This window comes from Gossypium hirsutum, chromosome A05 (assembly GCF_007990345.1).
Source record: "Gossypium hirsutum isolate 1008001.06 chromosome A05, Gossypium_hirsutum_v2.1, whole genome shotgun sequence".
Taxonomy (NCBI): Eukaryota; Viridiplantae; Streptophyta; class Magnoliopsida; order Malvales; family Malvaceae; genus Gossypium; species Gossypium hirsutum.
Genome location: NC_053428.1, coordinates 54,393,162 through 54,465,250, shown reverse-complemented (window position 1 = coordinate 54,465,250; position 72,089 = coordinate 54,393,162). Strand labels below are relative to the sequence as shown.

General features: G+C 32.5%; 2 protein-coding genes and 1 long non-coding RNA gene across 6 annotated transcripts; 1 reads left to right on the top strand and 2 right to left on the bottom strand.

The window, feature by feature from the left end:
• Positions 1–15,318: 15,318 nt before the first annotated feature.
• On the top strand, positions 15,319–19,501 carry LOC107960334 (uncharacterized). The gene is made up of 6 exons (XM_016896664.2): positions 15,319–15,844; positions 17,356–17,487; positions 17,587–17,751; positions 18,105–18,227; positions 18,529–18,672; positions 18,935–19,501. Exons 2-6 carry the CDS (start codon positions 17,365–17,367, stop codon positions 19,403–19,405), a joined length of 1,026 nt encoding a protein of 341 aa, XP_016752153.2. The 5' UTR covers positions 15,319–15,844; positions 17,356–17,364; the 3' UTR covers positions 19,406–19,501.
• A 4,053-nt stretch (positions 19,502–23,554) lies between these two features.
• Positions 23,555–24,502, bottom strand: LOC121229135 (uncharacterized). Its single transcript, XR_005926712.1, has 2 exons — positions 24,230–24,502; positions 23,555–23,837 (listed from the first exon to the last, which is right to left on the bottom strand). It is a non-coding gene; the product is annotated as an uncharacterized lncRNA (long non-coding RNA).
• A 21,617-nt stretch (positions 24,503–46,119) lies between these two features.
• Positions 46,120–53,076, bottom strand: LOC107960335 (ADP-ribosylation factor 2). Of its 4 annotated transcripts, XM_041112480.1 has the most exons (8): positions 51,074–53,076; positions 50,623–50,746; positions 48,259–48,429; positions 47,740–47,810; positions 47,477–47,596; positions 46,693–46,811; positions 46,527–46,608; positions 46,120–46,380 (listed from the first exon to the last, which is right to left on the bottom strand). In XM_041112480.1, exons 3-8 carry the CDS (start codon positions 48,404–48,406, stop codon positions 46,375–46,377), a joined length of 546 nt encoding a protein of 181 aa, XP_040968414.1. In that variant the 5' UTR covers positions 48,407–48,429; positions 50,623–50,746; positions 51,074–53,076; the 3' UTR covers positions 46,120–46,374. The 4 variants fall into 4 exon arrangements, with proteins under 4 accessions (XP_040968414.1, XP_016752154.1, XP_016752155.1 ...); XM_016896665.2 differs by lacking the exons at positions 50,623–50,746; positions 51,074–53,076 and adding an exon at positions 48,865–49,017; XM_016896666.2 differs by lacking the exons at positions 50,623–50,746; positions 51,074–53,076 and adding an exon at positions 48,807–48,862.
• Positions 53,077–72,089: the final 19,013 nt, after the last annotated feature.

Here is a 72,089-nt window from a genome sequence, read left to right as displayed (position 1 = left end):
TATCATCAAGTATTTTAGGCTTAGCTTACTCATTAGCATTCTTACCTAGAGTTCATCTCATACTAAAATCCATACTCAGGAGTTTTACATACATACATGTACCGACTCATAACATATTTGCACATTTTGTCATCTTTGACATACTCTTTTGATTACCTGCTGAACACTTGGAATATTGTCAAATACACGGAAAGTCTTGCACATAAGTGCCTCATATGTAGCCAATGCTACCTCATATCTCATAATACACAGAGCTCACACTGGAGCTAATCACAGGCCTGCTCACACAAGCTGTCAATCAAGACGTAACTACGCAGGCTGCTCACACAAGCTGTCAGGTATTCGCAACACATGCCGAATTACCCAACCACTGGTAGGACGTACATGACCAGCACCCAGATTAACATAAATCACATAACTCATGGTTTCCTAGTGACATGCCACTTGTATCCTAAACTATTTTTAAGGTTCAACCAGGATTTTCTCATCGTCGAAACTTCGTTGAATATTTCCATAGAAACAATCATACAATTTATGAAATATTAATCATTAAATACATAATACAACATTTTTTTATTTACACACAAACTTACCTCGGTACAAAATGGTAAGAAATGGACCTAATCGTTAATAACCTTGTTTTTCCCCCAATCAAGGTTCGAACTTCATTTTTGTTGAACTATAATAGCAAATTTAACTTATTTAATTATCACATTACTCAATGCTATCCAAAAATCAACTTATGATAAAATTACATTTTTCCCCTAAACTTTGACATATTTACATTTTAGTCCTTAGGCTCGTAAAATGAAATGCACTCAATTTTTTTGTTACCCAAGCTTAGCCAAACCATAAACATGCTTATATCAGCCCACATTTTTCATCAAATTAGATTTTTACTACCCATTTTACAATTTTTTACAAATAGGTCCTTTTTATGCATTTTAACTAAAAATCACTTAGTAAAAGTTGTTTATCACACCTTAAACATACAATATCTTCCATCAAACATCAAAATACATGCATGTCACACATGGTTAAATTTTTAAACATGAACCCTACTTCAAAATAATGGTAGAAATAGATAAATCAGGTTACGAGGACTTCAAAAATGTAAAGAGTATTAAAGGGGCTAGGATGCACTTACTATCAAGCTTGAAAGTTGAAGAAACCCTAGCTATGGAGCCCTTATGGAATTCGACCAAGGCAAAAGAAAGATGGAAACAATTTTGGCTTTATTTTCCCTTTTTATTCTATTATTTACCAAATTACCAAAATGCCCTTAATGCATAACTTTGAAATTTTACCTATTCATGTCTATTTTTGTCCACTAACTTATCTAATGGTATAATTACCAGATAAGGACCTCTAATTTAAAGTCTCATAGCAATTGGACACCTTTAACAAGTAGAACTCAACTTTTGCACTTTTTTACAATTTAGTCCTTTTCACTAAATTAAGTGTCCAAACATCAAAATTTTCGAACGAGATTTTCAAAAAATAGTTCTATAAAACTTTAGACCATAAAAATATAATAAAAATGGATTTTTATATGTCAGATTTGTGGTCCCGAAACCACTATTTCAACTAACCCTAAAATCGGGCTGTTACAAGTTCATGTTAAATTTTGCTGTACGATGAGCTCGGATCATTTCTTTTGTTTTATTGTCTATGCGAGTCCTCATGCTACAAAGAGAAAGGAGTTGTGGCATTTTCTCAGCTCTCTGGCTATTTCGATGGAGGGACCTTGGATGCTTGCTGGTGATTTCAATTCTATTCTTGGTAGAGGTGAAAGAAAAGGTAGTGCTTCTATTTCATGTATAGGTTGCAAATGGTTTAAAGAGTTTTTATTCGATAATGCTTTGCGAGATTGGGGTGCTAATAGTGCGAAGTTTACATAGTGTATAGGGGGTTTGTCACAGAGACTTGACAGGGCTATCTGTAATTTGGAGTGGGATTCATTTTCACCAGAATGTTCAGTGAGGAACCTTCACAAACTAAAATCTGATCATAAACCAATATTAATTTCTCTTAAGCCGAGCATTAGCAAGGTTTAAAGCCTTTCCGTTGTCTTGCTAGTTGGATGTCTCATGTGGATTTTGGCAATATTGTTAATAGTAGCTGGAATAATGAGTTAACAGTTGGTGATAATCTAGAACGCTTCCAAGAATCTGTTAAGGAATGGAACAAACAGGTTTATGGAAATATCTTTGTACGCAAAAGAAAGTTGATTTCTGAGCTAGAAAAGGTTTAAAAAGTCCTGAGGTTCACTCCTCTCAATCACTTCATAGATGGGAGTACGAACTGCGATAGAAAATTGAGGAAGTTTTAGCTCATAAAGAGTTGTTATGATTTCAAAAATCCAGAGTAGAATGGTTAAAAATAGGGATAAGAATACATCCTATTTTCATAGTCGTATGTTGGTAAGACGGAAGTGGAATAAAGTCGAGGGTCTTCTGGTGGATTGTCATAACGTCACCTACATAAGAGTACGGGGGCCTAGTAAGCAAAGCTAGACACGGAGGGACTAAGTTACGTAAAGTCGCCACTAACCAATTAGGGCTTGGTTAGTTAGCCACCTATCGTCTAAAAATCTAGAATTAATACTATGGAAAAATCCTAAAAATCTAGACTCGATCTCATCACCAAATTTCCAAGTTCGGGAGTTCGATTACGTGTAGGGAAGGTTATAGCACCTCCACAACGCTTATTCGAGGATAGTACTACGGGGTCTTAAGAGCTAGATTTTTTTTATTTGAGCATATTAATGTCTTAATCTAAGCTAATATCTTATGGAAATCTTAAACAAAAACTCTAAAGGAAACAACTCTAGTTTACTTGTAGCTCGATTAAGTTGTGTTCACCAAACTTATCTAATTTGAAACTTAAATTAGAGATTTTTACTTTTAACGGGAACCATAATGGATACCTAAATAATTCTAGTAAAATACCTTCAATTCCTAAAATTAATTCTATTTTAGAATTCTAAAAAAAACCTAGAAAGTACCAATGAATTAAGAGAAATATTATAATACATCTACAACTTATTCAATCTTTTATTATAATTATTATTATTTAAAAATATTTAATTAATAATGTTGAACCTACCAATATCTTATGAAAGTATCCTATGTCGGGTTTATGATTTATCTTACTTAAAAATTTTTGATCTAAGATTTAAATTCGCCAAAATCCTAAAATAATAAATCTTAAATAATAAATATTAGCTTTCTTAAAAAAGGTTTCTAAAATAAAATGACAACAATAAAAAGAAAAATGAAATAAATAAGACATTAATGTGATCATAATAATAATAACAATAATACACCTTATTCACAATACAATAAAAGAATCAAGGTAACATAAATAAATAATATTAAAATGTATGTAAGGGGAATGTGTAAATATATATAAATAGACATGAAAGTTAATAAAATGAAATAAGAATAAATAAAAATTATACAAGTGTAACTAAATATAAAATGTTAAAATAAAGCACATAGTTAACATTAAATATATAATGTATATGTGCAAGTGAAATAGAATATATAAATGTAAATTATTTATTAAAGATGGAAACAAAATGACATAGCTTGATTTTAGGATTAAAAGATAAAAAATGTGGAAGACAGAGGACTGATGTAGCAATTAATTTATCTTTAATTTTTGAATTCTAGATTATATTGAATGTTTAAATAAATAAAAGGGTTACAGATGTAAACAGGTCAGAGAGCGAGGGTGGTGTTGCAAAAAATAGGGCATTTTTTGTAACACCCCTATCCCGTAACCGTCGCCGGAATAGGTAAAGGGCATTACCAGACAGAAAGAACATCACAGATCAATACAGAATCACGGATATCAAATAATATTAATGCATAAGCAATTCAACAATTCATCCTTTATGGAGGTCTCCAAGACCTAAGACATACTTTTAGAAAAGGTCGGGACTAAACCGAACACATTTAGAATTTTCAGAACTTAGAAAAAATTTTCAATTCTGTTGAGGTCACACGCCTGTGGGATTAAGCCGTGTGCCTTACACGGGCACCAGACACGCCCATGAGGTCCAGCCGTGCCAAAACAGACTATACATACTGACTTTTACACACAGCCAACAGACACGACCGTGTGCCATGGCCATGTGATACTTAGTTGGCTACTGACTTAAGCCCGCGGCCATATGACACGCCCATGTGTCTTAACCGTGTGATCTTAAGAGGTTACTGCTGTGCATACACGGCCACAAGGCACGCTCGTGTTCCCTGACCGTGTGGCACAATGCAGGCTTGGTTTAAGCCAACTTGCCACCCCTTTTTGGGTCATTCCAACAAATAATATTAAACAACATTTATACCAAAATTTTCAGCTCATTCCATGCTCAAAACATGCTTCATTATAACTAATCATCATCATTCAATAACCTATTCAAATCCATACCAAAACACATTAAAAATCTTATTACAACAACATGCCAAAATGCTAATTTCTTAACTCACTTATGACACCTTCTAACTCATGCTTAAACTTACCATTTCCTCAATTTGGCATATTTCAAAATAACCACCACATACAAGGCCATATAACCATTACAAGCATACACAATTTGGCATCACAATTCATTTACCAAAACTAAACACAAACATACCATTTGCTAGCCAACTCTCATGGCATTACATATATGCGTATCAAAGCTTAAATACATAGACATTCTAGCCTATACATGCCATACTTAAAAATATTTACACTTTCAAAGGTACCAAAATGAGTTCGATAGTATGGTGACAATCCTCGACTATTCCTGAGCCTTTGTAGCTACGATAACTGTAAAATAGACATAAATCATACAGAGTATGCTACAAAGAGCTTAGTAAGCCAAATATAACTAGTCTAACTATTAAAGCATATAAAATAAAAGTCAATAGCAAGAACTCATAGTCACTTCACAGAGTAATTCATGAGCCTAACCATGCTCATTTGCTTGTATACATGTCATGTTTAATCTTCAATGATTTCGTACATACTTCGCATTCATTATTTCACAGAAACAGAGTCTTTCATATTCAAAAATTTAGTATGATACAAACGTACCTGTATAGATTATACATTTCATAAATTCATTCCCATATCTCGTACTCTATCATCAGACGGTTCAGAAATGATACAGATACTCATAAACGGGTATAATGACGATGTCCCAGACGTGGTCTTACATGTAATTCAGTATCAATGTCTCTGTCCCAAACAGGATCTTACACAAAATCAAATACGATGCTAATGTCCCAAACATGGTTTTACACGAAATTAGATACGATGCCGATGTCTCAGACATGGTCTTACACGAAATCGGATACGATGCTGATGTCCCAGAAATGGTCTTACATGTAGTCAGATACGATGCCAATGTCCTATACATGGTCTTACACGAAATCAGATACGATGCCACTATCCCAGACATGGTCTTACACGTAATCAGATATGATGCCAATGTCCCAGACATGGTCTTACACGAAATCAGATACGATGTAGATGTCTCAGACATGGTCTTACACGTAAATATCAAATCGAGGCCTGTGTCCTAGACACGGTCTTACATGATATCTCAGATCGATGTCAACGTCCCTTTAGAAACATACATAGCTTTTTAGATACTAGCATATTATTAGAATTTACTCAGAATTCATTCATTAGGCTCTCACTGTAACAGCCTAATTTTCAATGGAATCGGGAATAGAGATTTGAGATCACTAAATCCGACGGGTGAGTTGAAAATTTAATAAATTAATACCTATGAGTCAAATGTGAATATAAAAGCATTTTTGAATTAGTGAATTTGGTGATTTAAAAGAATTAATTAGGTAAATTGGGTCGAGAATGAGGTATCGGGACCTCGACTTCATAAATCGAGCCATAAATATTTTTAGAAATATTTATGGAGTGTTGGTGAGGTAGTAATAAAATTTAGTTAGAAAATTTTGACGTTTGGGTGGTTAATTAAATAAAAATGACTAAATTGAAAAGGGTGTAAAAGTTGCTAAAAGGATTAAATAGCTCAATTGTTAAATGAGGAAGGATCTAAAGTGAAAATAAGCCCAAAGGAGATATTTTGGGCGGCAATAGCTGAGAAAAATCAGGAAATAGGTAAAATAAGGGCTAAATTGGAAAATTGACAAAATTGGCTAAATAAAAATGGGACTAAATTGGAATATCTAGAATTCTCTTCATTTCTCTTCATATTCATCAGCTGAAAAACAGCCATGGAAGAGGGTTCAAGCTGGTTTTCATACTCTAGCTTCATGTAAGTTTAATTCTTGATTTCTCCTTGAATTTTTTTATGTTTTTGGACTTTTACAATTGGGTCCAACTTACTATTTCATTAGTTTTTGATTCCATGTCTAATTTTTGAAGTTGTTATGGATGATTGCTGGAAGTATATGATGATTTGGCATGGAATTAGAGCTTTAAATTGTTTATATTCTGATTTTATTGAAAGAATTGAATAGAAAGTGAATGTTTGGGACCTAATTGTAAAAGAGTTTGAAGTTAGAGTTTTATGTGGAAATTTTGAATTTCAATAGTTATTAAATAACTTATAATGTCTAGAAAAAGTATTAATTGAGAAAATTATCTTAATTGAGGGGTTAATTGAGCAAGGACTGAATTGTATGAATTGTGAAATTTGGGGTAAAATGGAAATCAACATTTTGCACTAAAACTGTTTTGGGCAGCAGCAGTAGTTTAACTTTGAAAAATCTCCAAAAATTTTAGAAATCGAATTAGAGGATGAATAAAATATGAAATTAAATCTTATTGAGTCTAGTTTCTTATAAAAGAAATTATGTAAGCAATGGAATTGTAAATCATGAGATACAATAACTTTTGTGAGACAAGGTCAGAATGATTTCGGTTCCCCTATTCTGAATTTGGAAAATCATAAAAAATTGGATAAAAATAATTAGAGGCTTAAATTTATATGTTTAGAATCCTGAATGAGTCTATTTTCAAGATAAACAAACTAGGACATCATTCGAATCTTGTACGAGAAGATAATTAATTTTTAGTTAAGAAGGGTCGGAACTGTCAAACAGCAGAACAGGGGAGACTTCAATGAATAAACTGTATTAATTTTCCCAACCAAAAATTATGAAATTTTTATGGTAAAAAGACATATGAGTATAGTTTCTGGGAAAATTTATGGATCTTAATTTTAAGTTCTGTAGCTCAATATAAAAATAATTTAGTGACTATGACACAGATGGACAGCTTGAATATTCACATAAGTAGATAGTGAAAATTATAGATAATGTTACCTACAAGTGTGTTGTTTATACTAAGGATGTGGATAGAGAGGAGGAGGAAAATATACAAAAATATATGAATGACTCGTGTATAAATTGATCACATGCCCGATTATAATCGATAAGTGTTGGATTAGAAATGATATAATGTTTTATTTGGTATATTTATTATGAAATTATGATTATCGTTATAATACAAAAATTGAACTTGTGAGTTTATATGGCTAAATTTTAGTGATTATTTGTTAATTTTATGAATTTCATGATGTGTTATTTCATATGTATTGATGATAAAATCGTGAATAATGTAAAAGCATGAAAATTGAATAAATGATCAAATTGAGCATTTCAGTTCAGTGACAAGATGAAATGAAGGAAAAGACCATGGTTGGACCATGGCAACAAGTGATAAGTGGTAGCTTCGGCTACACTTATTTGATCAAGGAAAAGTGAAAGTGATAAGTGATAGCTTCGACTACACTTATCTGATCAATGACAAATGACAAGTGAGAAGTGGTAGCTTCAGCTACCTGATTAGTGAAAAGTGGTAGTTTCTGCTACGTGATCAGTGAAAAGTGGTAGCTTCGGCTACCTGATCAGTGAAAAATGGTAGCTCCGGCTACCTGATCAGTGAATAGTGGTAGCTTCGGCTACAAGTGACAAGTGACAAGTGATTTCCGTATAAGACCATATCTGGGATATGGCATCGGTGTGATATATGCTACTGTATAAGACCATATCTAGGATATGGCATCAGTGAGATATGTGATTCGTGTAAGACCATAGCTGGGCTATGGCATCGATATATGAATATGTGTAAGACCATAGCTGGGCTATGGCATCATTATGTGAAGATGTGTAAGACCATAGTTGAACTATGGCATCAAGAAAATGAAGTACTCAATTCCGTAAGACGTTCACTAATTTGACAAAGTTTGGTAAGTGTTACATGGAATTATGTGATACAAGGAAGTACGAGTTGATAAGATACGAGTATAGAACTTGGTTGATAAATGAATTCATTTGTGATTATATAATTATTCATCTTGAATGTACTGTCCATATGTATTGATAATTCAAATGTTTTAATGAATAAAATTCCGATATGGAATAAATTGAACAACAGACAAATAATTATGAAATTGAACTCGGAATTCATGAAAATGACGGTTATTGATATATGGAGACATGAGACATTGATATATGAATATGGAAAATGTTTGATAAATGTGTTTATTCATAATTATAGAATTATATACCTCATGTGTACTATTTGCATAAAGATGATATTTCAAATACTTTGGTTATTTAAGCTTAAATATGAAATAGTCTGAAATCAAGATAAGTTGTTATGAAAATATATTTAGATTACAAAGGTATAGCTGATATATGTTGTATGATTTCATAACGTGAAATTGTGTATATATATGAGAAATTGAATGAGAATTAAGCCCATACACGTTTCTTGTTATTTATATGAAGTGTACGACTGACAAGGGTGATGAAGTTATAAACAGAGAGTTACACGGGTTGAAAACACGAGCGTGTGACTTTCCAAAGTGTGAAAATTTTCTAAGTGTTGCAAAAGTTTCATATGTTTACGGTTTGGTCCCGAACCACCCTAAATGTATGTTTTGGGCCCCGTAGGCCCATATAAGGGACGTTAAACATATGTATGAAAGTTTTTAATTTAGAAAAAAAAATTATGGCTGATTTTTTTTACATGATTGATCATATTAAATTTGGTAATGCCTCGTACCCTATTCTAGGCTTGGAATACAAGTAGGGGGTGTTACACTCACAGCCGTCCAATACAGATTATAACTAGTATATACAACATTCAATCAATTTAACACGTAATTGTATTTTGACTTACCTCGTATGAATTTCAGACGGAAACGAGTCAACTATTCAACTATTTTGGACTTCCCTCGATCTAAGTCCGATTTTCTTTGTTCTTTATCTAATACAATTCAAATTCAACCATCCAACCATTCATTTTATTCAAAATAATCCATGAACACATATTTAGGGCACTTTGCATTTTAGCCTTTACATTATCACACTTTGACAATTTAGTCCATTTTCCACAAAATCACAAATATGAAAAATTCACCAAGACTATAGCTTGGCCGAATATACATAGCTTCTATACAAGCCCAAATAACACATTTAATTCATAATTTAGTCCTTCAAAACCTCATTTTCACAAATTATCCCAAATATCTCTATTCTATCAAAAATTCAAGAACAAACATGACAATCTCACATATATCTTTCATAATCCATATAAAAACATTACAAAGCTCATATAATCATTAATGGCACATTTCATAATCTTTAACAGAAACAGAAATTCAAACATGGGTTTTTAAGAACACGAAGCAACGATCACAGAAACGTAGAAATTATCAAAAACAGATGAAAATTCATACCTTAATCAAGCTCAACAATGGCCGAAACTTTGAAAACCTTATTCTTTCTCTTTTCTTTTAACATTCGGCTATCCCAAAATTAACATGCATGGCTTTTATTCATCTTATGTTTTATACAATATAATTTAATAATTATTTTACAATAATATCCTTTATAATATAATAACTAACATATATATATCAAGGTTACAACCGTCCACCACTAACCCCAATGACATTATTGCAACATTCATTCATCATGGATGCAGAAAATAATATTAAAATATATTTCGGACTCAGATTTGTGGTCTCGAAACTACTATTCCGACTGGGGTCTAAACCGAGCTGTTACATTTTTTGTTAATTTAAAAAGTAAGGAGTGAGAATAAATTACTCATTTTTGGCACCTATAAATGAAAAAAAAAACTATTCATTCTTTCATTTTAACCTAATTGTTTTTCAAAAAAAAAACAACCTCTTCCTCTTCCTCTTCCAACTTCTATGTTGGCCATGGCTCCACCACAGGAGAGCCCAACGGCCCTCCGGCCTCTAGTGGTGGGCCGCCGCGTACGGTGGCTAAATTTTTTTTTTACAAAATCAAAATTTTATTTTAAAAAATCATTACTTTTCGTAAAAATCAAAACCTTATTTCGAAATAGTTAAACGAATCAAAACTTTTTTTTAAAAATTTAAACTTTCCTTTAAAATGACTTTAAAAAAAATGCAGATTTTTATTTTTCAAAATCTAAACTTTCTCCTTTTTTTAAAAAAAAAATTATTTTTCTTAAAGATTAAAGTTTTTATTTTGAAGTAGTTAAAAAAAATCAAAACTTTGTTTTAAAATTTTAAACTTTCCATTAAAATAACTAAAAAAATAGATTTTTATTTTTCAAAATCTAAACTTTCTCTTTTAAAAAAAACACTATTTTTCTTAAATATTAAAGCTTTTACTTTGAAATAGTTGAAAAAAATCAAAACTTTGTTTTAAAATATTAAACTTTCCTTTAAAATAATTTAAAAAAAACATATTTTTATTTTTTTCAAAATCTAAACTTTCTCCCTTTTTTAAAAAAAACACTATTTTTCCCAAAATCAAGCTTTTTTTAAAAAAGGAAACTGTTATTTTAACAAGGAGAGGGAAAAGTCGGGATTTTTGTGGGCTCCTAGGGGCGGAGGACCGACGGTCAGTGACATCCCCTTCATCGGAACCCAAAATCTGATCCCTCATGACATGCCTATGGCCAAAAATAAAGATAGAAGAAAAGAAAAAAAAAGAAATAGAATGCTTGTAATTATTGTGTTTTTTCTTTTTACCTTTTTTGTTTTAGAACAAAAATAATGAAAAGCCTCCCCTTTTGATTTCATTTCATGTTTATATATTGTTTTTTTAATCTTGCTTATTTGTAAAAAATGATAATAATAGTATATAATAATAGTAATAGTAGTGATGATAGTAATAATAATTTGGGCCTTTGACAAGCCCAAAAAGGAAAGAAGAAAAAAAAAAGAAAAGAAAAATAAAGGTCTCAAATAGACCAAAACCAGGTGGGCTTAGATCGTCCCAAGAGAGAACAAAATTTAAATGGGCCCCTAATTGGGGAAATTTTAGTTCATGAGGAGTTGTTGTGGTTTCAAAAATCCAGAGTAGAATGGTTAAAAGATGGGGATAGGAATACATCCTATTTTCATAGTCATATGTTGGTAGGACGGAAATAGAATAAAGTCGAGGGTCTTCTGGTGGATAATGAATGGTGTTTTGAGGAGTATGTGTTGAAACAACATGTGGTGCAATTCTTTAAGGAACTCTATACCATGGACTATGTGATTAGTGATGTTTTCCTTTATCGAGGTAAATTTCCTGTGTTTTCTTGTGATGAGACGAAGGCTCTTATTTCAGTGGTTTCAGATGAGGAAGTATGTAGAGCAGTGTTTAGTATGGCTCTTTTAAAGGCCCCCGATGCGGATGGATTTCAAGCTAGTTTCTTTCAGACTCAATGGGAGATTATAGGACCATCGGTATGTTCTTTTGTGAGACACAGTTTGGGTGGGCTGTAGTTGGATTTGAAATTAAACATAACGTTATTGGTTCTTATCTTGAAGACACCAAATCCGAAGAAAATTAATCAATTTTGGCCTATAAGCTTGTGTTCAATATTGTATAAGATTCTTATGAAAACGATTGTTAACAGAATGCAACTTTTGATGGTGAAATTGATAAGTCAGAACCAATCAAGCTTTATTCCAAGCAGAGATATTGTCGATAATATTATAGTGGCGCAAGAAGTGGTACACTCTTTGAGGAACTTTTCTAGGAAACAAATATGGTATGATCATGAAGATAGACCTCGAAAAGGCTTATGATAGAATCAGCTGGGATTTTCTACGAGATACTTTGTTAACGGTAGGAATTCCTGAACAGTTAATTAATGTCATATTGCATTGCGTTTCTTCTACTTCACTCTAGGTATTATGGAATGGGGCTCTTACTGACGTTTTCCAATTGTCACGTGGTATAAGGTAGAGTGACCCTTTATCGCCTATCTTTTTGTTCTTTGCATGGAGAGGCTTGGGCACCTTATTGATGAGGTGATCGTGAATGGAAGTTGAAAGCCTTTATTTCTCTCAAGAAGAGGGCCCGCTTTGTCTTATGTTTTCTTTGTTGATAACTTATATTGTTCTGTGAAGCTAGTAGGGATCAAGTTGTTGTGGTGAGTAGTATACTGGAAACTTTCTGTTACTTTTCTAGGCAGAAAGTTAACAAGTCCAAGTCGTAGGTGTTTTTCTCCTCTAATTCTCCTAGTTCGGTTATTGAGGTGATTTGCGAGAGTGTGGGATTCAGCCCAGTGGATGATCTTGGATGTTACCTTGGTATGCCATTGTTTCATAACAGGGTTACTGTGCAATTGTTTCATAGCAGAGTTACTGTGCATCCTTTCAACTTTATTGTAAGCAAGGTTAGGCAAAAACTGTCTAGATGGGATGCGAGGAAACTTTCGCTAGTAGGACGAATAACTTTGGTTCAGTCAGTTCTTCTTGCTATTCCTAACTACTTTATGTTTACTATTCGGGTGCCTCTTTCTGTATGCAATGAAATTGAAGGACTTGCTCGTAATTTCATCTGGGGAACAACTAATAATACGAGGAAAATTACGCTTCTTTCTTGGAAAGATTGTTGTCGGCTTTTGGATAGTGGTGGACTAGGTTTGCAAAAATTATGTGATCAGAACAAGATTTTCTTAATGAAGCTTGGTTACGATCTGCTTGCGAATACTAAGCCTCTATAGGTTCAGGTATTAAGGAAGAAATATAATATACAAGGGGCACTTCCAACCTCTATCTCTTGAAGCAATTGTTCATTCATATGAAAGTTATTAACACGGGTTAGGCTAGAAGTTATGGGTAATGTTTTTTGGTCAATTGGCGATGGTCGTATGATGAATTTTTTGAATGATGTATGGGTTAGGCAGATGGGTCCGTTACGAGATATTCTTAGAGGATCAAATCAACCTGATAATACATTGCACATTTGTGACTTAATGACTGAGAATGGTCTTTGGGATTAGGATTGTCTTACTAATCTCGTTCTATTCCCCATTATTCAACAGATCGCAGCGATCATACTCCCATCTGATGCTGCAGGACAAATTGCTTGGCTTGGAAATGAATGGAAAAGGATGGTTCTCATCATTTATGACTTATAAGAATCTCTTTAGTCGAGTTTCTAATGATGCTGCTATTTAGAAGATGATTTGGAGACTTACGGCGTCTCAAAGGGTACGTGGTTTCTTATGGATTTTATGGCATGATAGATTATTGATAAATAATGAGAGAAGACATAAGCATATGACAAAGGATGGTCTTTGTCCTTTGTGTACGGATAGTTTGGAGACAGGGATTCATGCTTTTCGGGATTGCATTTTTTGTAAGACTTTATGGCGAATAGTGGTTTCCCGGTAAGCCCGTAATATTTTCTTTTCTTTGCCAATGAAGGAATAGTTAGTTTGGAACTTGCAGGATAAAGGTAATCTTCACTGTGGAGAAATGGAGTGGCAAATACTGTTTGTAATCTTGTGTTGGCTACTTTGGAATAATAGAAAGAAGTGTGTGTTCTCTAATAGTCACAGGAATATTAGAGCTATTGTGGATACCAGCTACATGTGGACTAGGAGTTATCAGGATTTGGATGTGCAGATGAAATCTTTAGGGACCATGGGAGTGTTTCGAGTTGGACTCCTCTTGTAACGAGTTGGATAAAACTCAATTCAGATGGGCTGTGTCGAATTTAGAACGAAGGGTTTCTATTGGGGGTGTTCTTAGAGATTCAAATGCAAATTAGTTATAGGGATATGCGATGAGTTTTGATAACGAGTCAGTCTTTAAAGTTGAAACAAGAGTGATGTTGGAAGGATTATTCTTAGCTTGGGATAAAAGGTTTCTGAAAGTTGAAGTTGAGTGTGATACTGCTTTGTTGGTTGAATTACTTTTGTCTGGTGGAGGAGCTAGTTGTAGTTTAGTGGAACTACGGCTGTTACATCAAGTTTTGTGTTGGAAATGGGAGATTCGTATCCGACATATCCCTGAGAACTCTTAATGGTGTAGCTGATCACATGACTAAATGTGTTGATATAGGTAGTTCTTTGATACGTTCATTTAGGTCCCCACTGGCTTCAGTTATGAACTTGTCGGGAAGAGATCGCAACATATCTATTTCCTCTTAATTATGGTTTTATCTAATGTAATCGCTTAATCCTATCCTTTCCTGCTAAAAAACAAACCTTTGAATAAGAAAATTTTCTTTAATTTTATTTGGAACTAACATTATTAGATCATCAAAATTCAACAAATTTCAATAATGATTATCATACTCTAGATAATTAAGCCCCCAATTGTTTGGAATGAATAACAGACGTAGGGCCTCAGCTTGCTTAGATGTAAAACAATAAAATCATTATATGAAACCCACTTGCCCCAAATCAAAATCAGTCCACCAATTCAATACACTTCAACAAGGACAGGTGTTATCATAGCAAACTTATGGGGTTTTAAATTTCCGGATCACACAATCATTTAACTATTAAATTTTTTTTAAATAGTTATAATTTAATCACTCATATTATATAATTTGATAATTTTAATAATTTATGTTAAAGTCACAATCAATAAATTAACGTGATAGTTGAAAAACTAATATAATAATAAATTTAATATTACCTTTTACATATTATATTAATTTAATTATAATTTTAAAAAATAATCCTCAAAATAAAAATAATTTTAATTTAATCTTAATTTTAAAAAATTTAAAAACTATATATATATTATTTTAAAAATATAATAATAAATTTAAATTTTATATTAATATTAATATTAAATAAAACAAGAATCCCCATCCCTCTCCTTCTCTTCCTCCCCCACCGGACCTCCCATTTTTTAAACCATCCAAAATGCCTCTGCTGCTCTCTTTATCTCTAATTTCCCATTTTTTTTTATCTTCTTTGTTTCTTCTAAATAAACACAAAATAAAAATTAAAAAAAAATCTTCCAAAAATTTATTTCAATTTAATTTTTGGAATAAAAAGAGCAGCAACTTTTCATCCCTTGAATGGGGTGAGGGAGTGAGTACGATGGTGGGAGAGGTGGGATGGGAAAGAAAAGAAAAATTAAAATGATCCAACTGTTTAAATAGTAAAATTTTTTAGTTTAAATATAAAATAAAAAAAATTATAATTGGAAAAGTGTACCTATTTATATTTATTGAAAAGGAAAAGGGAAAGTGGACACGTGGTGAAGTCTAAAACCCCAAGATACAGAAGTAAAAGATTATCCATATAAAAATGGAACCCTATTAAAAAGGAGGGTCTCAAATTAATAAATTAAGATCACCGTCCAGAATTTAGACGTGTTTTACAGGAATCTTCCGTTTCTGGGGGTTGATTATTCTGAAGACCAAGCTCGTTGCCGCCTTTAAATTAATTGCGTGTTTCATGTGCTTCAACTGTTTTGTCGCTTAACTTCTATAATTCTGAAGCAAAAGCAAAAAGCTTTCAACTCACAATTTCCTATTGCCTAAACTACTGATTTTTTTTCACGTGGAATCTCAACTGGAATGAATATTCTTGTCGCCAGATTCACATTGTAAGTTGAACCCATTTTTCTCTCTTTTTTTCTTTAAATTAATTTTTCATTGCCAGTGTTGTTAGATTTCTACGCCTTTATCTTTTTATCAGAACATTTTAGGCTGGCCTGGGAATTTGGATTTCAGATTTTAAAATGGTGCAAATTCGATGATAAAAACTTATAATAAATATAATTTGTCGATTTTTGGAGTGGTGAATTTGAAATACATGTAGATAATTATGATCTTGAATTTCATATTTTCATAGTTTATATAACAAATGAAATTTGAATTCAAATATTCAATTTCTTGTTTCAAAACATACTATTTGATGGATTGCGGTTGTAGTTGATCTTGGATTTTGCTGAGAACCAGTTACTGCTAAGAAATTGTCGTAGTTTCATTTATGCATAAATCTTTTATGTGGCATTTTTTTAGGAGATTAGCTTTGTTTGATTAATTGTTTCAAGGGTTTGTATTTGGGGATTATTGTTGGTTGAATTTGATTGCGGGAGTCTTTCCAAGGTTTCCTTGTAAACGTATACTTTCTTTGAGACGTGTACTTTCAGTTAACCAGCTGATGAAAAGCTATATTGCCATGACTCTTATTTTTTATTAAACCATGTTTGTCACCCGAATTTGTCGCATATTTAGACACTGGTAGAGTGTATAGATCCTCATAAGATCTTCTAAATACATGAAAATCTTGGAAAACTATTGAACATATTTGTATTGGATGTATACTCACGTCCGACGGTCACACCAAATCCAAGTAATATAGATGAAATTAAAGATACTTTGTAATGTTTTTGATCCAACCTGAACACTGAATCCAAATATGATTTCTTACTTATGTTTATGTCCGAAGGTCCTAGGTTACAGATACAACACATAAATCCTAAAGAGTGTAGCGTGTGTGATTTGCTAGTTTAACTAAGGATCTGTTTTTTCTTATCTTTGGTAAATAGGATCTATTTTGCTCCGACTCTTTTAACTTTTGTTGAAATATTGATATCCGTGTCGGACATAATTTTGGTGATGAGAATGATGATATGATCCTCCAAAGACCTCCCAAATAAATGGAACAATGTAGAGAAAATGAATATCATGTGTCTAGGACACATACTTGTCCATCACTCTCACCTGAATCCGAGTAACATAGCATAGAATGACAATTTTACATTTAACCTTGATAGATAAGCTTTTGTTCTATGTATACCTTTCATCCTGTACTTAGTTGCATTCAAGAAATTGATACCTAAGTGCCTTTGTTACTCTGACTCGGATAAAGGTGCATTCAGTTTTTTCTTTATGAAGTCTTGAGGGATTGTATTTCCATACCCATATCCAAAAATGTGCCAAATATGGGTATTTTAAGAAAAATGAAGCGGCAGAGTAACAAAACTAAGTGCTATCCGCTGTTCCACCGAAAATTTCAGAATCTTTGGAAGGAGAACTTTTATTTTTTTATTTTTGAAAAAAGAACATAGTTTTTAATTGGTAATGGATTAACATTCTTATTAATGTTCAGATTTCACAGATGAGAATGGAAGGGAAAAGAATAAGCTTAGATACTCCGAGGAATGGAAAATCCAAGGTTCTTGATCCAGCATTTTCTGCTTTTTTAGTTCAACTTCCGAGCAAACTTCAAAACTGCCTTAAGGTTAGTCATATCTCTTATTTAACGGATGCCATGCTGATAGATCAGTTTTTCTTTATTAGACTTTGATTGAAAAATTCCTTTTTTTTTTGTTTCTTACAGTCACAGCTCAAGAGATTAGCCAAAGATGGTGCCAGAATAAAACCGTTGAACTCTTCTCTTGAGAAGAAGAACGGTTCATCTTCCGGATTGCAGATCAATCTAGAGAAACAATTGCAAGCTTGGAGAGAAAATCCTTCATGGGTTAATCCACCTCCAGAAATAGAGGTAGGGAGTTATTGGGAAATTTTATGGTTTCATTATGAAGAATGCTGCTAGTCTCATCCTCTGTCCATAACATGGTGTCTGGACATAGGTATTGGGATATGATCCTCCAAAGATTCTCCAATTACACAAACCTGCTCACATCCGAGTTTGAGTAACAAAGCATGATACTTTTGTAGTACCATTTCATTCGTAAAAGCGACATTGAAGTAAAACCTTTGTTTCTAATAATAAAAGATAATTATATAACCAATGTTTACACCACATTGCTGTTACTTACTTTCTTGGGCTTCATTGGATTTTTTATCCTGAGAATCGATCAGTTTGCTAAGTACTAAAATTCTAATGCTCGGCAGGTCAGTGTAGCAAAAGGTTCCCTTTGCTACCTTAAGGCAACAATCGATGTCGGGTTGCCCCCTGATGCTGTGTATAATATTGTCACTGATCCTGATAACCGGAGAGTTTTCAAAAACGTTAAGGTGAGTGTACTAGTTTCAACCACAATAATAAATCAGAAGTTTTGTATCATGTTACAATTACCCATGTTGCTTCTACTCTTTATTTTTCCCAAATCACCCATGTTTGACAAGTTTTCAGATGTGGGTACGAGGATATGATCCTCAAAAGACCCTTCAGTGCATGAAAGAATTTGAAACACACTCAAGTCCAAGTAACATAGCAACTATCCTTATGAGGGAATGACATCCCCATAGCTTCAATGTTTCGAGCAGTTTCAGAAGTTTTGGTTTTTAGATTTTTCGACCTGATCTTTGGTTTCAGGAAGTGATGTCAAGAAAGGTTTTAATCGATGAAGGTCAAAGACAGGTGGTTGAAGTGGAACAAGCAGCTTGGTGGAGATTCCTTTGGTGGTCAGGAACCATCTCAGTTCATGTTCTAGTGGATCAAAACAGAGAAGATTACTCGGTATGGATTTGTTTTTCCCAGATTATTTGCTTTTCATGTTTCTCGAAAGTACCCGTCTCCGAGGCAAAGTGTCTAAGTGACACGATTATGGAGATATGATTCTTCAAGAATTCCTTAAATACACAGAAAACCTATATCTGACTAAAGACCCGAGTCCAAATAAAACTTATCTTGGTTGGATTACTCAATGCATAAGTTTGCAAAAAGATCGCGCATGTGTTACTAGTGGTTAACTCTTAGTTCTAATGATCATGGTTAACAGATGAGGTTCAGGCAAATGAGCACCGGATTCATGAAAAAATTCGAAGGTTACTGGCGAGTCGAACCTTTTTTTGTCGATGAGAAAACCTGTTTTCCTTTCAAACCTAAAACATGGGCGGAGTATTGTTCGTGTACTGGAGGTAAAGGAAGGATTGGATCAAAGGTGAGCTTAGACCAACTAATTCAACCAGCCATTGCACCTCCTCCGCCCATTTCATGGTATCTAAGTGGAATACCTGCAAAAACCACTGAGATGCTTATAAATGATCTACTTGCCGAGGCCGACAGACTCAAGGGCGGCCGTGACTCGGAAATTTCAGAGGAGCTTCGGTTATTGAAGGACATAGGTGGACACCATCACCAACTCGAGCAGGTCCCTGACATTAAAGAAAGATGGAAGTCACATAGGAGAAACAGGAAGCTATCGCGGCATCGTAGGAAGCTGTTGACGGAGGAATCCTCGAGTTCTTAATTTGTTCGAATTCCTTAGTATTTTTTATATGAAATTTGTTCAACAATATTGTAATCATATTTCCATTTTAACTTAATCTCAGTTTTAAATTACTTATGGATAGACATGTTAATGGGCTAAGTAACTCGTCCAAGTTTAAAGACTCCTTGAGAGAGTTTGGACAATAATATTATGTTTGAAAAATAAGCATAAGTAAAAATATAGCCCTATTTAAAGTATGGGTCAGAATTTGACTTAAATATTCAAAGTTCAAGTTCGATCCATATTTTAGTTTATAATGTTTTATATTATTGTATTTTTATATATTATGTAATTTATAACTCATAAAAATTAAATCTATAATATTATTATAATATAAACATTAAAAAATATTAAGATGATCGTATATAAGATTTTAATTAATAGATATATATATAATTATTAAATATTAAATTAAAAATAATAAATATATTTTTAAAATTTATTTAAAAAATTAATATGATCGTTTTTAAAATGAATTTGAATTGGATTGCGTCAAGTCTAAATAAATATAAAATGTGTAAATATTATTTTCAGATTCAGTCTATGATCATATGTACTTATGAATAAAGAGATAGATATCTCTACTTATAATAAATTATAAAATATATAATAAAAATTATAAAAATTATTTAAGTATAAATTAATATATATGTTCGATGATTTAGATGGAGATGAAATGAATTTTTTTTTTTTACATAAGTCAATTCCAAAATCAGACATATATATAAAAGGATGATTAGGGCCAAGTAAAGGAGGTATCCATGTCCATAACTTTCCTTGGCTGCTCCTTTGACTGCCTTTATTATTTGTTTGTTGCCTTGTCTCACCATGACAGTAACAAAATCCTACATCAAAATCTGAATATCATTGAACTCTGGGGTAATCTTATAGTTCATCGTTGATTTTCCTTCGATAATATTGCTCAATTTCTTTTCCCTGTTTATTAACCTACACTGTCAAATTTCTTACTCTAAGCGTATAAATTATAATTGTACGAACAAGAACAATTCTAGCTTGAAATTGTGGTTGTGGGTAATGTAAAGAAATCTCATATTAGTTCTAGATAGGTTAATGAAAGGGTTTAAATATAGTCTTATTCCTTATCTCTGTTATATAATTGGGCTAAATGCCTAATATACTTGTGCCGTTGCCTTTGATTTGTGTTTATGTTTATTTTTGAATAAAATTTTTATATTATATTTCAAAAAATAAAGAAAAATCTGATCAACGGAAAATATCTTTTTCTTAAAACTATTTTCTGCCAATTTTACCTTTTTATCCCTACATTTTTACTATTTTGCCCTTCAACTAATAGTATAAATAGGAGGCTATCTTCCTCATATTTCACACAACAAAAACGTAACTTCTATCATTCTTCTCGTCTACCTTATTCTTTTTTCTCTAAGAGCTTTGTTATTTTACTAAAAATTACATTAGAAAAAGTTTTGTCTAGGAGTTTGGGTTTTAAGTAGGTATGACCCCTCCAAACTTTCTTGGAAATTGATTCTAGTGTGGTTTTTTCAGCCAAATTTTTCGACCACCTTTAAACTTATGTTGATCTTATTTCTCATAAATTTAAAAAAGAGCAATATCAATTAAGTTTCATCTTCCCTTATTCGAGTGTACGAATTTGGAAACATTGTGTTAACCTTAAGAGCGTGTCCATTTTCGATTACACCAATCAGGGCGAAATTGCTTCTAAGGTAGTGGTTTTTCACGGCACAATATTTATTTATTTATTTTCCCTTTATTATTTGTACCTGTCAGTGCTAATGTCTTTGTTCTGCATAGTAATTTCCAACAATTTAGAAGCGATACTTACTACTGTAGAAACAATGTCTCTCGTCGTTAACAACTACATCCCTGATCTATCCAAACTCAAACCACTAGTGCACCTAATTGAAGATCCATATGAGGTGATCGCCGCTATGGTCTCTAAGGTCAACCTGGTAGAAAATGACACAAGTGGATAGTAGACACATGTGCTTCTAAACATTTCTGCGCCAATAGAGAGGTGTTCACCAAATTTGAGAATGTAGTTGAAGGTGATCAAGTCTATATGGGTAATTCAAGCAATTCAGAAGTACTCGGTAAAGGAAAGATTTTACTTAAGCTTACTTCTGGCAAAATACTTGCTTTAAATAATGTTTTGTGTGTTCATGCTTTACGTAGAAACTTGATTAGTTGTGGACTTCTGAATAAGAAAAATATTAAACTAGTATTTGAATCTGAAAAACTTGTACTTTCTTATAATGGAAACTATATAAGAAAAGGTTTCCTAAGTGGAAGGTTGTTTGTGATTGAGACTGTATCTAATACTTCTACTTCTGCTTACACTATTGAGTCTCTCGATATGTCACATGCTAGATTAGGACACGTGAACTTTTACTCTTATAAAATGCTTACAAAGATGAAATTGCTTCCTAATCTAGATAACAACAACGTTATAAATGTGAAATCTATGTTGAATCAAAGCATACAAGACCTCACTCCAAACCTGTTGACGATGGGAAGACTGTACTTTTAGAGTTAATTCATACAGATCTAACAGACTTTAGAAACACAGAGAGTAAAGGAGAAAAATGCTACATATTACCTTTGTAGATGATTTTTCTAGATACACAAAGGTTTATCTCTTATGGTCAAAAGATGAAGCTGATAAATCCTTTCTTCTTTATAAAATAGAAGTATGGTCAAATAAGCCTCACTCACTGGTATCTGAGCAATTTTTCCTGTTGCTTTTATAGAACTCCCCTCTTGTATCATCAAACTGTCACCCATTAATACAACACCAACATTATTTGATTCCAAATTTAGGCAATGCCTATGGTACCCTCTTCAAATTCTACTAATTCACCTGCCATTACTTCATCAAGACCATGAATACGAGCAATGCCGTCTCCCACTTAAAGGACGGTACCAGTATTTACAATCTTTACTTCTCTATTATATTGCTCAATACGTTCACAAATAATATTACTAATTTCGTCGGCTCTAATAGTTACCATGAGTATTTCCTAATTATTTTTTGGAAGAAAAAAAATAATGCCTACAATCTACAATAAAGTAAAAGGTAAAAAAAATGGCTAATCAGTTATTTCTTTCATCACCCCAAACAAGCCAATATTAGCGCTAATGGTGCATAAATGTAACTCGTTGTTTAAAGAACTATTCAGAGTTCCTAGAGCTCCTTGTAAAGCTTGTTGGAAAGCCCGTTGTCGGACTTGATTAATCGCTCTTTGTTGTTCAAAATAAATGGTTTCATTTTTGTAATTTTCTAATTGTTCCAAAATCTTATAAGTTGAATTAATCAAATTCAATTTTTCTCGTTCTATCTCAGAGTATCCATTCACTCGAAACTGATCCGCCTCTATTTCTACTTTCCGTAAGCGGGCCCTGGCCTTTTCCAGCCGTTCAATAGCCCCCCGCGTAGTTTTTCTGAATTTCGAATAGTATTCAAGATCCGCTCTTTTCGATTATCTAATAAATCACTTAATGAAAGTATATTATCTTTCTATTCATTTTTTTTATTTCAAAAATTCCATGATCCCTTCCCGAACCAAACATAAACCTTTCGATTCATTTGGCTCTCACGCTCAATTATTTCTTATTTATTGGGAATTAATTCCCAATATCTTTTTTGGAGAATAAAATGAGTTAGATCTGATAGAAGAGATGAATATAGCACTAATTTCCTAAAAGAAATATGTGAGAAACATAGCATAATACATGAGACCACTGCCCCTTAAACTTCACAACAAAATGACATAGCTGAAAGAAAGAATAGAACTTTAAAAGAAATGACAAATGCCTTACTTCTAAGAACTAGCTTGCTTGACAATATGTGGGTGAGCCGTACTTTCTGCAAAACATATTCTTAATAGGGTGTCTCATAAAAAATTTGACTGCACCTCATATGAATTATGAAAATTTTATGCCTTTAATCTACAATACTTGGGGGTGCTTATCTAAAGTAGGTCTACCTGTTTTTAAAAAGAACACCATTGGGTCTAAAAATTTTGATACAGTTTTTATTAGTAATGCTTTAAACAATGTGTCATATAGATTTATGTCCTTGCGTGATCATCTTATTTGTAAATCTAGAAAAATTATTTTCTTCAAAAAAAATTCCTTTAAAAAAATATGTTATAATGTGTGAAAACTAAATTTTGCCCGGGCCCATTACAATAATAAACAAGAAATATAAAGCCCAAATTTTGTGAACCCCATCCAAAAAAACAAACTAAACCCAACCTTACAGCCAAACCCCAAACTAAAATAAGCCCAAAATGGCCCAAACCTAAACTAGTTCCACCATTTGAGAAACCCTAGCAGTAGTGTGTGCCGCTACCCATGTGCGCCGTACACTGCTCCAGCACGCACGCCGCTCGAAGTTCTCCTCCATCAACACCTGTAAATAAGCAACAGAGAGGGAACAGTGACAAGGCAACACGCAAATAGTACAAAAAGCAAGACAAAATAGTAGCAAAGGCAGTAAAAACAAAGAAATATGTATTTTTAAACAATGCAAAAATGGCTATAAAGGCCCAAGGATAGTTTGTATTCGAAAGAAGGATTTCGGAGAGGGGTTTTCTTTTTTTTTAAATACAAAAAAAAAAGATTGTAACACAGATATTAGAAATCGAAACACAAACAAGCAAATCGAAAGAAAGGTTGGAAATTAAATGGTGTTCTTGGTTCTTTTGATTTTGATTTTTTTTTCTACTGTATTTTCTTTTATTTTTTTCTTTCTCTTCGCGAATCTGTTTAAGAAAAAACTAAGAAGGAAGGAAAAATGGTCACTTGAATCCCTTCGAGCTTGCCGTCGGAGTGATTTCTCCGTCGTTGTAATCGGGTTCGACAAAGGGACAGAGAACTCCTTTTCTCCTCGTTCTTTGGTTGCTGAAGGTTTAGCCTTCAAAAGGGACTTTGAAGACAGAGCTTAAAGGCTCGTTCTCCGCAACGCCGGCCACCGGCCATGGCAGCGGTTAAGTGAGTAGGAAATGGCTTGTCGGCTGAAAAGAAAGAGAAGAGATAGGGAGTCTGAGAGTATTAGGTTTTTTTTTTAGAAAAAAATAAAACAGAAATAAAGGTTAAAATGGTTTTAAAATAAAGGTTTGATTTAAATAGTAAAAATAAAACAACGCCGTTTGGGTAAAGGCAGGGGTCTGTGTGCCTAAAATGGGTAATTTGCGTGGCTAGTCCCTTCTATTTGTGCTGCCTTTTAATTAAACCCTATTCTGTTTCTTTCGTTTTTACCCTGAAATTTGTGCGTCATCTCAATTCAGTCCGCGCTAGAATACTGTGTTTTGGTATTTGGGATAATTTTGTTTTTAATCCCCTTTGGTTGGCGTGCATCGAATTTTGGTCCTCAGTATAGTTTTAATAATTTTAGTTGTTTGTAAATTATTCCTGCGATTTTATTTTTATTTCAATGGAGTATTTTTTTATTATTTTTTATTTTTTCTTTCTCTTGTAATTCTTTTGTTTTCTTTAAAATTTATTTATTATTCATCATTATCTTGAGATTATTTTACTGATTTTGTATTGTTCTATTTTGTCATTTTATACTTTTGTTTATATATATATATATATTAAAAGAGATTGTTTTATTTTATAATTTGTCCATTTTAAAATTCTCTTTTATATGATTCTATGTTTTAAAGATTAATATGATATTTATTTTCACACATTGATATTTATATATATATATACATAATTTAATTGAATTACTTATTTAAATTCCTTTGCAAACATGTTTATATTTTTTTCCCTTTAAATCTATTTATGTATACCATTTGTTTCTCAATTTTAAATTATACTTTTTTTTATTTCAAACACTTGCCTATATTATTATTATTTTTTATACAATGTTTATATTAAGTTTTATGCTTTATGTATCTTATTAATTGTTGGTAAATAAATCTTGCTTCAAATTATTTTGTATAATCATTGATTTTATATTATATAGTATGTCATTCGTATATTCTTTTGTATATTCTTATATGGTTGCTTTATATAATTTATTTATCTTATACCTACATATGTATACATTATTTATTTCAAATATCTCTTTTACATATTATTTATCTTAAACCCTTTTATATATTATTTATTTTAAACTATTTGATTTATTTACTTTTTATATACTACCATGAAACTGTTTTATGTTGTTTATTTTTAAATTGTTTTAAATACCAATTATTCTAATGGCTTCATATATTATTTATTACCTTTTTCACCGTTATATACATTATTTTATTTTAAATTGTTTCACATACATTATTTATTTTAGATTTTTATATCTCGTTTCTTGTATATACTATTTATGTTAAATAGATCTAAATTATTTATTTTTATATACATTTGTGCATTTTAAACCCTTTTCGTATTATTTATTTTAAAATTTGCTTTTTCTCTCACACATTATTTATTTTAACTATATATATGTTGTCTACTTCGAATTGTTGTATATATTACTTTGTCTTGTTTTCTTTGATTGTTAATGTCAATTTTAAAATAGTATATTATGTGAATATTTTCATTACGTGCCCTATAAATCATTTGTTATTATATTCATATTGTTGACATTCATTAATATAACATATTATTCACATAGTATTGTTACATGTTATATGGTACATTTATATTTTATTTCGTTCAAATCACATCGTAAATTATGTTTCAACATACTCATTCATAATTAGCGGTTTTATTATACTCCAAATCAAATACACATCATTTTAAATTTCATATTTTCTATTATTTCATAAAAAGAAAATTCTCTAATAAAGGCAATATTCCGTGTTTGGAAAATTCGAGAGATCGTGCCCTAACTTACTGGATTTCGATTTTTCTCGTTTAAACTAAATAACGGCATATTCTTTTAAATCACAACATGAGTTTTAAATAAAATGCTTACTCTCTGAGATTTGAGGTGTTGTGCCCTAACTTACTGGATATGACATCTTATTACCTCTAGATAAGATTTTTTTTCAAATAAGGCGATATTTTTTGTGTTTGGAAATTTCGAGAAATCGTGCCCTACGTGTTGGGTTTCGATTTATCGTTTGACCGAATAACCGAATATCCTTTTTAAAATTTCAATGCATGAGTTTTGGAAATCATGAAATAATTTTGGCATCGAAGGTTTGAAATGTTGTGTCCTACGTGCTAGATGTGATATTTTATTTCCTTGAAACAAAAGAATCTTAATATCCACTTCGAGTTATCCAAACATTCATAAAAAGGGATCGTATTTTAAAGTTTATTTTAAAATCTTTTCAACTTTCGATATTAAGACGTTAATTAATCGATTAGGTACCAATTTTGGGCGTGACGAGAGTGCTAACCATTCCTCGCTCGTAACCGACTCCCGAACCCGTTCTCTCAAGTTTCGTAGACCAAAAATGTCGTTTTAGTAAACTAAAATGTTTTATTAAAATGACCAAACTTCTTGGTAATCCGATTACACCTAAACAAAAAAAGATTGGTGGCGACTCCTAATTTTCGTTTATCATTTTCAAAATATAAAGTCAATCCCCATTTTTTTTTAAAAATGGTTTCAAAATAATGCATGACATACAGTTAGATGAACATGCGTTTTCCTCTTCTAGCAAACATGCTAAGGATGCTTAATATGATGATTTACCTAGGAGGAGTAAAAGACAAAAAAATGCAACTAGTTTTAGTCTTGGCTTGCTTACTTCTTTTATAACCGAAATTGTTGATTTAGAATCAATAAAGTGATTCTGTTGCTCATACTTTTCTAATAGATGAGGATCCAAAAACATATGATGAAGCTGTAAAATCAATTGATGCTAGTTTTTGGAGAGATTCTATTAACGATGAGCTAGAACCTATCATGTCTAGTCTTACTTGGGGAGTTACTGGACTTGCCTAAAGGTTGTAAACCCATTACTAATAAATGGGTTTTGGGAAAGAAATTTAGACCAGACAAATCAATCCAAAGGTGTAAGGTAAGACTAGTTGTAAAAGGATTTACTCAAAAATTTGGAGTTGATTTTTTTCGATACATACTAATATCTTAATAGTTCGTGTATGAGAAATTTCACAAAACTATGTGGATGTGTATGGTCTCAAACAAGCTCCAAAACAATGGTATGAGAAATTTCACAAAACTATCCTTAGTTATGGCTTTGTTGTTAATGATGTTGATGCATGTGTGTATTAAAAATTGTTTGGTTTAGATTGTGTTATCATAAGTCTATATGTGGATGGCTTATTGATTTTTAGTACACACATAGAAGCCATTAAGGACACAAAAAATTCCTTATTAACCAAATTTGAAATGACTAACTTGGGAGAGGTAGATGTAATATTAGGGATTAAAGTTACTAAATTAAATAAGGGATTTTCTTTAAACCAGTCTCATTATATTGAGAAAGTGTTAAAAAATTTTAAAATTTTGATATAATCCCTATGAAAACTCTCTATGACCCTAGCATACAACTGAAAAAGAATAAAAGGGAAGAGTGTATTACAACCTGAGTATGCTTAAATTATTGGGAGTCTTATGTTTTTAATGAATCATACTCATCTAGATACTGCCTACACAATTAGTAGACTGAGTAGATATACCCATAACCTAAGTAGTGAATATTGGAATGCTCTTAAGTGTTTGCTTAAGTACCTTAAAGGTACGGCGACTTTGGGGTTGCAATTTATTGAATACCTGTAGTCCTAGAAGGATATTGTAATGCAAACTGGGTATTTGATAATGATGAGGTCAACTTTACCAGTGGTTATGTGTTTACTTTGGGTGGATCAGCCATTTCTTGGAAGTCTATTAAAAAGACGTATGTTGCTTGTTCCACCACAAAATTAGAGTTTATAGCTCTTGATTTAGTCGGGAAAGAGGCCGAGTGGCTTAGGAAACTACTTGCAAAGATTCTTTTATGAGGGAAACTTGCAACTCCTGTGTCTTTATTATGTGACTCACAAATCACCATTTGTGTTGCTCAAAATCAGGCTTATACGAATAAGATATGAATGTGTGAAACATTTAATAAAGAATCGAGTAATCACCGTGGAGTATGTAAGCCTGAGAGGAACCTAGCTGATCCACTAACCAAAGGGTTATGTAGGAAAATGGTTCTTAATTCATTGAGGGGGATGGGTCTTAAGCCCATTAGTTGAGGAGTTCATGGTAGATACCCAACTTACTTTTCTAAGTTCAATATGGTCAAACGAAACCATGGATAGACTCATAATATACATCTTTACCTATCTCTATGATGCATAAGGATGAGCTCCGTGTTCTTAATGAGTTCATAGCCCAGATTTGGATGGTCCTACTAAGACAGACTTGATGACTTCACCAAATTTATAGGATGAACTACTAGATGTTTTTAATAAGTTCATAGCCCAGAGTTTGGGTGGTCCTATTGAGACAAACTTGATGAACTTACCAAATTTATAGGATAAGCCACTAAATGTTCTTAATGAATTCATATCCCAGGCTTTGGGTGGTCCTAGTGAGGCAAACTTGATGCATTCACTGAATTTTTAAACTTAGAGGTTGAACTTATTAAATGCTCTTAATGATTTCATAGCCATGGTCTAGGTGGTCTATACTAAGATAGACTTGATGGAATCACCTATGTAAGTGTGAAGGATTAACCACCTTCTACGAAAAACATTCGGCTATTTTTCTAAAGCACTTACCAACATCCCAATGTATATTTTCTAAATTGTTGATCTATCGTGGAACTCAATTGGACCTGAGATTAGTCGTGTGTTATGAATTTACTTTTATTTTAACAAGTTCCAGATTCGTTCACTTGTAAGATAAAAATTGATCATTTCACTAAGTATTAGTGTCAATCTAACAGATACTAGTACTTAAGTGGCTAATTTCACTTCTGCATTTTTCCCTATTTTTTAAAACTCTTTATTTCTTTGCATTAGTGGGGGAATGTGGGTAATGCAAAGAAATCTCACATTGATTGTGTATAAGATAATGAAAGGGTTTAAAGTAGACTTACTCATTACCCTCATTGAGTAATTGGGCTAAAGGCCTAATACACTTACACTGCCACCGCCGTCTAGCTTGGTCTGTGTCCGTGTTAAGATGTGTCTAAGACACGTACTGTGCATGTTTATTTTTTGGATAAAAATCCTATATTATTTTTCAGAAAATAAATAAAATTTTGGTCAACAAAATATCTTTTTTGAACTATTTTTAGAAAACTGTATATGCCAGTTTTAACTTTTTGCCCATGCATTTTTACAATTTTGCCTTTCAACTAATAGTATAACTAGGAGGTTACCTTCCTCATATTTCGCACAACAAAAAGCATATCTTCTATCATTCTTCTTGTCTCCCTCATTTTTCTTTCTCCAAAAGTTTTGTTATTTTACTTAAAATTACATTAGAGGAAGTTCTGTCTAGGAGTTTGGATTTTCAGTGGGATCATTTGTGACCCCTCCAAACTTTCCTAAGAATTGGTCCTAGTTTAGTTTTTTTTTTTAGCAAATTTTCCAACCACCTTTAAACTTATGTGCATCTTATTTCTCATAAATTTTAAAAAGAGGAATATCAATTGAGTTCCATCTTACTCATTCGAGTGTATGAATTTGGAAGCACTGTGTTAACCTTGGAGGCGATGATCTATCGTAATTTGATATATCAATTTAGGCTCTCCATTACACTTAAGGAGCTTATTCTCAAGCAATTTAAGTGTCTTATATATATTTTTGTCAATTTTTAGTTTTGTTGTTAATAAATTGTTTTTCTTAGTTTTAAGTCATTTTTGTGACACAAATTGGCCAATCGTGTTATAGGGAACCTAAAAAGTTGATTAAGTGTTATAGGGAGTTGACGGTAGCCTGAACGTGAAGAAAACATCACTTGGAATGGGGTATCACCATATCAAAGCATGGAATTCGTGATACCCCTGACAGTGCTAAAATAAGGAGATATAGGCCATCTACAGTGGTATCGCGATACCAAACCATAGGTATTGAGATACCGATACCCCCAAGACTCCCAATCTCAAGACTGTTATGGGTATCACGATAAGCATGACAAGTGAAAAAACTGTAGGGACAATTTTGTGTCAAAACAAGCATATGTCTTCTTTTTACTTAAGGGAAAAATAGTCATTGTTAGTTTAAATAATAGTAGGCTATAAATACAAATTTATAAGCCTTTCATTTAAGATTTTATTAGTTGACAGTTTCCTCTAGTTTTCCATAGTTTTAGGGTTGGGTTTTCTTTTCATTTTTAATTTAGGCTTTCTCTTTTCTTTTTAGAGTAGATTTTATTCTTGTAATTCTCTTTCTTGTTTCTTGGAAAAAACTTTGTAAATGAAGATGGATGAAGCTTTTGGGTGTCATTGGTTCCACATTTAAATGAGTATTTCTTATCATTATCTCTATATTGTGCTTATTAACTATTTGATGAAATAATCGTATGGATATTAAGTTTTATCATGTGCTGACTTGTTAGATGGTTGGGTTGATTGGTTGTTTGTTAGCTTAAGTTAATGTTTATTCTTGATTAATTGATTGTTCGATTATATCGAAATGCTTAATACATTAGAATTGACGGCTTTAGTGAAAAACCTAGATAAACGGCACTGAGAGGAGAGTTTATCCTTATATAGTTCGATATAATTTGCTGAGTAGTAAGATCGAGAAGTAAGGGTGTGCAAATTTTGGGTAAAACTGATTTTTTTAGTTAACCGACCAAATTTAAAAAATTTGGTTGGGGTCGACTAATACTTTTTTAGAAGTTTGGTTAACAGTTAATTCAATTCGAATTGACCAATTAACCGAATTAACTAAATTAACCAAATGTAATAAATAATATATAATATATAAATATTAGGCCACTACCCACCTAGACCTAGGCCTCAACAACCACCGGTCTACCCTAATATAAACCCAATGAATCCAATATATATAAACCCAGCCCAACCCAATCCTAAAAGCTATAAATAAATTAATAAATTAATAAATAAAGGTAAAAATTCTAAAACTAAAATTAAAAATCACGATTCAAACATCACCTTATTCAATATCCCTAAGACCTTAACTTTTCAAAATCCCTAATTTGAAAGCTCCCAAAATCTCCAGTACCAGTCACGTCCAGGAACCGTTCGGCGTCCACCAGTCACACCCTTCAGCATTCACCAGATCGCTATCATCGTTCTAATTCCAACTCCTTACACTCTCTAATGTAACCCAAAAAGCTCCAAAATTTCTTCAAAGTTTACTTTTTTTCACGTTATTCTCTAATTTCCACCATTGGAATCCTCGAAGAAGTACCGTATTTCTTCACTCGATCCCTATTTTCCCTTTTTTTATTTCTTAAACAAATATTATTTTTCCATCTAAATTGACCTAGATTTGATGGCTCATGATATATCCTTTAAAATTCTGGTCTTCAAATCTTATTATTGTTGAAGTGTTAGCATGATTCTGTTTGGGTTTTAATGAATTGGGTAGATATGGTTTTTGGGTAAATCGACCCAGATTTGATGGCTCGTGATATATCCTTTAATTGTTTTTGTTAATTACAGCCAAAGAAGTGGTGAAAACAAATAATTTATGTAACGCCCTAAATTTCCTTAAATTTCAGCTTTTGTAAATTTGTAAAACAAAAATATCTGTATATGTTTCTGTATTTATTTAACACAAGAGTGTATATGTTTCAGTGGTTAGGTGTTCTGGGTATGTGTGAGAGGTCCCAAGTTCAAGCCTACCCTTGGGTAAATTTTGGCATTTTTATGAATAAAGCCCTATCCCTAGTCAATAGGTTTTTAATTAAAAGTTTGTAAAACATATCAGAATGAGCCTGCTGGTCTGGTGGTGAAGGTGTGTGTTGGTGTGCTAGAGGTCAGGAGTTCGAATCTCTGTGTGAGCAAGGGAATTATTTTTTCTTAATGCCGTGTATGTGTTTGAGTGCTATTAAAGTTCTACTATTAGAGGAGAAGTGGTAGACGGTTTTGGGGGAGGATATTTAGGGATCGTGTTGTGAGGAGTAGTTAGGATAATCTGATAGATTCCTTTTAGTTTTCTTTTTCCAAAATTTCTTTGGCTTGTGACGTGTCTTTTCTCTCCTCACTATTCTTCTTCTTTCTGAAAATTCCATCACCACTTTGACGTTTTACCTCTCTTGCATCAGCTGAATTTTTGCTAGCATCATTTCTTTCCTCTTTCAACGTTTACTGTTACTCGTTGGTAAGTGATTAATGTGATATATTCTTTTTGTTTCGTAGATGGTACATTAAGAGGGGTTGTTATGGTTCTCTTTGTTTAGGCTAAGAACAATAACTGATCGATATTGCTGCAGAGATTGAAGCGTAGGATACGGGTCGTCATTGATAAGTGCTTGGATTTGTGATTAACTTATGGGTAAATGAGTTTCGACTCTAAAATTTTACTAATGTTCTAAATTAGGTTTTGGGATTATTGATTTTAGGTTCGGGAGTACTCGTGGTGGAGTATGAAAGTTGTAAGCTATGTTCGGGGGGGAGTTATCTTCTATCGTTGGCCTCTATGGTAGAATCAGTCAGGGGCCTGAGAGGCGGTGGTTTACCCTGTGGCAGATGTCAGCGGTTCAATTCTGCTTATCTTAGTAGCAAAAATAGTATCAGGTTTGTACCCGAAAACACAGAAAAAAAGCGGCGGAAGCCAAAAAATGAAATTGTCGATGCCACACAGGCGTGAGGTCGCCTGTGTGGCAGCACACGTGCGTGTGATCTATGAACTAGGTCGTGTGCGCGTGACACGGGTGTTTAACACGGTCATGTGAAGACAGGCAAGGCTCTGTACGAGGTACGGGCTTGACCAATTGGGCCGTGTAGGCCACACAGGCGTGTGGGCCCACAAGAGTGAACCACAAGGGCGTGTGGAATTCTGGGCCAGGCTATGTGATCCACACGACCAAGGCCAATTTGGGTCGTGTCAGCCACACGGGTGTGTGGGCCCACACGGGCAAGCCACATTGGCATGTGAGTCCATTTTTTTGAAATATTCTGAAAGGTTGCTCGAGCCACCCAAGTCATCTGGGACCTACTGTAGGCTCAGTAAGAGTTACTTGACCCTTGATTCCGTGATCTGATTATGTGATATGTGGACTTTAGCATGTTACTCTTAGCATATACACTGATGCGTATGTATGATCTGTAATTTGCATATGAGCATGTCATACTTGTATGTTGCATTGCATTGGGGTTGGGATGATGTGTTATGGTGGAAGTATTCTGAAAGGCTCTTAAGCCTAATATCTGACAGCTCAGCTGCGATTATCTATTTATATGCCATATTATGGTACAGCATGGTGTGTAGATGGGTGGGTTGATTTTATCCCCACATGGTGTGTAGGGTTAGACGAAGTTGGTGTGTAGAGGCTAGTGGGTAGGACTCTGTTTAATCTGTTCTGTTCTGCATACTGTATTTGAAATGGGCCAAGGCCCTAATATATATGTCTAATTCTGCATCTGAGTGGGCCAAGGCCTACACTGATTTCTGTAAGGGGCTCCGGCCCAAACTGATTCTGATTATGATTTGATGTATGTCTGTATGCACGTGTTTCTGTAGGGGTTACACACTGAGTTGCGAAAACTCACTATTTTTCTGTTTAATCTGTATAGGTAATCCCCAAACTTGACGGGTCGGTGCAAAGGAGGACACAGTGGTGGCCACACGGTTTTTCCACTTGGACTATGTTCTATTTACTTATGATTTAATTATATTTTTAGGGAAATTTGATGTAATTAAGGCTTTTACAGATTTTTTCTTAATTTGGGATTTTGAAATGTATTACGGTTTTTACTGCTAGTAGTAGGAAACTTGGGTTTTCAAAAAAACTAAATGTTTTACAAAACTACCATACATACAAAAATGCTTTTAAAAGCTTCCGCGTAAGAGCAATGATTTAAATTAAATCTATTAGAACGCTTTTCTCCTGGACTAACTACAAGTCAATAATTGAAACAATTTTAAGGACAATGCAGTTTCAAATCACTCTCATGTGACATCGCCAGATTTAGCCATAACATCCAGGTCGGGTTTGGGGTGTTATAATTTAGCTGAAACTGTAACAGCCCCGTTTTTTGGTCAAATCAAAATAGTGGTTTCGAGACCACAAATATGAATTAGAAATGTTAATTTTATTATTGCTTTAAGGTCTACAGTATGATTGAATGATTGTGTGAAAATTTAGTCAAGAAATTTTATCGATAGAGTGTCCAATTTAACTAATAGGATTAAATTGCAATAGGTGCAAAATATGTATTCTATAAGCTAGAGGTGTCTAATTGTAATGAATTCTTAAAATAGAGGTCCTTAAATGGTAATTAAACCATCATATTTTAGTACGGATAAAAATGGACATGGTTAGATAAAATTTCAAAGTTTGGCATTTAGGGTAATTTGGTTTTGGTTAATAAAGATAAAATAAATCAAATAAAAGTCTCCATCTTCTTTAATTTAATCCCCTTAACCAAAAATTGAAGAGTCTTTATAGCTAGGGTTTTGGCCAAGCTTCCAAGCTCGATTGTGACTGTCTTTGTCCTGTTTTTAATAATTTTTATATTTTTAAAGTTGTCTCAACCAAATCTAGCTATTTCAAGGACTAATTTGAAAGAAAATCAAATTCTAAAATTTTAACGATGTTGAATATTTGTGTATTTTGATATTTAATGGTAGAAAATATATATTTGGTGTTAGATAAGCAACATTTACCAAGTGATTTTGATGAAAATGTCAAATAGGGACCTATTTGTAAAAGTTGTAAAATTTTTGTAGAGATGTGAATAAATGAAAAATATGGGCTATTATGAGCAAGGAATAGGTCCGGCAAGGCTTGGGTGTGATGAAATTGAATGAAAATCATTTTACGAGCCCAGGGACCAAAATGTAAAAAGTCAAAAAGTTAAAGGTAAAATGTAATTTTATCATAAGGTGTTTTTGGGATTAAATTGAATAATGTGATGATTTAATGAGTTAAATTTGATATTATAGATCAAGAAAGAAGAGGTTCTGACCTAAACCGGGGAAAGAACAAGGTTGTGGACTAAATCAAATTATTAGCCATTTTGTACCGAGGTAAGTTCGTATGTTAAAAATAAGCTTTAGAATAATTGAACTTAAATGCTTTAATATTGCAAGAATTGTATGTTTGATTATGTGAATGAGTATAATTCTACGAACGAGTTCGACGACGATTCGACAAGTGAGAAGTCTCATTGAACCTTAGAAACAGATCAGGATACAAGTGACATGTCACTAAGGTCATTATGTGTTATGTGATTATGTGATTCGGGTGCTAGTCTTGTACGTCCTACCGGTGGCTGAGTATACCGGCATATGTTGCGGATACTTGATAGCTTGTGTAAGCAGGCCCGTCGATAGCTCGAGAGCGAGCGATTATGTGATATGAGATTGAGGTATCATTGGTTACGTATATGGCACTTAATGTGCAAAAATCTCGAGTATCCGACATTATTATTCCAAGTGGTTCACGGGTATGTCAAAGATGAGAATATGTGTAAGTTCATTCCGAAATGGTTCAGGTATGTACGTAAAGCTCATGCTTATTAAATGCTTGAAATGATGAAAAAGAGATAAGTTTTGTGATGGAATGGATTGTAATCATGAAACTGGTAAATTTACATTTAATTATGTTCTATTATTTGAATGTTATATGCGTGGTAAGGTTGCTTATTTCTTGCATACGAGCTTACTAAGCTATATAGCTTACTCCGTTTATTTTCCATGTTTTATATAGTGTCGCCAAGCTAGCTCGGAGTCAAAGATCGTCGAAGATTCGAATCACACTATCAAACTCTCATTTTTGGGTATTGATGATCTTAGTATTTTGAAAGTATGGCATGTATAGGGACTTGGTTATTTTGTTATATGCGTCATTTGATTTGGTCAAATGTATTGGCTTGTAATTGTCAAAGGCTTGTTTTGATATTTGGCCATGTAAATTGGCTTAATTTCGCTAACATGGTTGTAAGCCTAAGTATATTCATATATGTGCCAATGTCTTTGGTGATATGGTCATGGTATGCTTGGTGAACGATGGAATGTGATTCATAGCATGAATGAGAAATGTTTGGAAATGTGATTATTGATGAGATGATAAATTTGTGCACAATTAGGTGTCTTGAAATTAGTAAATTGATGCTTAATGAATGTGAAATTTGCATGATTGATTTAGGGCATAATAAATGTTGTGAGTATGATGGATGTTACTATTGTATTGGCATGTGTTGGTCATAATTGTGGATGTTTTGGTTGCCTAAGTATGCCATGAATTGTGCTATTGAATTGGTGTAAGTGTAGGTGTAAATGAGGGTGGTAAATGACTTGGTAAATAGCCTTTATTTTGTCCACACAGGTAGACATACGGGCGTGTGTCTAGGCCGTGTGTGACACACGGTTTGCCCCATGGGCATGTGTTTTGGCCGTGTGCCCCCTGCACCTTAATTTTGAGAAACAGAATGTTCAGAATTGAGCACACGGGCAAAGACACAAGCGTGTGTCTCAACCATGTGGATGACACGGCCTCAGACACGGGATTGTGTCCTGGGTGTGTGAAGTCTACGCCTATTTTGTGAAAATTGAATTATCCACACGGCCTAGCACACAGGCGTGTGACTTAGCCGTGTGACCTCAATTTGTTCATGCATTGCAAAATAGAGAGTTACATGGGGTCAGGACATGGGCGTGTGTGACCACACATCCTGACCATACGGGCTTGTCCCATATTCATACGGGCATGTAACCCTTGTTTAGTGAAAAAAATTTCTAAGTTTCCTGAACCTCTCCCAAAGCATGTTTAGGGCCTCGTAGGCTCGTATTAGGGACTCTAAGGTTGAATGCAAATGGTTTTAATTTGGACGCAAATTTATGGCTCATAATTGTATGATTGTTTGTGTGGTACGTCCAGTAACACCTCAGACCCTATTCCAGCGTTGAATACGGGTAAGGGGTGTTACAGAAACAGTCATTGTATTGCACAAGCGAGTTGAGGTAGGCTTTTCCTCTCAGGCTTGTAGATGTTTATGCTCCTTAAATAGTTGCAAGAATATTTGAAAAAATAATAAGCACCTATAGCTCTTAATCTATAAGTTTTAGCTTTCTTGAACATAAACCAAGAGAATATTGAACTACATAAAGGGTTATTCTGAATTAAGTAAGAAAACAATTAAGCATTAAAAAGCATGATTGATAGTTCTTTTTCTGTTAATAAAATTTGAAATCTATTAAATTCAGCTACATTAATATGATTGAAATGCAGACTCTAACTATGTTGACTTTCTATGTATGCTATACCCCTACTAGGATCCTTATATATATAATACAAATTAAGCCTTGAAAACCATGATTCATGGATAGTTATGTATGTGTCAATGTACTTGGACACGTTAAATGGACAGTCGTGTTTTGTTTGCAAGAGATCATCTATAGTAAGGAATGTAAGGCCATTAGAATCATTTGAACTTGTTTGATATCTGCAGTTTAGTGATCTGTATTTTCATGTAATGCAAAGATAATGCTTTTTGTCTTTTATTATCGAATGCCAACATCAAGTAATTTTGCCAATGGTATTTGTTCATTGTTTCATGGTCTTCTATGGAAGCTGCTTAGCTCAATATTGAGTATTGACCATGCTTTGAAATATGTTAGTAATAACTTGTTTTTTGTCATTTCTTTTTCTAAGTATACGAGGAATACAAGTTAGTGACCTAAAAGTTTTGAAAGAAAAACTTGAACACGAGGTAACCTGTCAAGGATTTATGTTTTGTGATATTACTGGAATTTATAATTTACTATTTAAGCATATGTATTAGTCTTTTGTAATTTGGTTTTGTAATTCTGCAGATGAATTTTGTAAGTGATTCAGTTCAAATATTTGATTTTTTTTAATAGTTTGAATTCTAAAGTTTTTTTTGTTGGCTCTGTAATTTCGGAGATGAGTTTTGTAACTGATTTAGGTCTAGTATTTTGATATTTGATTTCTTCTTAAATGTTTGAATTATTAGAGTTTCCATTTGGCTCTGTAATTTTGCAGATGAGTTTTGCAATTGATGCCCCAATACACTCGTCTAGCAACGATGATATTGTTGTATTAATTAACTGTTTGTTGGTTTCTTAATTTAGAAGTAAAAAAGGAGTGAAATAGAGTAGCATCTCATGCTCTATGTTTTGAAGATAATCCATCATTGTAGGTCCATTTAGGATCACTTCACATGCATACTTGTGTTGGTTAATTTCATTTCCTATCAATCAGCAAACAATGTTTGTTGTAGACGATATTGGTCTTTTTATGAGTTTACCTCAACAAATAGCTAAATGTTTGAGCTTACAATCATGGTATTTTTGTCGTGTTAAATTATACAGATTTTGAGAAGTTAATATTTGATTGTTCTTAATAGTGTTTTATAAATTTTATTTTGGTCATTCAACTTTGCTTTTAATTTAATATTATAAATGTATTTTAATCTATTATATAATTTTTTCTTGCAAAATGTCCATCGAACCATCATCTATTGAGGGTAGTGGTACACCTCCTATTTCGATAGATTTTGGAAATTCGGTAGGTGAAGCTTCAAGCCAAACAAAGGGGACTACTGGAAAAGAAAAGTCACTCCTCAAAGGTCAAAAGTTTGGTCTCACTTCACTAAGATTATTAATAGTGAGGGTGCAAGTAAGGCTCAATGTAATTATTGTGAAAAGGAATTTTGTTGTGATATGAAAAAAACCGGTACATGGTCATTGAAATATCATATTGATTCATGTAAGAAAAATCCTAGTAATGTTGTTGGCACTAGCCAAGGACAAATAGTTTTACCTAGAAAGGAAGTTGAAAGGGGGTGAAAGGCATCTTTCAACTAGGATATTTGATCAAGAAGCATGTAGGGAAGGATTAGCACAAATGATTGTGATTGATGAATTACCTTTCAAGTTTGTTGAAAGTGAAGGCTTTAGGAAATTTATGTTCGTGGCATGTCCTATGTTTCATATTCCTTCACGAACTACTATGACTAGAGATGTTTTTCAATTGTATTTAGAAAAAAAAAGTCAAGATAAAACAACTTTTGAGAAGTTCTTGTTCTAGAGTTTGCTTAACTACTGACACATGGACTTCTTTGCAAATAGTTAATATCATTGCTCACTTTATTGATAACGATCGGAAATTGAATAAAAATATTTTAAAATTTTGTCTAATTTCTAGTCATAAGGATGAGTTTATTAGGATGGTGATTGAGAAATGCTTGTTGAATTGAGGATTGATAAGTTGTTTACTATTACTATTGATTATCCAAGTTCAAATGGTATTGCTATTGGTTATTTAAGAAAGAAATTTAACCCTCAGGGGGTTTGTGGTAAATATCTTCATATGAGATGCATGACACACATTGTGAATTTCATTGTTGTTGAAGACTTAAAGGAAATGAATAAATCTATTGAACGTGTTAGGGGGCTGTTAGATATGTAAGACAATATCCAGCTAGATTAAAAAAGTTTTAGGAGTGTGTTGTAGTGGAAAAGATAGAGTGCAAGAAGATGTTGTGTCTTAATATTTGTACTAGGCGGAACTCGACCTACATAATGTTAGACACTGCACAAAACTTTGAGAAAGCTTTTGAGAGATTTGAGGAGTAAGATACAAACTTTAGGGCTGAACTTGAAAGGGGAGAGGGTTGGCCTAATGTGGATGATTGGGCTAGTGTTACAAACTTGAGAGATTTCTTGGAACACTTTTATGAAGTCACTGTGCGTATATCTGGCACTTCATATGTCACGTCCAATAAATTTTTTTTAACAAGCTTTCTGAAATTGATATTCTTTTACAAGATACTCAGTTAAATATTAATATTGATTTTAGTGTTATGGCCATCAAGATGAAAGACAAATATGATAAGTATTGGGGTGATATTGTTAAGATAAATTTGCTTATAATTGTAACACCCCTATCCTGTAACCGTCGCCGGAATAGGACGAGACATTACCAGAAATTAGGAATCGGATTAAAACAGTAAAATTTTGAACCCTTTCTTAAATAAAAGATCATTTATTTATATAACTAATAGACACAAACAAAGATCAAATTTAAAACTTATAAAAGTAAACTTCCATAAGATGCCATATTCACATTTAGTCAAAATATCATTCTACTTATAGTCTATCCTATACATGCCATAAGCTAAGTCCAAATCACATGATTACTACAATAGTAGATAGTGTGACGAAGTGCTGACGATCCCCGAGCTAATAGTAAGAGTCAACGATCTACAAAAATAAACAGAGAAACATAACATTCAAAGTAAGCTTTCATAAGCTTAGTAAGTCTTAAGCAATTTAAACAGTTGAACTTAAAAACAAACCAAATGTTCGAAATCACATAACACTTTCTGAGTACAATACTATTTGGTCGATTATGCACAAACACATATCATTTTACTCCGTTTATACTCAAACTCATATAAACATAGTATTTACAAGCTTCCGGATTAACTTTAATTCTTTCAAATTTCACTAGTGTATCATTTCTTACCCACACTTACTTTCAACATTCATAGTTAAATGGCATATCGAAAACTATCTTGTAACTTTACATAATAACTGAATGCACACATATACAAATATACATATGAATTTACAACATCTTTTCATATGCTTCTCACCCGTCAGATCAATCTCACATATAATATATATATGTATCACATGCCAGAATCACTTAATGTGTAATACGAGTTCAATTTATCATCTTAGCATAGGATCTCGTAGTCATATACTTTATCAAATTCACTAACACTTGGCCTGCGAGGTATAAAACCCGAACATAACACCAGCACGAAGCCTACGGGACTTTAAACTTAGATATAATACCAGCACTAGGCCTGCGGGATTTAACCCGGATATAATACCAGCACGAAGCCTGCGGGATTTAACCCGGATATAATTCTAGCATATAGCCTGCGGGTCTTTAAGCCCGGATACACATCAAATATCATGCATATTTAATCATATATTAACACATCTCATTCAACATATCACATTAGTAGTCATTTGCTACATTCGGATATAAGCTTCATATGAACACTATCATTTACATTTCGATTCACACCAATCATCAAATTCATTTAATTCACATTTACTTAATTAGGTTGTTCGTACCTGAATAATTTACTTTACGGAACGAATCCACATATCGTATTAGCCCATAGTCTTATAGCACCACACTCTTAACAGTTTACCTCATCGAAGTTCACATTTAATCACTTTAGTGCCAAGCCATATTCGGCTACCACAAAGGACTAATAATAATAATTTTATACACATCATGGTTTCCTTTAGATATTTAATAATTACAAATCGTGATATCTCTACCAGCACATATACGGCATAGTTTATTCATTGTAACACTCATTTTGTGCATCAAATTTCCAAATCCAATTCAACTTAAGCATAATAGTCATAATCGGCTTATAGCCTTAAATCATTACATATTCGGCACATTAACCAAATAAAATTTACATTCTCCTTGCCATATTAATTTAACTCTTAGGCATATAAAAGGGAATCAAGATTAAACACTTAAGAACTTACCTTGAAGGTTGCCGAACGATTACAACGGCTATTCGATTACTTTCTCTTTTCCCTTATCCGAATTTGCCCCTCTATACTCTTGAGCTTAAATTCAAAGATTTTAAACTAGTCATTATTCAACTATTCAAGCATCACTTTCAAAATATAATATATATATACATTCGAATTTCAAATCTACTGATCGTAGTAAGCTTATAAGAAATCAATAAGCAACTCATTAACAAATTTTTTTTTGTCAATGTTTACCACATAATCATAATTCCACTGCAAGCTGTCTTCCTGAGCAATAGTCACTAAATCATTTATAACTGGAGCTAAGAAACTCCAAATCAAGTGTCGTTAATTTTCTATGAAAATAGACTCATATATATTTCATCTATAAAATTTTCAGAATTTTTAGTTTGTCCAATCAATACCAGATTTTTCTTAAAGTTTCCCTTGTTTCACTATTTGACTAATCTAACCACTCTTCACTATGAATCAAATTTCTCATTGTACAGAATTAAAAATATGTTCTCGTTTATTTCATTTGAAACTAGACTCATTAAGGAGTCTAAGCATATAAATTTCATCTTAGGACAATTTTTGTACAATTTATAATGATTTTATAAAAACAGAACAGAGGATCTAGAAGTCATTTTGACCCTGTCCCACATCACTTCAAATATCTCATTATCGGAAATTATTTTGTTTACACGGTTTCTTTTATAAGAAACTAGACTCATTAAGATTTAATTACATAATTTATTATGCTTCTAACTCATCTCCCACAATTTATGGTGATTTTCCAAAATCACGTTACTGCTGCTGTCCCAAGCAGATTTATTACCAAATCACTCTTTCACACATACCTTGCATGCATGTTATTTAAACATGCATATCACAAACCCATCATCACATACCTATAATTTCACTTAAGCATAAACTTCATTTCATCATTTTAAAGCACAAACATTACTCAATATTATCCAAGTTCACACACAACATGTTAGCCGATTTTCCCCTTAGCATCTAAGGCACATGCATGCTCATTTGCTTGGCTCAACTTCACCTATCTTCCATTATTCATCAAAAGAACATGAAACAACAACCATTTCCCTCATTTCAATTCATGACATGTTCACAACACAACCAAAAATCAAAAATATGCTTCATGAGTTAAGGTATAATCAAGAAGAACCCATGAACATCAAAATAGAAGCAAAGTACCAAGAACTTACCTTCAATTTTCCTCCTCCTAGTGACCGAATATTCAAGGGTTTCCTCCCCTATTTGCTCTCTCAATTTTCGGCTATGAAGAACCAAGAATGAACAAAACCTTCCTTTACTTCCCTTTTGTTATTCTTATTATTCTTTATTCCTAAACATTTTATGACACAAAATGACATATATTAATTTGTGCCATACCTATGCCATAACTTCAATAAAAAAATTTGCACATGTTGTTCATCATGACCATCATCCATTATAACTATTATAATGCTAAAATACATATATTATCTAATACCCATCACCTTGGCCGGCCACTACACATAAAATGGGAGGTTTGACATGCAAATCCTCCTATTTTGCACTACTATTTATTTGGCCACTACAAATTAGCCTATAGCATTTTCAGAAATTTTCACATAAGTCCTATTTCATAATTTCACTCACAAATGACAAAATCAAAGTATGAAATTTTCACACATGCACTTTCACATGTAATAATCACAGAATATAACATTTAATTATTTTTGTGACTCAATTTTGTGGTCCCGAAACCACTTCCCAACTAGGGTCAAATTAGGGCTGTCACAATAATTGTTGCTTATGTTTTAGATCCTAGACAAAAATTAAAGTATCTTGCATTTGCGCTTAGTGAAATGTCTAATTTTGAAAAAGGTTGTGAAATGATGCAAAAATTAAAGGAAGCTTTGTATGAATTATTTGATGAGTATAAACCTTCACTTCATAGTACTTGTAGCCAATCAAGTGTGCCAGCACATGTTTCTCTCGGTGTAGTACAACAAAAAATGAAAAACTGTATGCAAGTTTTGTATAAAAAGCATGAGTTGGAAAATGGTGGTGAGGATAAAACATCTGAATTGGATAAATATCTAGCTGAGGCTAATGAGGATTTTGTTGAAGATTTTGATATTTTATTGTGGTAAAAAGTGAATAGCCCTAGATTTCCTACTCTTTCAAAAATAGCCAGAGATGTGTTAGCTATATCAATATCTACAGTTGCTTCAGAGTCTGCATTTAGTATCGAGGGGCGTGTGCTTGATCAATATAGGAGTTCTTTAACTCATAAAACTGTACAAGCTCTTGCGTATGCTCAAGATTAGATTCAAAAATCATTATCACAAAAAGACACCAAAAAGATTGAATAACAAATCCAAGAGCTTGACAATATTGAAAATGGTATATTTATTATTTTATTTTAATAGTTTCAATTTTTTTACCATATCACTCCTACATTAACTTATTTAATCAATTCAATGTTTAGACTTTTCTTGGAATGCATTTGAACTTACCCTAAATTCATGAGCTTTCGTAAGTTGAAGGGTATGCTTACTTTCTTACTCTTATTAACTTACAATCTATTCATTTGTTTATATTATTTGATTTTTCAAAAAATGCATATATTTCTGTTATATGTTCATTTTTTGTACTTATTATTTGTAGGTATAATGCAAACGGAAATCTTTTGGAGAGAAGAAATAGATACAAGTGGAGAATATTAAAGACTTACATTTTAATTATGTGTTAATTTCAAGACTTATGTACTGTTTTTAATTATGTTGTGATTCAATTCTTTAATTCGGTTAATACTTTAATTCAGGTAATTTGGGTAGTTCGAGTAATTCGGTTAATTTTTTACTTGTTTTAACCATAAATAAAAAAACATATAAATTTCAATTAATCCGGTTAATCGACCAAATTAACCAAAAAAGTTCAGTTTCGTTAATTTTTTTTGAAAATTTTTTGATTCGGTTAATGGTTAAGGGTTTAAAATGGTTAATTAATTTGATTAATGGTAATTCGGGTCAGTTAACCGAATAAACACCCATACTGGGAAGTAATCTATATGCCTAGGTAAGACCAAAAGGTAACCTTAGGTGGTATATTTTAGTCAAAGATGAGACCGAGAGGAGATTCCTAACTAAAAGTGACAACCATTATAAACAGTGTAGATTTATTAGTTTAATTAGCACTCAACTAATCAATCGACCATCATTTAATCATTTACATTAGCTAAAACATTATGAAGAAATTTTAGCTTAGTTAGTTTAATTAATAGTTTAATTTTAGTTTATAAACAATTTTAAATGTGAATTCGCACTAATAATTTCCAACTCAATTAGATTAATAATTGCTCATCATATAATTGACTTAATAAACACATTAACCCATTTAATCTCTTAAGTTCAATCCTTAGAATACTCCAGTATTCCATTGTAACACTACAAATATTACAACTAACTTGTCACACTTACAATAAAGCCACAATTATTATATTTTATTTTAATTCCCATGTGTTGATTCATCTCTCTCGTTTGAAATGGAAGAATCTTATTTGTAGTCGCGAAGACCCCAAAGGAAAACAAAGTTCACTTGAAAGTGACAAAAGAGTGTGTTCGAAGTATACCATACTCAAATTCAACCTCTCAATAACCTCTATCCCTTGTTAAAATATCTATTGTTTATTCAATAAACAATGGATAAATATTAAGAAGGCTCTTAAACTTTAACATTTTATATAAATAAGCCCCCATACATCTTGTATACCTGAACTAAGTCCATAACCTTTTAACTGCATCTTAATAAGCCTTTAACCTTTAACTTATACCTAAATAAACCCTTTACCATAAACCCATCTCTTCAGGGCTGCTTCCTTAGGTACAAATCAAAAGATAACTCGAGGGCTTATTTGGGTATGGGAAAAGTACAATGACTTGTATCTAAATAAATCATAATATAGTTTAATAGCTATTTTAACATTTTAGCCATAAACATGAAACCTACCACTAATCATTACCTAACATAAGTATTTGCATCCAAATGAAATTATATTCCGAGAAATTATCTCATCCTTAATTTCTCACTGGTGGAGTTAAAAACTCTATAGGCAGCATATTAAAAACGAAGTCAATAGTTTCTAGTTCCAATGCAGCTATAAGATCCTACACTACAATGCTAATCATCAGAAGAAAAACGCATAACAACAAGAAGCCAACTGTCTCAGATGAAAAATGATGAGAAAAAGAATAATTACAGCTATATATAAAAAGGAAAAACACTTGAAACAATATTCACTCCTGCATCCAGAATTTCCCCATATTGCAATAATCCTCTTAATGGCTTTAGGCCTGCAGAAAACAGGTGAACATAAGCATATATAGAATTAACAACAACAAATATCAAACAGTTTGACCATAAAGTTTGAACTTATTGTTCAAGGATGTACGGATTAAGCAAAATGATCAGTATACGCGTGATAGTTCTCCATTATTACCTTGTTAGCTATGTTGTTGGAAAGCCAATCCAAACCCTCATAAAGCCCCTCACCAGAGGTTGCGCAGGTGCTCTGGATGTACCTGAAATTACCACCAAGGTGCGTCAGTGTTAATGAATGAGAAGATTGCAAACTATGGCAGTAAAACACAACACAAAAGCATTACCAGTGACGTTGTCGAAGGGAATGGAGGCCAAGCTTATCAGTTATTTCAGCAGCATTCATTGCATTTGGAAGATCTTGCTTGTTTGCAAATACAAGCAACACTGCATCTCGCAGCTCATCCTGCAGAACAAGAAATAGCATAATCATCAAAGTCCAGCAAAACTAAACCAACAGCAGAAGATTCAACTCGTGCTCTTGATATTATTCTCAATATTTCAATATCTAATCCATTTTCATTTGATAATTTTGGCATTGACATGAATAAGGTCAAAAAATTATTATTTGGAACATTAAACTACTTTGAAGAAAAAATATATGGAAGAAAACCAGTAGCATAGTTTATGCGACCAATTTCATTGAATTCAATCATAAGCTTCTGATATTTGTACTTTCAAGCATCATAATGTTTCTTTGAATCCAAATGGTTTTCAAATCAGCATTCAGTCAACCACACATGATTGTCATCACAGTCTTTGCAATAGAAAGATCAAGTAACATGAATCATGCCAGCTAGATTTTTCTCAAACAATTTAATCAGTCAAGATAAATAAAGAACCCCAACAACTAGCAAGGGCAGGGCAGAGGACATCCAATTCCCAAAACCCAACCATAGAAGAGCCATTAACACAAAACTGTCCTTTTGCTAGCTTACGACTGCTAAATTTGTTTTTATATGAACATATAAGATATAGCATCCAAAAGCCACTTATAACAGCAATAAAGTACATGCATAAACAATAGCGTAAAAACAAAGGTGGTTCCACTTAAATTGTCACCTATCATACCTCATTCAGCATTCTATGCAATTCATCCCTCGCCTCAACAACACGATCTCTGTCATTGCTATCAACAACAAAGATGAGACCCTGTGTATTCTGGAAGTAATGCCTCCACAATGGACGAATCTGCATGATTAATAATGAAAAGCAAGGATGTTCTTGGTTAGTCAAGACATTGATATCAGACTATGCAAAGAGCCCTAACTATTAATGTGCCAGAATACAATGTTGTTGAAATAACCAGGCTAAGTATAGCAATAAAGAGATACCTTGTCCTGACCACCAACATCCCACACGGTGAAACTGATGTTCTTATATTCAACAGTCTCCACATTAAATCCTGAAAAGAGAAAACATGTATGATGAACCATGACCAAGGATAAATACATCACAAACATGAACAAGTTACTGTACAAAACAAAATCACATTATGAAATAGTCAGGGACAGAATGGATTACATGCTTTGCTAGCAAATTTGTTCCATGGAGTACATGAAAATAGACATCATCTATGTTATCTAGACTATTTATTTCTTTTAAAGGATCCAAACCTAACACTTGTATCGTACATATTCGAACATAAATATAAAGTGCTATTTTCGAAATATATTGAACTTTTAAAAAAAATTAAAAAATGAAGGATTTGGAATAAAGGAGTATCTAAATAAAGGGCAAGCAATCGTGAGAACAGAATAAATACAATAGCTCTAATATACATTTAAAGATAAATATAATCACCAAACAAAGAGATAAACACAACGAAAAAGATTTGGAATACGAGCGCTTACCGATGGTGGGAATAGTGGTGACAATCTCTCCAAGCTTCAGCTTGTACAAGATGGTAGTTTTACCGGCTGCATCAAGACCCACCATTAAAATTCGCATCTCCTTCTTGGCAAAAAGCCGGCTAAAAAGCTTGGTGAAAGTCAGCCCCATTTCTCTTCCCTAGTTGTTGATCCCTGAATATAATGAAAATTCGCAGACATCATTTTCTTTATTTCTTTTCGAGCTAAAACACGGATATTATATTAGAAAGAATAACTCAAATATACTATTTTCCAATCAATAAACAAATTTCAAACGAATCAAATAGATCTAAACAAAAAATCAATGCCATGACGTCATTTCCATAAAGTTGCTTTGAGAATTTAAAAAATAATAATAATAATCATACATAAAATCAATGGTAAACAACATATCTAGAATATTTCATCGAATAAACCTTCAAATCATAGAAAACGCAACAAAGCTTCTCATAATTCGAAACGCAAGCCATAGAAATGAAGTACTAAACAAATCGTTTCTTAAACAAAGTGAAATGAAAAGATCCCTTTACATTTATCGGAATGCTAGATCAAAAATAAATATCAAAATAGAGAATCGAATTCCTTTACCTTTGGGCACGACCACATCAGACTTTGATTTTGAAAGAAAGGGCTTCATAGCAACGCTAAGGGTAACTTTGGATAACTGTAATAGAATAGACCTACGAAGTAGAGCTATAATAGAATAGAGCTGTAATCAGTAATTCAATTATTTAGTTGAATGGAATGAAATGGAATTGTAATAGTATTTTTATGTTTGGTTAGATGGAATTATATTGTAATAGTATAAAGAAAAAACTAAAATAATCAGAATATCCTTAGCAGAATTTTTGTACGTAGATGATTATTGTTATTGTTATTAAATTTTAATAAGATTATTATTAAAAATAATTTAATAAAAATAATAAATAATTTAACCATATTTTAAAATAATTATTATTAAATATAATTTAATAAAATTATTATTAAAAAATCATAATATATAATAGTATAAAAATAATATATAATCTACTTTATTATATTTAAATTGCAATACATATTTAATGTGTTAAAATATCATTAATGAAACAAATAAATTAATTATTTTACAATAAAAAACAAAATATTAGAAGTAATAAATAACTTGAGAATTATATTTTACATCCAAACATAATATCCAAACACTATCAAAGAAAAATGAACAATACATATTTATCAAATTTCATTCAACAAAATCGGCTCTCTGTTCATGAGTATTTGTAGTATCTACATCCTCAACATCTATTTCTTTAATAATATCAGCGGTTGTTTGAGCATCTTTTCTAGTGGCTTTACATTCATCCTATGATATTATTTTTAAGGAGTGTAGCTAGCTCTACATTCATCCTATGATATCATATTTAGGGTGTAATTGGTTTACTCTAAACATTTTTTAACAAAATATTTCATTGATTTTAGCTAAAAAAATTAATTAAACAATTTTGATTCGGTTAGTTTAATCGGTTTTTGTAGTAATTAATTAATTTTGAGATATTGACTTGGGTTTATATAGTTAAATTTTTATTATATATTATAAATATAAAAATAATTCAAAAACTGCTAACCGATTAAATTAATTGGTTTTTTTCTTTTATAGTTAAGAGGATGTACTTCTAAACTTTGGTATAAAAGTTTGAACATCCATCCTCCTAATTTGTGAGATGAAAAAACTCAAAATATTTAATTGAAAATCTTACATCCAAATCTTATCAAATCTGTAATATTCCATCTTTCCACATTTGGTGTATCAACAGTCATACTGTGGATTAGGGTAGATGAAGCCGGATTTAAAATTCTTATTCAAAATTTGATGTGTATGAAGTATGAATCAATGTCTTAAATGAATCAAGAATAGAAATTAATAAAATTTATCACTAAAACCTTAATAATTAAGCTATCAATTACCAAAAACAGGTAGCCTTAAAATGGAGTAATCATCACTTTACAAATTTCGATATTTAATACTATAATTTATAAGGAAAATGTAAAACCTAACAAAATAAAGGAAACAGACCAATAAGAATGGCGAGCCTGCACCTAACTTTAGCCTGTTAGCTGATTGGTGTTTTGCCCCTTTACAAAGCAGAATCTGCCTTGAGCAGCCACAATGAGACTAAGAATGCTTATGCGAACATTGACACACAGAAGACAAATTTTGGAATTATTTGTTAATTTATCAACATATTATGGTGTCAAATAGTTTAAGTCAATCATCAGAACTTTAATGATAACAGGGAAAAAAAGCGAGTGAACTGAGACAAAGAAACACAAATTAGGAAAAATAAAACAGTTAACGGGTGAAAGGCTTACTAGCAGATATGAACAAAGAAGCTAATTTATCAGCTGCTTTTGGAGTTGAACCCAGTTGCTGTAATCTTGCACTAGTTGCTGAAGAAGCAAAGGAACAAGTTTATCCAGTAGAGCTTGTATCATTCTGTATTAATAACAAATCCATTTTATAATATATGCATGGAAAAATTAGCGAGTGAAAATGAAAATCCCCCCTCCTTTCCTAATAAAACGGTATTTGAGGTAGACGATTAAGTTTGTGTCAGACACTATGTAATGCGATTTAATCAACCATACTAATTATCCTTCAATATATATTAAATGAATATACTAAAGTAATGAAATAATAGTATAGTTGGAGAGGCTCCTTAAATCTTGCAAGCCCCAAAAGATAAATGTGAAAATGGATAAGGTAGGATACATAAACATAACCCTAGCATCTGTATGCTGCAATTAAACAAGATATACTTACATATTTCCCGGACCCTTGACAGCTGAAGTTGGCAGTAAAATAAAAGGTCGCATGTAAATCTGTTTACAAAATTCAACCTCATCTATAATGTTGTCAAAGTAAAATAAAAAATCATTGCTTAAACAGCTAGAAAGATGTGATAATTAAACATGTTAGCATACTAGAACAGAAATGCAATCACATTATCATGCTGACATTCTAAAAAATATGAATAGAATCAAGATTTTACAGAAGTAAACTATAAATCGAATCATATGAGCCAGAACTGTCTCTCAAAGGGGCTCCCAAGTTAACGTAACGCACTAGGAGCTTAAAAATTATGAAATTCAATAAACCTAAAAGGAACTGCAAAACTTAACAATTTCATATTATTTTGGAAGGCAAAAACATCTAAGATGGATTCTGGACAACCCAAAAGAACAATGTTTTGTCACGGGGCATAATTGACGTTAAATATCCAAGTAACTATCATGATATTTGAAGCCAATAAGATAACAACCTCAAGACATATATTCAACTTCACATCAACCTCTAAAAATGGTTCAGACATATTTGTGTCTCAAGTAATATGATTTATCATAGTAGCTGCAAAATTCAAAGCAACATTAATAGTTACAACATGGTACCAAATACTCGCTTTATATGGCACAACATGCATTCTTAAATATTCTGAAAAGAAAAATCTTCATAGGCCGTCAATCTTAATTCTGTTATCAATGATACAACTGAATGAAATCTATCCAAGCACACACAAAAAAAAGGTCGTACATAGTGCACAAGGATCTTGGCTATAAACAGGGGCAGGTCTAATGTATGCTGCCTTCGCTATTCACAGAGGTTGTTTCAAGGTTTGAACCCATAACCAAGCAGATAGAAAGTCAGGGACGACCTTCAAAATCTTGCCTATTATAACACAAAACTTGTAGCTATAGTTTGTATCCAATTGGGTGATAAGAGGATAGCAGCTAGGGACCAAATGAAAAGTTTAGCCACAGTCTTAAAAATCCAAAAGGGCATACTTTTTAAGCTTAAAATGAGTGGTTTTCAAACAATAGGTTTAGCACTATGAAACAAGCATTTTAATTTAGTCCATCTAAACAACATCTGTCACTCTAAATAAAACCAAACTTATATTAGCTCAGAGGTATACAAATGCCATAATGAGTACCTGAAAATGGTCATTTTAGCGTTCCACAACTTTTGAACCCTTGAACTGCATACAATTTTAGCAACAAGTATACACGCAATTTTCACCAGTCATCAAACAGAATATGAATAACAGTAACCATTTTCTTTGTAATACTTGACAAATCTTTCATTTTCAGGATTCAGTGAAAATAGACATTGCCATTCTCATCTAATAAGCACAATAGCAAAAATTGGCATTTTGATATTGATGTTACTTATGAATGTGTATGCTTCTGAGTTGTGACCAACTAGAAATCAACATGACAGAGCACTGATGTCTTTCCATACAGAGTAATTTTCATAGATTAATCTGTTCAAATTTTGAGCATTCTTCACTTTTGTTGTAGATCACTGGATGATGCATTTTTTGGATGACATCAAATGTTTAGTAGAACTTAGCACTGTACTTGCAAAATATAACCTTTGCTGACAGGTTCTGAAAATAAAATCAAACACGAAAAAAGGGTTATGAAATTTATGAACCTCAGGAGGGCAATCGTTTAAATAAGCAGAAGATTCTGAGAGATTGTTGAAGAGTTTGAGGTTCTGTTCCAAAAGATTCTTGAGATTGATTTTCAGATTTTAGGGTTTCCAATTCTTTTTCGTGCTTGAAAGCGTCATTATTTTCAGGAGAATCATCGTCGGGGTTGTGACGGAGGTGGCAACATTCCATGGCGGTCCAAGTGACGTTGGCGACTTCGAGAACCGTCTTGGCAACCTCCAGAGCTTCATGGCCAACCGTCTAGGAGGAATTGAAGGTGAAGGTAATATCGAGTGAAGAACAGAAAAAAAAAAGAGAGAAAGAACGAAGAAGGAGGGTAAAATTTGAAAAGGGAAAAAAAGGATCCCATTGAATGCCTATTCGGTGGTGAGTAAAGGAATGGCTATGCAGCCTTTTCCCTGAATAAGAAGGGATTCAATGCAGGCTGTAATAGACATTATAACCAACCAAACATTGGTTTAGTGATGGACCCACTGAATTGGACTGTAATCTATTCCTATTACACCCAACCAAACATATTGTAATTATGCTTTGGTTTATGTATCGGGGTTGTAAGAAGTGCCAGTTTGAACAATTTATAAAGCCCAAAAGACAATGAACAGATTTGCGGGTGCACCATACCACATCAAATCCCCTAGAAACATATTAGTCCAAAAATTTATTATTCTAAATTATTTTAAAATTAAAAAAAGTTCCTCTTTCACAATTGATAAATAAATATTTAACAATAAAATGTGTCATGCCCTTAATTGTTATTTTATAAATATCAACTTTCATTTAAGTTTTAGCTAACACTTTTAAATAAACAGTTAATAAATTGCAGTGATTAATTTAACTAACTAATTCTATTATCTATTTATTTAAAAGTGTTAGCTAAAATTTAACTGAAAGCTGATATTTATAAAATAACAAATAAGGGCATGACACATTTTATTATTAAATATTTATTTTTTTATAATTTTTTAGTCTTTATTGGGTGAAATTATTGAAATAAAACACTATTACCAAGGGAATAAAACATCTATTATGGAAATTAATTAGTGAATATTTTTGAAAATTTAAATAAACAAATTTCTTAAGTTGCAAATATTAACATTGTGCAAATTAATAAACATTAATAGTGTATCAATATAATTGTAAACTAAATTTCTAGTGATAATTATGTCATGTCCTTCGTATGTAAATTAGTGATAATTATGCCACACTTTAAATAAATTTATCAAGTAGCATATTTCAATTAATATAAAGTTGCATAAAAATCATTTTACACAATTAAATTGAAAATAAATTAAGAGTGAATAAATATTCAATAAATAGATATACGTGACAAATGGAGTAATTTTTGAGTAACCATGTGGTAAAGTGAGTAATTTTTTAGTAAGCATGGTCGGATATGTCTTTTCACATATCTCATTTTATATCAACCGTGAAAAAAAGCTATTCATCCCTGCATTTTTTGTTTTGGAGATTTTAGCTCAACAAGCTATTGCAAACCTCGATTCACCAAACACTACAATTAGAGTGTTTGATTACTCAATCATCCATTTGCACCTAAATCAACTAAAAAAGACTCAAACCTTTAACTTTTTTTATAAGTTGTTTAGAATATCTTTTAGAATTTTTAATTTTTAAAATATAAATAATGAATTTTTTATAAATATTTTAAAATTTAAAATTTATTTTGATTTTTTTAAATTTTTGTTGAGATAGAGACTAATTTGCTCATTTTCAAAATTAATAGGGGTAAAAAGGTATTTACACAAATTTGTTATTTGAGTTATTCAAATTATTTGAATTGTAAAATTTAACTCGACTCGAGCTTGAAACTCGAATTACTTATATGAGTTGACTAAAAAAATAATAAAACTCGAATAACTTGAAATTCAAGTCGAATCAAGTTTTGCTCACCCCTACGTGAAATAGCTAGGGATGCAAAAAAACCCGAACCTAGTTTCAACCTGACTGCACTCCGATGTGCATGCACCAGAGCTATGAACCAACACAATTATCTCTAAATATCTAGCGGTATACTACAAGTGTGACAGGTCAAGTTGTAATATTTATAGTGTTATAATGGAACATTCGAGTATTCCAAGGATCGAACTCAAGAGAGTTAGGGACAAAGTGATTCCTAAGCAACAAACATGCAAATAGGAAGTCTAGCTAACTACTTACTAATTACTTTATTAGGACAATTCATAATCAAGGGTAAGATACACTAGTTAGTTGTCTAACACTAAAAAGGACTAAAGTGTAAAATAATCAAAATTATGCAATTAACAATTCAATACACACAAGCGGTTGGTTGACTTTCATGTTGCTGGTTAGTATTTGGATTAAGAATTTAAAAGGCTTAAACTTCTAATTGACTCAATTTTACCTCTGGATCACCACTTTACCAAATTAGATGATTTAGTATATTTATCTCTTAACCTCACCAAACTAACTTGGGATAATCAAATTGGTGCTCAATAGGATCTCTTCTCAATCTCACCTATCAAATTGGTGCTTAGTGGTTGTCTAATGTTTAAATTAATACTAAGCGGTATTACGTGGTCAAATCGTAATACAGAAAGAAAACTTATATTAGTAGACGAACCTAAACATGTCATTAATCTAATAAAAAATGAGCAAACCTATTGAAAGACTAATATTTCGTCTATCAAGTTAAATTGGGGAGACGCATTGTTTTGGGCATTAAAGCGAATGACTCCTAAAAGATAGAAACATAAATGTTGAATGTCGTTACTTTTCAAATTAATTGGTCATAATGAATTCGTTGAATGTAGAAATATTAAATATATTTTCTCATAGATTCTTTTTACTATAAAGTTATCATGACTTTAACGGAATTAGAATTAGACTGAAAATTATTTAATTGGGAAATTAAATTAATTTAAGATTTTATTTTGAGAAATAGAAAAATAAATATTGAGTTGGATTGAATTATAAAGTACTGGGTTGAAAGTCCATGAAGTTCTTGTAATTGGACCCGATATGGGAAAGGCCCAAAAGTCCCTTATGTTTAATGCTAGGGACGACAAACCATAGTTTGTTTAACTAGGGTTGCCACCGCACCTAATCCTACTTAAACTAAGATTTCATTTTTCTATTGAAGTAGACTTTTATAATTCAACAAGGGTCTCACCTCTTCTCCCTACAAATAGATGGCATTGGTAGGGCTAAATACACAACTTTAAGATATTGTTATTATGTTTGAAGATACTGAGATTTTATTTTCTAAGTATTAAATCTATTTTTAAGAATAAAAATTCTATCGATTTCTATTGCAAAAAAAATTTTGCTTTCCAACTGAAAGTAAAGTAAATTATTTCTGGTTTTGTGTTTGATTTGAATCGTTACACTTGATGTAACTCCTTAAACCAGGCCTAGATGTTACGACCCAATTTGAGTAATCACATGGGCCATGAATATGGCCAGTATGTTTTCATAAGAAAAATCCATTTGTCCTCGAAACAAGTTTTTTTGAAAACATCATGTTCTTTTTAGTAGAAATTAATTTGTTCCTTTTTATTTAAAAAATATTTGTATTATAACTTAGTTTTTAAAACATAGTTGTAGCGACTAATAATTTTTAAAACATTTAACGATCATTTAAAAGAAAAAATATTATAAAAATAATCCATGCAATATTTCCTAAAAATATTGAAATAGAATTTCTCATGCCATAGTCCGCAACTTAAAATAAAGTCCTAAAAAGTTATTAAGACAAACCCAAATTAAAGTCCATAATAAAATCCAAAATAAACTCATATAGTCCGTAAAAGTCCCAAATCATTTTAAAAATCCATAACCTAGAAATCATTATTCTAAGAGCTTCTCCGATGACCGAAATCGAGTCCTAATTACGAGGATTACCTAAGACACACAAGTAATATGTGTGAGCCTTAAAAGGCTCAGCATGAGATCAAACATAAAGCTTATGTATAATATAACATGCTTTCAACATATCGAATAAACACATCCAGACCAAAATATATACCATTTTTACAGAAATCTCATATCATCAATATTACATATATACATAAATATCAAGACATGTTTATGTAACAACGCACATTTTGAAGAATTTTCCTACCGATTTCTGCTACACACCAATATTGAGTTCCCTAGAACTAGTCCATCCAATAACACACCATTTGCTGGACAAGCCACCACATAAATGCCAATAAATGGTCACATAACAAATTATGGACAAGCCACCACATAATTGCCGATAACGGCCACATAATCGCAGATAAACTGCCAGATAACTTCTACCTTTCACAAGACCCACTCCATGCATGTGATATGACCATTTTCAAATTTAACACATTTAATCATTTTTCACATGTAGTCATGCTCATAGTCTCACTTAACACATATTTCTCAATTTTACACATTTTCATGTAAACATACTCACATATCACATATTATTCACTTTTTATTCACTTTAGAACTTCCACCTTTCACCAGACCCACTCCATCATGTGATATGGCCATTTTCAAATTTAACACATTTAATCATTTTTCACATGTAATCATGCTCATAGTCTCACTTAATGCATATTTCTCAATTTTACACATTTCCATGTAAACATGCTCACATATCACATATCACATATTATTCACTTTAGCATGCTTTAATATATTTTCATATTAAACCACAGATCTCATCACACACATGTATATATAACACATATTTAAATCATCACATATCAATTAAGTCATGTATCACATAACATAGAGATGAGATTTTCACACATGTCATCATCACATACATCAATGCATCACAAATCATAGATTTCATGAACTAATAATTTTAAGAACACTTACTTGGAATTTCTCTTTTTATAAGGTTTTCAAATCCGCTTTGAGTATTTAGTGTACTCTCAAATAATTATTTAATAGTTTTTTATTTAATAATAAAATAATGGAAGATTATACTTAAAAAAATTCAGATCCCACACCTTAAACTGTAGATTCAATTGCCACAGTCCTATTAGAAGATGTTTCGCTTGGATCTAAACCTTGTAGATGAATCTAAACAGGTATTTTAGTTATAGATCTATCGGATACGTCTTAATACTTAAAGTTTAATCATTGCAATAATTCTCACCAATTACTTATCCTTAAATCAGCACTTAGATTCGATGCACCCATTAACTCGCTAAGGATTTCTTGGATTGGCATTGTTTGGCCGTTCAAGTTATTACAAAATCCCATTAGTACTATGATAAACGAATAATAAAATATTTCAATTTCAACCAACCATGGCATTTCTAAATGAAGGATTTACGAATCGAACAACCTCATTTACACTTGATTTAATATGAGATGATCGAAGGATCGAGAATGGAATGAGATCGACGATTTTGAGTGATCTAAAAATAATCGATAAAGTGATAGAAAATGTGAGTTTTATTCAATAAGGAATCGATAAAAGAAAGATGAAGCAAAAAAGAAAAAAATTATCATCGCTGACGGTGGCTACGGCGATTGGGCAATGATAGAGCAGCGGTCCAACGGTGGTGAGAAAAATATAAAAGGGAAGCAGGTCCAAGAAAAATGAGAAAAGAGAAAATAAATATGTGGAGGAGGAGGAGATCCATGGTGGTTCATTGCGACGATCACGAGAGTGGAAGAGAGGAGGAGTGAGAAGCCAACGTTTAAGGTCGCTAAGAGGTCACTTGGTGGTGGTGGAAGGATTGGTTGTTGCAGTTGAAGAACAAAAAATAGAGGAAGATGGTGGTGGCTCTTTTTCAATTTGAGATAGAAAAAAGATGAAGAAAAATGAAAAAAATGAAATAATATAGTGAAAATGAGGGTACGGGATGGCAAGGGTGCATGTAGCTTGGTCAACTATGACCAGGTTCATTGTATCACAACATTTTGGCAAAAAAAGAGGTTTTGGCAAGGAAGTGAGACAAATAGTCAAAAGGGGGATGCATTTCACAACTTATGGCAAGTTTGACTTGCTAAAGGAAGATTGGAATCACGCCATTTAGGGCAACTATAAGGGATGGCAAGGCTTAAATGCACATGTTAAATATGTGCAAAAATTTAATTAAAAAAATATGAGAACTATGAGATTCAAACTAGGGAACTCTAGGATAGTTAAAGAGTTTCTTACCACTAAGTCACAACACTTTCTTGTTTTCATTCTTGCGCATAAATTAATAAATTACGGGATGTGACACTTGAAGTAGTTCGTAGTATGAGAATAGCGAAAAAGGTCGTTCAGTTGGAAGACTGGAATGAAAAGGATCCATCTGGTTGAAAACACATGCGATTTTGGTAAATGGTTTATTGCTATAAATATTACAAATTGATTCGGTTTTCAAATTTTTTATTTTCCGCTATGCAATAAAACCATTTTCGAATAGGAATTTTTCCAACAAAAGGCACTTACAAAATCCTAAACCTAAGTATGCAATAAGTTTAAAAACTAAACTAAAAATAAATAAATGGAATCTCGGCTCAACTAATTTAATTATTTACAAAACAAGTTTAAATTTTGCTAATGGTAACTCAAAAATGGTCTTCTAAGTGATCTGTTACACCCTCGAAGGAGTGTTTGCAGTGTTCTCAAAACCCAATTGTGCATCTTATTATTCAACTAATGAGGCTACTTGAGGATTGCCCATGGATCATCACCCTCCTTGGAATCAGGATCCTATTTGGCATTGAACTCAGACCTGCAACTTGGCACCACTTTAAGTAATTCACAACATCAGTAACGAGATAAAATAATAAGTTAATGGTTCAACAATCATTCACTGGAAGAGGTAGCACATCCTTAGGGCTAGGGTAGGTATTAACAAATTTAAAAACCTTTATTTCCCATATCAATCTCTATTGTTAGTTCCCCTTTACCTTGTAACACCCCTATCCCGTATCCATCGCTGGAATAGGTAAAGGGCATTACCAGACAAACAGAACATTTCAAAACAATTCAGAATCACGGATATTACATAACATCATTTCATAAGCAATCATCTCCTAAGATGGTCTACAAGACCCAAAATGTACTTTTAAGAGACATTCAGGACTAAACCGAACACATTCATAAAGTTCAGAACTTTTAAAAAATTTTAATTCCATAGAGGTCGCATGCCCATGTGCCCACACGAGCATCAGACATGCCCATGTGAACCAGCCGTGCCAAAACAGAGCTTATATACTGACTTATTCCCACGTCCAACAGACACGCCCGTGTGTCACGGCCGTGTGATTCTTAGCTAGCTACTGACTTAAGCCCACAGCCAACAAACACGCCAGTGTGCTATGGCCGTGTGGCACAATGCAGGCTTGGTTTAAGCCAATTTGCCACCCCTTTATGAGTCATTCCTACAAGCCAAATTAAACAACATTCATACAAAATATTCAGCCAATTCATGCTCAAAACATGCTTCATTACAACTATTTCATCATCATTCAACAACTCATTCAAACCATACCAAAACTTAACACAAACATACCATTTGATAACCAACTTTCATTGCATAACCTATATTTACAATTTAAAACTTAATACATAAACCTTCTAGCCTATACATGCCATACTTTAAAATATTTACACTTTCAAGAGTACCAAAATGAGATCGATAATGTGGTGATAATCCTCGACTATCCCCGAGCCTTCAGTAGCTACGATAACTGTAAAACAGACAGTAAACACACAGAGTAAGCTACAAAGAGCTTAGCAAGCCAAATACAATTGGTCTAACTACTAAAGCATATAAATACAATTCACCCATATAGATTCATAACCATTTTACAGAATAATTCATAAACTTAACCATGCTCCTTTGTTTGCATATATGTCACGCTTCATTTCCATACATATTTCACAGAGATAGAGTTTTTCATATTCAGAAATTTAGTACGATACAAACGTACCTGCATAGGTTATACATTTCATATACTCAATCTCAGATTTCGAATGCTATCATCAGACAGGTCAGAAATGATATAGATGCTCATAAATAAGTACAATGCCGACGTCCCAGACGTGGTCTTACATGTAATTCAATATCGATGCCTCTGTCCCAGACAGGGTCTTACATGAAATCAGATACGATGCCGATGTCCCGGACATGGTCTTATACGTAAATCTCAATCGAGGCTTGTGTTCCAGACACGGTCTTACACGATGTCTCAGATAGATGTCAACTTTTCTTAGAAACATACAGAGCTTTTCAAATATTAGCATATTATCTTACTTTACTCCATATATATTCATCCGGCACTCAAGGCCATCCAATACAGATTACAGTTTATATGAGCAGAATTTATTTCAATTAACACGTAATTGTAATTTGACTTACCTCGGAAAGATTTCGGATAAAACGAGTCGACTATTCAACTATTTTGGACTTCCCCAGATCTAAGTCCGATTTTCTTTGTTCTTGATCTAATACAATACAAATTCAACCATTCAATCATTCATTTCATTCAATATAATCCATATACACATATTTAAGGCACTTTGCATTTTAGCCCTTACATTTTCACACTTTGATAATTTAGTCCATTTTTCATAAAATCACAAATATGCAAAATTTCTTTGCAACAAGGGCTAGCCGAATTTTCATGGCTTCTATATAAGCCCATACAACATGTTTAATTCACAATTTAGTCCTTCAAAACCTCATTTTCAAAATTTAACCAAAATAGCTCAATTTCATCAAAAACTCAAAGACAAAACTTATGAACCATCTACCAAGCCTTCATAATTCATTCAAAAACATCACAAAACTCATGATATCAACAATGGAATTTCATGAAATCTTTAACAGAAACAGAAATTCAGACATGGGTTTTGAAGAACACGAAGCAACGATCACAGAAACGTAGAAATTATCAAAAACCGAACAAAATTCACTTACCAAATCAAGCTAACCATGGCCTAATATTCAACAAGCTTTCATATTTTCCTTTCTTTTGATTTTCGGCAACAACATGCATGAAATGGCTAATTTCATGCTTTTAATTTTATTATAATAACTTTAATAATCATTTTTCCATTTTTCCCTTGGCATATATCATTAAAAATCCACCTACCAATGCCCATATTTGTCCACCATTAAAACAAATGGTAAATTTGACATGCAAGGGCTTTTATTTTAAAAGGCAAGTGAATTAGGTGCTTTAACATTTAGCACTCAACTTTTATACTTTGCGCGATTTAATCCTTTTTCATAATTAAACACAAAAAATGACAAATTAAATCACAGAAATTTCACAGACATAAATTCACATATCACAGACACAGAAAATAATATTAAAATATTATTCAGACTCGAATTTATGGTCCCAAAACCACTATTCTGACTAGGGTCAAAATCGGACTGTTACATACTTACATTAATTGTGGCTCGAGAGGTAGCTAAAAACGGTAGCCCTAATAGGATTGGAATCTTTAAGTAGCTAAAAACGGTAGCCCTAATAGGATTGGAATCTTTAAGTCTTTCTTGAAGCCTAACATTATAAAATCTACCAGGAGGATAAGTTGTCTTACTCTAACTATGGCATCTTCAAGGACACCTTTGGGATGAACTAAAGATTGATCGGCTAATTGTAAGGTGATCGAAGTCTCTTGAAGGTCTCCTAAACCCAACCTATGGTAGATGGATAGGAGCATAATATTAATGCTTGCACTAAGGTCACAAAGGGCCTTGCACAAATTTAACCCTCCTATTTAGATAGGGATTGTAAAGCTATCAGGGTCCTTAAGTTTAAATGGGACCTTCCTAGATATTACAGCACTGGACTCGTTGTTCAAAGCAATTTGTTCCCGTTTTCCTATTCTTTTACTCCTGGACATGACTTCCCAAAGGAACTTGGTATACTTGGGCATTTTCTCAAGGAGTTCAAGGAAGGGTAGGTTGATGTTTAAGGCTTTGAACATGTTGAGGAAACTCAAAAATTCATCACTATCTCTCTTTTTCATCTCTTCAAGCCTAACCAAAAATGGAACGGTGGTTAGGCTAGGTGGCTTGCTTGGTTTCTCCTTAGGGTTAGACTCCCTCTACTGTACCTCCTCCTCTACACTCACGTCTACCCCATCTCTAGCACTAGGAGTGTAAGTATTAGTGTCCATCTCCTCTATTTTGACACTCAAGGATTTTACTGGTTCTTTGATCATTGCTCCGTATCAGAGAGTGATTGCCTTAACATGTTCTTTCCCCACTCTTTTTGAGTTAAGCTCAATGTTTCTAGGGATACTTGATGTGGCATTGGTTTGCAACATTTGAAGGATTTGGTCAAGTTGACCTTGCATTTGGTGCATATGTTGGGAAATGTTCCCATATTGTAGTAAACATGCGATTTTTTTTATATATTTGAACGATGAATAAATAAATGAAGTTAATTTCACATTTCACTGTTATATCTTTTGTGTTTTTTTCTTTCATGTTTTGCATACATAGCAAAATTGTGACAAGAAAATATTAGCTCTTTGATTATCTAAGTTCAAATTGATGATAAGTGGCACTGTAAGAACGTTTACATTGCGAAAAAGACAACTTATTTAGTATAAAATCTAAATGAATTTGTAATCCCGTAAAAGAATAAAAGTGAGTATTTGATTCAAATACTCAGAAGGATTATTATGTTGTCTACAATTTCAATTGGGGAGATGGCTAGTCTTGGCTATTGAAGTAGTTGACTCCACAGGTAGAGACATAAATGTACTAATTGGAAGAATGATACATTGGACTGGACCCAAGTTGAATTAATTTTGAATCCATTTGTGAATTAATTCACTTATGACATTCATGGTGTGATTTACCTAAATCTTAAGTTAGTCACTTACCATGCATATATAACTCATCTGCTTTGATATAACTAGAGGCTTATGTTCTAAAAATGATCGAACCCGTAGCTGGTATGTTGGGTACATGACTTGTGTCCATAGCTCAATTAAAGAGTTAACGATACTCTCTCATTGGCATTGTGTGGATTGATAAATATAGAATGTGGCCATGGGTTACTTGTTCTCGAACGAGCAATTTATCATAGTCATTTGTTGGCAATGATCATATAAATCATTAAGAATACACAATGGTAACAATGAGATAAAATAGGATTGTATTAAGTGAATGAAATTAACTCAAATGAATCAAGGATATCATATGGGGGTAGCACATGCATGATGAGGTCATTAGACAAAACAATTGAATGAACTGCTTTCGTAAAAAGTATATGATAAGGAGTTTTGAATCATGGCACTTCTTTTGGATTGAATCCGTGATTAAGTAATTGTGAATTATTGGAACGATGCTTTTAGATATAATTGTAATTACTAAAGTCTAATTGTATATGTCCAATTGGTCCCTCCGCTAGCTCAACAAAAACTCTATCGGATTGCATTTGAATTAGAAGAAAATTCTACGACTTTGCAAATAATTTAACTGAGTTATTTATTTGATGTAGAATTAAATTGTGTAGCCATAAGAATTGTTCAACTAGAGAATTTGATTAAAGAATTTTCTTGAAATTTTAATTTTGAAAAATCTAGGTGATTTTTGGAAAAATTAATTATAATCAAGCAAAATCAAATTAATTAAAATAAATATGATATTTTTATAAATTAATTTTCAAGTCAGACAATTGGCCCAATGGGTAATTGAACTTGAAAATTGGATTTGAGATAAAAAATTGGAACCGAGAATAAAAAATCGAGACCTAAAACTAGTTGAATTGGGCCTAGTATGTGATCTGGGCCAACGGCCCAACTGGTGGTTGGACCAAACCAGTCGGGTCATCACTGACCCAAACCGAACCAACAGCAGTCGAACTATCTCGAGGTGTCGTGAGGGTGTCGCGCCTACACCACTAAGCACGACCGTGCCAGCGGCTATGACGACGACATTCCGGTGGTCGGCAGTCGACAGCGGTGGTTCTTCAGTGGTTGAGTAGTGGAAGAATTACACTCCTATTGAGACTTTACTGGATAATTTAATTTCAGATTAACTATTCCAAAAATAATATTATTTTAATAAATTTAATATTAAATTTAATTTAATACTTATCTTGAAAGTATTTTACTAATTTAATATTAAAGTGATTATCTTAATATTAAATTTAATTTAATACAAGATAAATATTCTATTATTTATATAGATTTAATATTAAATTTAATCTAATAAACATCAAGATAAGTATTATATTAATTTAATATTAAAGTGATTAAGTTTGATCTTAGTTGAATTCTTTAAACTCTCCTTATATAAAGAGAGCATTGTGTCATTATTTTTCACAGACTTGAATTCAAAAGGAAGTTGTAGAGAGAAAATTCTCTAAAGAAATTATTTCAAAGATTTTTAGAGATATTTTTCTTATTTACAATTTGACCTATAAATTTAAATAAATTGTGAAATTGTCTCACTAGTAATTTTAAGGAAAATTTTCTAATTTGAAGCAAGCCCACATTCGGTAGACATAAGCTTGAGGGTAGTGGAGAAGACTACTCGGTCGAAGCATTAATCCTAAAGAATCGAAAAGGCACAATTTTGATTAAGTGTTATTACTTTATATATCACAACCAAGTTCTTGCTATTGGAAAAAACTTAAAAGACTAGTTTTTCTCTTAAACTTATTTTTCGTTGCGTTTTTCCAATGGTATATTCACTTGCACTGAATGCATCCCTTCTTTGAGTTTCCTGACTCTAATAGGCATAAGAGGGTCACTATTGAAAGTGGGTTTCCATTCGACTTCGTGTGGCTTAAATAGTTGCGGAGGTTCGTATAGAGGAGTAGGTTGGATTGATTGAAATTGGTTATTTCTTAATTGGAGGGCCTCTTTTGGTTCCATCCCCACCTAAAGTTGGGGTGATCATGCCACCCCGGGGTGTAGGTGTTGGAGTAAAGATTGTTTCTCCTATTCCCTATATAATTTACCTCAGCATAAGTATTCTTGTGGTGGTTACCGCATCTCACACTTTAATTCTCATGAGCCATATTGATACTGACGTTATTAAGCCTCTCGAGGATCTGCTGAAAATTATCCTTGCCACCAATCGCATTCATGGTTGGCGGTTTAGCTTGGTATGTAAACCGCTCAATCGACCATATGAATTCATTTCTACATCTTCAATAAGTTAGCAACCCTCAGCAAATGTCTTTGACATGAACGCCCCTACGAACGCTCCGTATAGACTAGATTTCAAATTCCCATCTAACCCATTATAAGAAGTTTGTAATTGAAGCCAATCTCATAGGCCATGGTAAAAGCACTTATGTAGCATGAGTTTAAAGCATTCCCATGCTTCATATAGAGACTCTCCTTCTAGTTTTTGGAAATTGGTTATATCCATCTACAACTTGATCGTTTTACTCACAGGAAAGTACTTGGGAAGGAACCAATTGGAAAGTTCATCCTACGTGTTGATTGAGTCTACCAGTTGCGAATCCAACTACATAAACACATCGTTACATAAAGAGAAAAGAAAAACCGAAGATGTATAGTGTCATCGGATACACCGTTATATTTAAAAGCATCACAAACTTTAAAGAAGCGTTTAATGTGTTGGTTAGGATCTTCGTTCATGGAACCCCTAAATTAGAGGTTGCTTTGGATCATTTGTATAATTGTTAACTTGATCTCAAAATTGTTCGAGTTGACAGTATGGCGGTTGATTCTCCCTCACATTGTATCCAAGTTTGGCATAGCATAAAATCGCAACTCCTCAGCTTTAGGAAGATCAAAGAAAGGTTCCTCTTTTCTAGGCTTGTCAATTAGAGGATTAGCAATCAGGGGTTCTATAAGTGGCGTGGCTCCCCTTAGAAGTTGAGCCCTTCTAGCTTTTGTCATCAACCTTTCTGGCTCCGAGTCAAATGGGACTAACTTATTATTGCCCCTAGTTATACACAAATGCTGCAATCATGAAAAACACTAACAAATAAAAGAACACTTGACCAAAAAAATAAACAACCAAGTAAAAGAAAGAAAAGCATCGTATCTATAGACCTAACATTTTCTAATTATCCTCCTAGTAAACATGCATTAATTACTCAAATCACTCAATCACACACAAAATTCCCAACAACGACACCAATAACTTGACCACACCCCAATGTACGTACACTGGATCTATGAATCAACATAATCATCTCTAACTATCTAGCGACATATTGCAAGCGTGACAGGTTGAGTTGCAATATTTATAGTGCTACAATGGAACACCCGAGTATTTAAGGATCAAACCTAAAAGAGTTTGGTGGCAAAGTGATTTCTAAGGAACAAGCATGGAAATATGAAGTCTAGCTAACAACTTTCTAAGTACTATATTATGACAATTCATAATTAAGGGTAAATTACACTAGTCGGCTACCTAACACTAAGATTGACCAATATGTAAAAAATCAAAATTATACAATTAACGATTCAATACACACACAAGTGGTTGGTTGACTTCAATGTTGTTGATTACTCTTTGGATTAAGGATCTAAAAGGCTTAAACTTCTAATTGGCTCAATTTTACCTTTCGATCACCACTCTACCAAATTAAACAATTTAGTCCTATTTATCTCTCGAATTCACCAAACTAACTTGAGATAATCAAATTGGTGCTTAATAGGATCTCCTCTTAGTCTCACCTATTTAAATGTTCACCTAGAGGCGTTAATTCTAAGTTTCAAGGTTTATTCAATTTAGTCTAGTTTTTTACAATTTAGTCCCTATACCAAAAACTAACCAAACAACATTTTCATTAACCAACCACTATAAATTTAGTTACCTAACACCATTTTCATACAAATAATAACCCAACACAAATTCAAATCATACATTCAAATAAGCACAAGAATAGGGTTAAAGAAAGCTTAGAGATTTCTTGGTGGTTACTTGAAGAAGATGATGACAGTAATAATGCAGGTGAGAAATACCAACAAAGTTCAAATTTTTACACTTTGAAAAGAAAATAGAGTTGAGATATATTAAAAGCCTTGGATGAAATTTAAATTACAAATAAAATTTTAAGTACCAAAGTACAATTAATACAAAAGCTATAGGAAAAACTAACTAAACTACCAACTAAAACAAAAAAGCTAACTAAACCTTAAAATATGAAGAAGACTAACTATTTAGTTAAAAGTATGATAGAAAGTAAAATAAAGTTGGCTTTTTTTTAACCAAAAGGTGTTTTTATCAGCTAATTACAATCCTAAAATTTAGAAAAAAGTGCCCCTAAAAGCTATGTTTTGATTGGAGGTGGTGTTGGACAAAAGACTACCCCTGCAGCAATTTTATCCTCATTAGGCAGCAGTGTTGCGACACCCAGGCCTCGATGTCACGACACTCTAGACAGTAGCGAACTCGTGGTTGTGGGAGGTCTCGGTGTCGCAACATCCACTAGTCGATGTAACGACATAACTAAAGTTGGCCTTAATTTCTTCATTTTGACACATTCATAGGTATCACGGCCTTGGAGGTATGGTGTCATGACTTTGGCTTGGTGTTGCTACATCTTACCCTCGGTATCTTGACTATCACGATAATAAGCTCCATGTTGATTTTGTGTTGAAGTTTTGCATTCTTAAAGTGAAAGGACTTGGTGTCGTGACTTCTATGGCATCAATGTCGTGATACCCACTCTAAATGATGTTTTCTTTGAGGTTGCACCATTATCGTCTCCCTACACCAATTCAATCACATCGTTAGGTTCCCCAAGGCACTATATTACCAATTTGGGTCTCAAAAGGAGCAAAACTTGGCCAAAAATGGTTATTAATGGTGAAAGCTAAAATTTAAAAAAAAAGGATAGAAAAAACACTTAATTTGTTTGAGAATTAGCTCCTCGGATGTACTAGAGAGCCTAATTTGACCTATCAAATTACGACAGATCACAACCCAACCTTATCCATTAAGGTCAAATTTCTTTTCTTTTCTTTTTTTGAAAATTGGGATTCAAGGCAGGTCGAATCGGGTGAAATTAAAAAAAATACTTAAGCAGAAATATGGTTAGTAGCTCCAGAATCAATGACCTAGTGGCTTATTAAATCTTTGACTAAGTAAGTTTCAATCATTAAGAGTTCCATACATTTGTATTTTGTAGCTAGGTAATACTTACACTCTTTGTAGTTTGCCTTAAAGTGCACTTTTTTATCGTAAAAAAAAAACACCTTAAACTTAGGCTTTTTTGTTCTCTTTCCTTCCACATTAAGTGACTTAAAGGACTTAGTCTTGTTTCTCTTAACTTGCTTTCCCTTCCCTTTAGAGGAAGAAGTAATCCTAATTTAGCTTATGCTTTTTGGATAGGTTGACTACCATTCAAAATCAAATCATAATATTGTAATTCCTTCATGAATTGTGTAAGCGTCAACTACTTGGTCTCGAGGTTATACACGATTCTAAAACCAACAAAATCTTTCAACAAGATCTTGAACATAACCTCAATTTGTGTGTTCTAGTCCAAATCAAGTCTATTGTCCTTGATAAAGTAGCTCATAAGAGACATCATATAATCATTGACCTAAGTGTCTGGTTTTTTATGGGCATTCATCAAACTAGTTATCGTATACTGTCGAGCCAAAGCAACTTGCCCTCCGAACTTGTCCTCTGGTTTGTCTAGTATCATTTTGGTGGAATCACAGCTCTTCAGTTGCTTTAGTTAGGTGCTGGCCATGCTTGTCAGTATATAGCAAATAAAAATTTCATCATATTCTTGTCGATAAGTTCTTGTCTCTACTTGGTTAGCGAGAGGGCATTTGTTATCAAGAATCGTCTTAGGTTTCTTACGACTTAGGACAATGTTGAGATTCATCTTCCATTTCTTATAGTTGTTCCATTCATTTTGTTCTTAGTTATGGTATTTATTAAGGGAGTTGGTGTCATTTTTGAACTGTAAAGTAAAATGTTCATCCATTAATTATCTTTGTATTAAGCAAATATTCTGAAATTTTCTTTGCAACATACGATATGCATTTAAATGATACATGTGTCTTACATTAAACCTTGAAAACATTTGTAATTTGCTGCAACGATAATTCCTACTCCCATTGAATTAAGTGAGTGTGGGGGTAATCTTAACCAACTAGTATGATTGTGGATTTTCATCCAACTAATATGTGAACCTAATTTCTTAGGTATTCACATGTACTAATAATTGTTTAATGTTTGGTCATTATTCTAACTTAAGTAGAGTTTCATAGGAAGTTACTCAACTAGAATAATCTTGAGTGTATAACCATCAACTCAACACCCATCATTATATGTACTACATATGAGTCATTGTGGGACAATCTCAATGAGTGGCATATATGACTAGTTGTCCTCTTAAAAGAAATCTCCCTAGTGAAATCCACATGATAATACTTGTTTTAAGGTGCGTTGCGGTAAAATCGACTCGAAGTAATACCATGCCATTACATGAGACCTTTGATAAAGGTTATAGTTCTTATTTAAAAACCTTTTCCCACTCAATATTTTTAAAACATGTAAGTTTTTTATTCCGATTTCAATCATGAATTATTAAACATGCAATGACACATTATTCCCTAAACTAAATGGCATACTTATATCATATATGCATGAACATACTTTATTTCAATTTAATATCATTGCATTCATATATATAGCATGCTCTAATATTTGTAGAAATTAAGTTGATTTTGACCAACCAAAAGTTTCCGTGATTTTGTCCTAAGGAAAAATAAAATAATAATAATTATCATATTCTCCCAAAGCATTCTTGGGTTCTTTAGGGTGAAACAAAAACATCCTTTGGGTTTTCAAAAAATACATAAATGTCAAAAAAATTCTTAAAACCTGAAATTTTGAATCATACAACCAAAAAGGGATCTATCACTGTCGAATACCTTTGTCGTCGCCCACCACTGACTGTCACCACCAGTCGCCTTTGGTCAGCCCCACCACCTGCCAACTGGCCCACTATCGGCTGCCATCAGTTAGTTTTGTCGGGTTCGTGTTGTCTCAATCAGTTTTGGTTATATCATTGGTCGCCTCGTTTCTTCAGGTTTGTCTGAAAACTTTAAGTTACATATATTTCTAGTTTGTCTTTTGCTCACAAGATTTATTCTAATTTTACAATAAAAATTAAAATAAAACCTACATTGAGATGATAATTCACGATTTAATTATATAACTCAAAGTTTATAAAAAGAAATCTAATTTACACTGAATCTAATTTCTTAGAATCACAACTTTTGAAAAATTTATTTTATCACATAAATAAAATAATTTCATACATTCATTCACGTATATTATAATCCAAAACATGCATACAATTTTAAAGAATGACACATTTTATCTCTATTTAATCAAACAATAGGAAAAAGATAAAATTCTGTATCGAACAGTCAGTTTGATTGTAGACTTTTTGTATTAAACTAAGGCAAAACATAACTTTATTCAAACAAACTTTGTTGTATAATTAAAGTTATTATATGAAACTTAGAACATACCTCATTGATCTTCTTTTTTTTAATGTTTAGGGATCTTATTTATAGGCTTTAGAGTTAAAAGAAGAAAGTTGATTAATGTCTAATATTGTAGATTTTTCTGCATTAGTTCTAGTAAAAAATATTTTGATTTTATTTTATTACCAAAAATTAAACACAACCACCCAATTTTTAGCTTTTTTTTTTTACCATATTTCATCTTATAATTATTCTCACCGATTTTTGCTTAATTTTTACCATATTTAAATTTTATACATGTAAATTTATTTCCATATATTTATAGGTATTTTTTTATAAGGAATTTATATTAAATTAATTTTTTAAAACTTTAATCAACAATTACACATGGTAAATTATTAGCTTAACAAATGGCAATTTATAAGCTATGTCTTATTGGAATTGTTTCCCTTTAACTGTAACTTTGAATTCCTATTAATCTAATAGATTTTATTGTTAAAAAAGGAAAATAATTTCAATATATTAAGGATCTTAAATTATGAATTTCATATTTCCTTTGATTGATATGAATGAAATTTTGAATATTTATTGTGCATCATATTCGACTATTATCATTTACCCACTTTTTTTTTTAGTTTTTACTTGAGTGATTCTATTAATTAGAATAGATAATATTATTTATAATAATTTAAATAAAAGTTAAATTCAAGGGAGTTAAAACACAAATTAAAACACAAATGAGAGGCTTAAATGAGAAATAAACCATTAGATAAATTAATTACAGCATGGAGGGAGTAATTTAATTAAAAAATTCATGGGAGATAAATACGCAAAAAAAAAATTAATCTATTGCAAAGTATATAGTAAAATATCTTTATAGACTTAATCGAATGGAAATCCATACTGAGATCTTGAATGTGAAATTAACCATTATCTAACGG

Coding starts and splice junctions, on each gene's coding strand:
- LOC107960335 (XM_041112480.1), bottom strand. CDS start 48,406: ATGGGGCTGACTTTCACCAAGCTTTTTAGCCGGCTTTTTGCCAAGAAG. Junction 46,812..47,476: donor TGCATAGAATGCTGAATGAG/GTATGATAGGTG, acceptor CTTGTTCTGCAG/GATGAGCTGCGAGATGCAGT. Junction 46,609..46,692: donor TCCCTTCGACAACGTCACTG/GTAATGCTTTTG, acceptor TGGTAATTTCAG/GTACATCCAGAGCACCTGCG.
- LOC107960334 (XM_016896664.2), top strand. CDS start 17,365: ATGAGAATGGAAGGGAAAAGAATAAGCTTAGATACTCCGAGGAATGGA. Junction 17,752..18,104: donor ATCCACCTCCAGAAATAGAG/GTAGGGAGTTAT, acceptor AATGCTCGGCAG/GTCAGTGTAGCAAAAGGTTC. Junction 18,673..18,934: donor AAAACAGAGAAGATTACTCG/GTATGGATTTGT, acceptor CATGGTTAACAG/ATGAGGTTCAGGCAAATGAG.